Below are 72,089 nucleotides of genomic sequence, written 5' to 3'. Positions count from 1 at the left end.
CCCCAGAGTCTATATCACTACCACATTTAATCTACATTTCTCCATGGGCCACATGTTGCCTATTCATTCTATCCAACGAGTATTTTTACTTCAATCTCAGGCTTTGCTCATGCATTCATTCTGCCTGAATGTGCTTCTCTTTCTTACCACTAATTTGAACAGTGCTTACCTACTGTTGTGTCGTTGTATTAAATAATCATGTTTATTTTATAAAACCTTTCTATAGTACCATGATTTTTAATTCATCTAAAACCTATTAGCATCTCTACCCATTGTCCCCATTACACTATTTATATATTGCTTTATAGCTGTTGCCTTAAGCTGTGAAATGTTTACCTCATGTATATAAACACATATATATCCATTTTGCACCCAGGTATTTTTAAAATTCAGATCAGATGCAAGTTTTCACAGATTCTACATAGTAGGTATTTAATGAATGCATATCAAGCTCAAATAAGAAAATATGTCTTTAAAAGGATTATTCTAAAAAAAGTTGTTTTCAGCAGAGTTAGCATCTAATTCATTTTTTCCTTAAAGGCAGGGCAATTGCTGTTTTGTTGCATCTAACCAAACAACAGAGGTAGGCTTCAGAGGAATCACAGAAAGAACAAGAAGATACCTGCCAGAGATTAAATGGTTTCCAAAGGGATCAGAAGATTAGATTTTTCAGTGTTAATGATTTCATAAATGGGAATAAAGAAGGAAGGAAAGGAAGAAAAGCAAGAAAGAATGGATTGAAAATGAAGTAGAATTAAAAAAAGAAAGAACTCTGAATTAGGGGATTCATTTTTTAAAATAAGCACAATATTCAGCTTTTCAAAATTTTATTATTATGTAGTTCTAACCTCCCAGTTCTTGAAAGTTTACTACCACATAATTCCCCTAGAAGACGGGAGATTTCCAGGTCCCAATGTAAATTACAAAAACCAGGGTTGGAACTCATCTCAAACACCAGAAAGCACACACGTATGCTCTTTACAAACGTTCCCACTTTATTGTGCCTGCTTCAGAGTAGTGTTAATTAAAGCATCCAGTACCCTTTGTGCTTTAGAAAGGGAAACAAAAGCAAGAAGGCGGTCTCATTGGACAGTGGTGGAGTTTAGGGTCAGAAGTCAGATTGTGACACCTGACAGATGGTGTTGAATATCAGCTCCACTCCTTACCAGCTGTTGGCCTTAGGCCATGGGTGGACCGTCTCCTGGGCAGGAGCATAACCAGTATCGCTTAGGTTGCTGGGAACATTAAAAGAGATACAGCACGGAAGCTCTTAGCAAAGAGTTTGGCAAGTAATAAACACTCAATAAGTGGTAACTATCATACAAAGAACAAGTCTTTTGTCTAACCACCAGATGACATTTCCTTCCTTTTGGGTTTGCAGATTCCACCATCAAGTGATTATAAAACTATTTGCTATCTCCCAACAGAAGCTTGCTTTCACAACTTAGTTTTATGAGTTTCCTGGCTATCTGAGTGCTAGGAAACCCTTCATTTGACTAATGTGGCAAACCCATTTCCCTGCTAACAAACAGAATGACAGCAGCGTCCTACTCAAAAACAAAACAAAACAAAACAAAACAAAACAAGAGCCTGAGAACTAAGGCATTTCCACAGTAAAGAGTAATGAGCCCATCAAGGATGTAATTTCTGCCACAGCACAGGTGGCCTTCAAGGCAGGTGACAGCAGGGGCCATGATGGTATTAACTTCATAAGAGTAGCAAAGTCAGCAGGAGCTAATCAATCACTTGACAGAAGTCAATTCCGAAGGCATCTGAAATGCCTAGCTTTAAAGATAATCATGTTAGGAATCAAAAAGGGGCCTAATGTGTGAGTCATGCCTCTCAAATGCAACAAATCATTACCCCTGTCAAGATTTACGGACAGATGTATTTATGTTGACACTGGACCACTAACGCTCTGACAAATGAGGGGCCTTGATATGTGCAACAGATACGTCCAAGTCTACTTCTCGATTCAAACAATGGGATGAAGTGGTGAATCAAGACAGGCTGGCAATGTGGGGGTAGCCTGGCTCTGGGGGGCTCCTACGGCCTGTCCCCACCACTGCCCATTGCCCACTGCAGAGGGCCAAACAATGTTCAGCACAAAGGGCCCCTCTCACCCATGATGAAGACTGGAATGGCTGATAAGAAAGTCTAATAAAGAACACACTCCTGTGGAGGTTACCCACGTACAACATTGTGTCTGATTCCTTAGGCCTCAAAGGATTTGTGGCCCTCTGCGAAGGAAGTGAGGAGAATTCGATTAGCAGCAAACAATCTGAGTGTAGAGGCTGCAGTGTCCTCGGCTTCTAAGTTTATTAAGGAGGCAAATTCCTTCAGTGAATTAAAGTCAGGGCTTCATCCATACCCAAACACCTGGAAGCAATTTGCCTTGGGAAAAAAAAAAAGTCTATAAAGAGACGATTAGATTTATGATCTATCATCAGGAATTTGATAAACTCACTATGGTCGAAAGGGACCTTAGATGAGATTCATTCATGTAACAGGATCTGTAGAATTGATGAGGGAACTTTGCAGATAAATTTTGTTTTCACCTCATAGTGTTTGGATGTTGTCCCCTAAATTTTTCACCTGAGTTAAAAGAAGGGATTTCTTTATTAGGACAACTCAACATGCACCAAGTCTTTGGAGGAGGAAAGGCCTGGAATGATGACATTGAGCTTCTTCACAGGAACAGAGATTGGATATTGGGCATCATTGCGGAGAGGAAGACTTGAAACTACTGCAGGAGAGGTACAGTAGGGAGTTTGTGAGGAAAACAAGGGTTTAACCAATGTATCTTCATGCTTGTGCACACACCTTCTGGATTTAGTTGTGACTATGAAAAATAGAAGAAGAGGAGCTCTGCAGGGTACAGCAAACAGCTATCTCAAAATTAATTAATTCATTCAAAAATTACTTATGAAGTTATTGTGCTCCAGATATTATGCTAAGCTCTGGAGATGCCCCAGTAGAATATTGCAGATAACATGCCTGCTCTCAGGAGCTTACACTCAAGTTATGAGTGGTGTGTGAGGAAGGAGCATCAAACAATGAACACATAGGTGAATAAAAAGATAAATGCGTTATGAGATAGATGCTGTAATGAAAACAGATACTTGTAGAGCAGAGAATAACATGGAGGAAGGAGCTACCCTAGGTAGGAAACTTAAGGAAGACTTCATGAGAAGATAACTAAGAGAGAAGATGTGAAGAAAGAGAATGAAACAGTCATGCTAGAACCTGATGAGCTAGAGTAGGGCCATTGAGTTGAAGGCCCTGAGATAGCCTTTTTGGAGGAAAAGAAGGCAAGCTGAGGATAACAGAATAGGTAGAGTTAGTAAGGGCACAGAGTGGAGAATATCCATTGGAGTGGTTTAAGTGTAGGAGTGACATCATCTGATTCAATGAAAAGAAAAACCACGTTGTGTTTTCTCTGCCAGGAATTTATTGTAGAAAGGCAAGAATGAGCATAGGGAGATTTGTTAAGACTATCTAGTATTTCAGACAAGATGATGGCAGCTTGAACCATATGGACACCATGCAGATGGAGAGAAGTGGATGGATTTGGGAATTATTTTGGAGACAAAACAGACTAATTCCATAGTCAGTTTCTTCTAAAGTTAAACATTTTTCTGCCACGCACCTAAGATTTATATGGAAATTAATGAAATGGTACCCACACAGTGCTTTGAATTCCTTGGAGGGAAGCAAAGCATTGTTATTATTTTCTTTACTCATATTATGAACTTATTAACTTTTAACTCCTATACTGACGTAGGTATTTCACTGACAGCTGGGGTCTCATTTAGCTAACCAGGTGCCCATGTTAAACAAAGGTTACATAATATTATTGAAGTTATTATTAGAAAAACATAATAGCTCATGTTGAACACCAATAACAAAACTTAATTTCATATAACTCCAACAGGCTGCTTTAGTTAGGTGGCACGGGTAGGTGTATTCAGTGATTATGTTCTTCCCAGCTTCAAGTGGGTTTGGGATGTTGAGTAATTCCAGCCCAATTCATTCCCAATGATAGATTTGTACAGTGGTCAAAACCAAAATCATCTCCAGAATTTTAAATCAATCTCTCGAGGAAGTGAGGGCCAGCATGTTGACAGGGAAAAAGAGACAACCCAAATTAACTGGTCCTTAAGTAGTAATTAAACACAGGAAATATGGTATAGGAAGAAGGCACTTTTTAGAATAGGCTGATGATTAAATTTAACAAAACATAATAAATGTAGTAGGAATACACAGTAATATGAGTATATTTTTCATAATTTGATGTGAATAAAATGAGAGTTAACATATTGACCGAGAGCATTCAATCTCCCCGCTCAAGGTCCTCCTCCAAAATTAGATTGAACCAGGCATAAATTTTATACAGTTAATTGTGGGCATGATCACTTAGTAGTTTTGTTTTGTTTTAAATTAGAACCTACAAACTCAATAATATTGCTTAAATGAGGACATTGTATGCAGAAATACTGGCTTATATTCATGTTGGCCAAGGTAAAAAAAATCCATCAGAATGGATTGGGCACCTGTTGAGGATATAGCCATTGCTATTAGTGCTTATGTGTGTCAGTGAAGTGAACCATAAGGACCTGGAAATGAGTGCCCTCTGAGAGTCAGGAAGACAGCTATTACCAACAGTATTTACCCAAATAATAAGTCAAACGGGCAGAGGAAGAGTTGCCTCCAACTGAGTGATAGGTTATCTTTCTCTATGTTCAGCCCCTTGCTGTCATATTCCATATTCCCTTCCATCATAAAAGACATTAGTCTTCCTTATTTGCCTACTCAATTTTCATTCTCCTTTCCTTCTTTGTTGACAGATTTTGTTTGGGGTGACTGTATGCTTAGAAAAAATGTCCAGTTTCCCAGATTCCCTTGCAGCTATGTTTGGCCATGCAGCCCAGTTCTGGTTAATGACATATAAGTGAAAATCTGTTGGGTAAGGCTTTCTTGAAAGCTATTGTTTCCCTAATTTTAAAAAGTGACTCGATATTTATTTATTTATCACCAAGCATCCTTTGTCTTCTTTCTAATTTTTTGTGCCAGAAACATGCATGTGATATCTGGAAATGTGAAATCATAGAAATGGAGCAGACAGATTTGAGAACATGAAGCATCAAGCATGAGGACAAGAATATTTATTGCCAGCTCACTAAGGGTGTTGTTGAAGCTACAAAGAGCCTGGGTCCTGCCAGCCTTGCCGAGTAGCGATAACATTCCTATTTCCGGATTGCCTACTTCCAGATTTGCTATACATTTTTAAGTCACAGTTGGTTGAGCTCTCTGTTATTTATGCACTCTCTTGAAACACTCAGGTGGACCTTCAGCTTTTACCTCATTTGCAGAGCGATGCTCCCTCAAGTCACTGTGAGTTTCCTGAAGGCAGGAACAAAGCTTTCTTCATCAAAGTGTTTTCCATGGTGCCTAGCTAAAGGCTGAAGATCTAGGAAATACTGATGTAATTTTAGGTTGTGAAAGGGATCCAAGAAATCGAAGGCTTCTTTTATATCAGTCATTCTTAACTACGATCGCACACCAGATTAGTTGTGTGTATGTATGTGTAGAAATAAACATGTAAACATATACAGCACACCTACCTGGGCTCCATCTCCAAACATTCAGATTCAGAAGGTCTGAGATGGTCCCCCGGCATCTGTATTTAAAAAAAATGCAGAAAAAACTATAGGTGAGATTGAAATCCTATCTTCAAACGATTGCCAGGAAACTTGCCTTTAACTTCATGTACTATACATATCCACATCCATCTCCGTCTCTCAAATACTCCCTTCCAGAAAAATCTGCCATTCATTGAGCTTCCTAAACTTTTCAGTCATATTTGGAACCTTAGTGGCTAGAACTCCTTCCCCCCTCCCTCATCGATGAAACATGATTTATTGTAACACCCAGAGCCTTTTCTATTTTAGCTATTTCGGAGAACACAAATTAGAATGAGCAAGAATTAAATCATAGCTAGCTAGTCTGGAGCACTTTGAATGAGAAAGCTTCAAGAGTGCGCCTAATAAGAAGTTATAATTACAACATCCCTTAAGTGATTAAAAAAATTTCAAGGTGATCTTTGGGATAGGGTGGGGATATGGGCTCATCCAATCAGGTAGGACCACTCTGGGGCTTCAGAGTGGGACTTTTTCTATGGTCCGTGGATATTTGCTATCTATATATGTTGTCTATGCATTAGAGACATGCTCATGTATCTGAAATAGTCTATTAACAATATTGAGCAATCCGGCAAAGGATGTTGTAACTTCTCTTTGACCAAAGAATATAGAAACAAACAAAAGCCAAATGGCCAAAATAACCCCCAAAACAAAAAACACACTAAAAAAACAAACAAACACAAACAAACAAACAAACAAAAAACCCCACACCAAAACAAACAAAGAACTGTGTTTTATACAAATTTTCCCTAACAGTGAATGATTCCAGTTTCCAGCCTCAGCATTTTTCTCTTATACTCCCTTAGTAAACAAATTTTCCTGATTAAGGGACTCTTCTATCATAAAATGTAAACGCTGACCACATTAAAGAACTCATCTCTAAAGTAAGTAGTGTCTTATGTAGAGCAGTCAGAGTACAATTACCTTCTATTGACCTTCAACTTGTGAAAGACCGGCAGGTCACGGAAGGTTGTAGATCTGTCTTGTTTTATTTCAAAACAAATTCTAGGTTTATTTTACCCTCTTGGACCAGGCTTTCCAATAATCTGCATTGCAGGAGAGAGATTCAAAAGCATCTCTTTACCAACAGACAAACTCACAATGGTATAATTTCAAAAGCTGCTTACTTCCTATTAAACTCTACATCTTCTTCAGAGTCGGACATGTGCACACATTCCTTTCTTCATGAATGTGATGGAGGCTGAGCAAGGCAGTGACGGGCAGCAAGCGCATGAGGGGTATGCTATTCCCCCAGGGAGAGTCCAGGGCTGACATTGCTAACTGATCATTGTTCCTGTTGCGCAATGGACTCAGAATCTGAAACAGAGTGCCTCGAACAGCCCTTACATCTCCAATCTGTTGGAGATGACAAAGTAGGAGACCTATTTACCATCACTGGTGAAAGTTGAAGGCCAATTTCCTGACTGAGTGAGAAATAATGAATTTCCCAGCACATCTCATGCTCCTACTTCATGACCTTCCACTTGGTGAGCCAGCCATGTGGCTGGTAGGTTTTTGAGATACTAGAGACCAAAGCCACCCCACGGAAGGAGATGACTTCCCCCAACCATGTTAAATCATCCAGCACAATAGTTCTCAAAATTGGTATGCATTAGAAACACTTGGGGCTCCACATCCATCGATTCAGGTAGGTTTAAGGTGGGGCCCAGCTGATTCTGGCACAGGTACTCCACAGTCTATGCTTTAAAAACAACACACAACACAGCACAACACAAAACATAACATAACAAAACAAAGAATTACTAAACAAAACTTCCTCTGGATTGCTCCAGCTCCTCTTTGAAGCGAGACTTTCATTTTTGGTGGCTCTGGGAACTCATGGGGGCCTCACATACAGATATATTGGACACGTGTGCCAGTCCCTAATGCTCCTACCCAGTTAGTTCAGACCTGAAAAGTGACTCCAGATAGAAGATTTGTCCTAATCTCTCCCACCCCTGGTTTACTCACTTACCCCCAAAACAATAAATTACTGACACATAGTAGGTTCTCAAAAACATACTGAATGGATGGATGCATGAATCCAATTTTACTTCAGGAAAGAGCACTTAAGGGGTCCCCTCAGATGTATTTCAGGGTCTTTCGAGGTCTTTGATCAGCATCACCTCTTTAAATACTTTAGCAGGAAAAAAATTATAAAGGTCTTCTCAGGATCCCACCCCAAAGTCAGTGGTGTCCGTTGGGATGTGCTTGGAGTGACTTGCTTAGGGTGCATTTCTGCTATGGATAATGGAGTGGAGGCTGGCTGTCACCTGGCCTTGGGGCACAACCACTGTCTGACAACTTACTCTGTTGCACAAATTGCACACTATGGATAAAGGAACAAAGGTTAGAGTAGATGTTTGCATGAGAGTTGTCCAGTTGAAAAATTGACTCCCAGTCAAGTTAAAAAGAGGAGTTTATAAAATAGATCATACTTGTTCAGTGGCAGTTATTCACCTGTCTTTGCATCACTCTAGGTCAATGTCGCCAGCTACATTTTTTATGGGAAGACTTGGCTACTATTTCCCATGATGTCTTTTTAAATTTTAATGCCATATTCTCAGCAAGGCCTCATCCCACATACGTGGAAGACATCAGCCTGACATACCTCAGATCAGGAAATAAGGCATTTAATACTTCGGGGTCCACCTTCTCCTCCAGGGATGAGTGAAATGTCCACATTCATGGGGAGCATCCCATTACATAATGCCGGGTTAAATTTTGTTCAGCTTTCATCTCAGTTCAGTTCAGTACATATTACTGAGCACCTGCAATGTGCCAGGCTTTGTGCAAGGCCCTGGGGATACTGGTGAACCTGCTGAATGTGGTCTGGCCTCCTGGAGCCTTACCAAGTGCACGACTTCTTAGCTCTTCTGACCATGGAGCCCTTCCAAAGTTTGGGGACGCCTATGGACCCCTTCTCAGGACAATATTTTTATATCCATTAAATACATAGGATTACAAAGAAAACCAATGACATTATTTACATAATTTAAAAAATTTGAAATAATGTATGTGCTTCTTTATTAATGTATTAAATAAATTCTTGCAGCATGTCTAACAACTACCATAACCGTGATAAGCATAAATATTAAAGAGATTTGAACAGTAACTGTAATGTGTTATGAAATACCTGTGCTCTATTGTTGATAAAGTCACAGCTATTGCTAATACTGCTGTGTGTTGTTGTGTCCATTCATTCATTCTGGAAGGAAATGATGAATTTCAGTTTGAGGTTAGTGAAAAAAAGATGTAATTTTTTTTCCCCACCAAGTCCATGAACTGTGCCTCCTCCTTCACTCGAATTTTTATCTATGGATCATTCAGAAGTTTGTCAAGTCAGGTTAAGAATTCCTAGTAGTGTAATAGACAATGAATTTGGTAATTCTACTACACTATATCTATATCTATATACGCTTCTAGAAAAAAATATAATGCATGGCAGGTATTGTGATAGGAGAGTACAGGTGTTATTGTAATACCTAACCTAGTCGTGGATGGAGGAAGGCTGGGACATTTGAAAGGAATAACACGTTGGTTGGTACATAAGAGGTAAGTAAAATTAAACCAACTGAAGGGGTATTGAGGAGGGGGATGTAAGTACTGTTTCAGATAAAAGAAACCATATGTGCAAACTCCACAAAGCAAAATAGAGCATGCACTGGAGGGATGAGAGAACTTTCCAGGGCTGCACTGTGGAGTGGTGAAGCTGGTGGGGTTGCGAGTGGTGAAGAAAGCAGATCAGAATGGAAGGTAATCAATCCATGCTAAGGATTTTATCCTAAGACCAGTGAGAACCATTGTTGGTTTTCAGGAAGTGTGTTAGTTTAGAAGATAACTCTGACTGCTGTGTGGAAAGAAGATCATGGAGTAAAAGGGAAGTGGCAGAGAGACAGTTGGAAGACTGCTGAGCCAGTTTAGTTATGGATTTGACGTGGGAGTGAGCAGGACCCTGGGTGTATGGGTGCCCTCACTGAAACTGAGACTGCAGAAAGAGGTGTGGGTTTAGGGCGAGGGAGAAATACTGAATTTGGTTTTGAGTCTGGTAGATTTCATGTGCCTGTGAGAAATTCAAGTGGCTATAACCAGTATGCAGTTGTATATGTGCATGGAATCTGATACACAAAAATAAAATATGAGTTGGAGATTGTAAATTAAAATAATCCTTTTGTTGTTGGATAGCAAACCAAAGATTCTAAAACTGGTGAAAAACTCTATCGAATCACATATTGTGTAATTATTTTTTAAAACTACCATATAGTACTATGTATCAGCCATAATAATATATACTTTGTATGTGTTTTCTCAGTCTTTGAAAAATTGTTTGATCTAGGTATGTTTGTGTTAATTTTACAGACAGGGAAACCAATACTACGAGAGACTAAGTGATCTGTTGGTCACACAGTCAGTAAGAGACAGACCCAGACTTTAAAGCAGGTCCTCTGACACCCAAACCTAAGCTCCTAAACACCATGTTCTAGGGCTTTCCTAACTCATTGTCTTCCATGAGTAAAGAGGGTAACATTCTATTTACAGAGAAGACAATAGAAATTTCTGACTTTCTCTTTTTCTCTCCTTAAAAGGGCAACCAATTTCTATAACGTTTTCTGCACATTTTTTGTTTGAGGGCATGGATTATACCTAATAAAATCTTTCTATTCATTTTATTGATTGTGTGATAAGTACTCAGTACATATTTACTAAAAGCATGGAAATACAAGCTTTACCTGAATTAGATTCATTAAGGAAGAAGAATACGCACAGAAATTTTATGAATTAAGTAGAATTAGAATTATGCTAGTTGCAAGAGACATAAACCTGTAAACCTGATTCAAACTAGTTTAAGGGGTGGGGTGGGGGGAAGAGTCTTTCCTGCATAATGAAGAGTTGTCTTCAGGATGGCAGGATCCAGGTATTGTTCAAACAAGGCCACTGATAGTGGCTCTCTGCTGTTCCTCCCCATGTTGGGCTTGTCACAAGGCTATCCTCAGGAGCTGCAGGCCAACATCCTCTTGGCTTCCTCTGCAGGACAAAGAGCTTCTTTCTTCCATTCCAGTACTGTTCTTTGAATTGCATCGCCTTGGTCTGGCTGGGATCACAGGCTCAGTTGGAGCCAATCTCTGTGCCCAGAGGAAAGACTCTTATGTCTGGCCGGGTCTGAGTCACAGGCCCACCGCCCAAGTGTGGGTGAGGGTGAGGGTCCTCCCCAAACCATATGCACTAAGGGGATTTGAGGGGTGGGACTTCCCCCAAAATACAGCCTCTGCTAATAGTAAAGGGAGAAATATGTGCTGGGCAGGCGAAAACAACAGATGTCCATTACATTTGGTCACAGCAAAATAAGATTCTGGTTTGTCACAAAGAATGCAGTTTTTGTATAAATATCTTTGTGTCTAGAGATAAGAATATTTCGACAATAGTAAGTTCCATAGTTAACTATTCAATCACCAGGTGTTATTTTACAAGAGTCCCTTTGTGTTTTAACTGGAATTGAATAACATAACCAAGACATAAAATTTTAAGGGCACCTAACTGCAAAAAATAAAAACAACCATAAGCAATGTCATCTGGACTACTGTCAGGAATTTCTAAAACTATATATTCTGTGATTTAAAGAAAAAAATCATCCCCGACACCAGTGTAATTTCTGTGCAAAGAATAAGTGACTAATCTTAGAACAGAATATGAAAACTAGCCCTCATTATCGGAAATCTATTTGGTTCCTGAATTTGGATAGTGTGAGTTATCACTGTTTGGGACACCTGAAATGGTTTGAGGCTCAAAATTCTCTCGACTTTAGGTAGGATAACTTTTATTTTTGACGCATCCTCATAAACATCAATGACATACACAATTATGTAAATGTAACATTTAACAAAATAAGAACAAAATTCCATCCGTTAAAGATGAACTATAGCATTCTCTAGATGTGTGACAGTGTTAGTTTTGTCTAGAAGCAAAGTAAAAGCATAAGAAAGAATAACTAGCTACCTAATTGAAATCATTAGGAAAATACGCTGTCATCATTAGCACTGTTTTCCTAGGATGCCAATATAAGGGTGCCTCGGGATGATAGCTGTCTAGACATTTGCTAAAGAACAAGTTAATCTCACAGTGAAAGAGAACAAAATTAGATTGAGGTTTTTCTTTAATTTTTCTTTTCTCTTTCTCCCTTTTTTGTCCTTAGTACCTAGAGAGAGATTAATTAAAGAAGGAACAATAGGAAATTGTTCCAGGAAACTGATCAACATAAACATTTCAAGATCAAGAGAAGGTAATTAATAGGATGTAACTAACACTCATTAAATACCTACCATGTGCATGGAATTTGCAGTTAGGAAAAAGAACTTTTTATTTTGAAATAGTTTTAGACTTAGAAAAAGTTGCAAAGAAAGTACAGAGAATTCCTATTTGTTTTTTAGGCACCTCTCCCTCACATTAACATTTTACATAAGCATAGCATATTTGTCAAAATTAAGAATTAACTTTGGAATAATACTATTAATGAAAGTACAGACTTTATTTGGATTTCACCTCTTTTTACTGATGTCTTCTTTTATTTTTTCTGTTCCAGGATCCAATCAAGGATTCAAGATTGCATTTTGTATGATTTTTACAAATTACTTACCTACATGTCCTTTAGCCTGCGTTAAATAACGATTATTAAGTTCTTAAGATTCTTGGTGGCAGGATCTCTGACATCAAGTGCTATCAGTTTCTTTTCCCTATACTTCACTTTGCTTATGAATTCATAAACTTAGAAATTACACTGGGGATATTTTTGCCTGCATATTTTTACTAGTTAAAGAATTTTCCATTCAAATCTCCAGAAATTTCTCCTTTAAAGAGTATGATGGTAGCCCGTTTCACAACCTGCATCTATCCAAAACTACTCAGTCAATCTAGTACTACCATATTGGATTAATTCAAAAGATAAGTGTTTCTTTTCCAAGATTCTGAACAAATGAACAAACAAGAAGTGGTCAAGCAGGTCTTGTGGTCATTTGTAGCTTTGTGTCCATTCCTGCTTTTTGATGTACCTCGATTTGGGGGGAGAAGAATGGCCTCTTCCCCTTTGCAAATATTCTTGATGGAAGGGCAATTCCCTGTGATGGTTTCACACTGCAGAAGGTGAGGGATAACCCATACCTTCCTGCCACCTGGAAAGAGCCCAGTAGTATAGATACAAGACCCAAGCCCACCCAGCAGGAAGACTGTTTCCCAGAACTTTGGACCCTGAGCAGATAACATAAGGATGAGAGGAACCTCCAGGAATCTGCAACTAGTTCACCAGACCCTTTCTAACTATTCGACTGGTTTTTGCTGCCCAGTCCTCTCTTCCTGCCCATTTCTAAGCCAAGTTCTGTAACTGCCCATTAATTCTGTGAGTCACCACCTCAAATTTCCTTTCAATAAGTTCCCTTTTACTTAGATGAACAACAATGCTTGCAACCATGTGCTCTAGGTAAAGCATACAAGAGATCCTTATTAATTCCTTACATGTTTAGAATGCTTTGGATCGCTGCAAAAACGCTTTCTAACTCAATTCTTTCTTTGTTTAAAATGCTGGACAACAGCTTCTAGCTTTATGGGCCTAGAACCCAGTACTTCCCTTTTGGTCATGTTCATCACACTTAGGTTTTGCTGTCTGACTTCTCCCCCAGATGACATTCTCCACGCAGGTGGGGCCTCGGTCACCCATATCTCGCACCGTGCTGGACACACAGTAGGTACCCATTAGATGGAAAGGAGAGAAATGCCAGGCTATGACAAACGTGTCTCGCAGTAAGTATATAGTCTTCACAACTAGTCACGAGAAGTCACATTTTTTTTTACCTAGTGAAGAGACAACATTTGTGTCCGACCCCAAAGTAGTAAAAGCAGATGCTGTTTCACCAAATATTGAAGAAGATCGCCTTAAAGGTGCCAGAAACATGGTCGCCCTGTACGAGTAGATTGAAAAGTGTTTACCAATTTTGACTTCACCAAATAGGCCCGTATTATTACTTGGACTGGGATGATTTAAAAAGAAACCACTTCCATATGCTATGCTGAATCTTATGCTAGATGATTAAAACTCTTAAGGGAGACTCTACTTGTCTCTAGAGTTAAGACGTATTCAGAATCATGGGCTGGTAAGTGGGGGAGAAATTACAGCTAAACAACGATATAACTACTTTGCTTAGCAAATGAGGGTGATGTTTACAGCAGGAGTAAACGTGACAACTTTCAAAGCATTATGTATATTTCTAGGCATACGCATGTACAGTTCTGACAGCATGTCAGTTATAATTTTTGTAATAATGTGGATATAATTTATTAGAATTCAAATATAGAGTAAACTGAGCATATGCTTTGGCCCGAAGTACTAATTTGTCTGTTGCTGACAGTTTTGTATGTGTTTTAAGTAGAAATAAAGACATTATAATTGAATAAATGTTTTCCCCTTGCTAACCATGCCCTCTCAGGGTTAACAGCAAGCAAATGGAATAATGTGGAATCCTTACAAAAGTAACCACAAATAAGACAACCATGGGGAGAGGTGGGTTTCAGCTTTCCTGGTTGCCTGCCATAGAGGTTTACTCATATGTGATTGATTGCCCTGGTGAGTAATACCAGTTGGCAGACATTAGTAACACTTTGTCTTACTTTTGGTACAGTTGTTAGCTTTCCTATGTTTAGCATGTTTTCATATTTTAATAAGAATTCTGAAGCTGTGTATATATATATTCAGCATTAACCTGAAACTTGACACTTTTGATTCTGGGGTAATTTATAGCTTCATCTGTGTTTGACATAAGTACAAGATGCTTTCAACATATGGAATTATGCTTGTAAAATTTAACCTTATTACATTCTTTTTCCAGCCCCTGTGCATTTTTTATACACATTCTACTTTGCATTTTAAACATTTTGATAATATACTGTTAGTGGGGTTGGCATGGTTTTGCTGGAGACACAGAGGACAGGAGAAAACCGGGACATCCGTGGAGTTGTTTTTTGTTTTTTTGACAATTGACCAGGAGGCTCCATTTCATTTCTGAGCTGAGATGGATGAGGTACCAGCCTGAAATCCTTTGTGATTTTGCCAAACAACATGAGGACCAGGAATGTTTTCACCCTCGCACTGAAGTGTCCGAGGAGGTGTTGGAAACATGTGGGCTCTTCCAGTGTTTTGTGTGGTGCACTTGCTCCCTTCTGGGAATTGGAACACATCCACCAGGCGAGCCCTGTGAAAGGCATGAGCCCTCAACAATGGTGTGATGGAAATTTAAATGGGCGAGGGCCTGCGCCAAGTTTGCAGAGTATTGTTTGAGGTTGACTTTAGTTCAAGCCAATGAGTGGTTTGGCTTTCTTACTTCAAGGCAGAAGTTACAAATGGGTTAGGGTTGTCCTGAAAGTACTGGGAGTTTCTAGATACTTAATAAAGCACCCCCATATTCATCAGAAGATAGTTTTAAGAACTGACTCGATCTAGGAAATGGCACAAAATACCCCCAAGAAAGAAGGCTCTGGATGGTTTTAATTCACAATGACAAATTGTAACCAAAATTAAGTGGATGATAATCCATTCTGTATTTGCTTGTTTCAGTTTATTGCAGTAGAGAAGAGCATTTTAAATGCTTTATTACGCTCTTTCTGCAAGTTTAGTTAGCATTGCCTCGGGCCCATGAGTAGGGGAAACTAGAGGTTTTTCTTTAGCGAAAGAGAGGAGAGCCTGCTCCTGAAGCAGGTTTGCCAAGGTCATGGCCATTTCTAATTACAATTCTAATGAAACATAAGGAGATCTTCCCAGGAGATCATTACTTGGTAATTTTTCAACAATAGCTATACCATCTTCTTCCCTATTTGGAAAATACAGAAAAATGGCCCATCAGTGTCCCTACCAGAGATTTCATTTTCATACTTGGTATTTCTGAATCCCTGATTAGTTCTCTGACAAGCAGCACATTTATGTACAGTATGAAATATGAGCGTTATCTGTGCCTTGGTCTTAATTTAAAATTTGCGTTATACAGTATTTATGTAGACCTTTCCTGGAACCTTTCAAGTACTCAAACAAATGATTCTCCATTAAAAGAGTTTATCTTGAAATATCTGCCTGAGCATTGTAAACAGCACGTTATGGATCACGCGTTTATTTAGGCAAGTGAAATACAACATCAAAAGCTATCACTGAAAAACTAGGCCAATATGGGCATTAAAAATATAACACCATATATCTCAGGCAGGAAAGTTCTCCGGCTCCCACGTGTGATGACGGGGAATATTTAGACTCTAGCAAAGATTGCACGTTTCTTGATTCATCTCACAGCGCAAGTCTACTTCATTTGCAAAGTGATAACCTATTACCATAACTAAACCGCCTATTGCATGGAGGCTCAGAAATAAAATAAAAAGATTAGCCAGTTATCTTATTTACATATATTGAATTGCAGTAATACGGCCCGATCTCTGCCTCTCATTTGATTCTAATTAAAGCGTAGCAGAGAAACTGCAATCCACACAAGAGCTTATTTTAATAGTCGGAGCTGGCAAAGTCCCAATATCACAATGTAGCAATTAACAGCACGGCTGTATTTGCTATTCATGGTTTGATGTAAAAACTTGTTTATTAAGATGGGCTGGAGGCGCTGGTGTGCAATAGACCTGCATGTAATTAGATTCCAATTATTTGTCTGTTTCTGAGATTGTAAACTGGCACTTAGCACATCAGTTAAATTGACACACGGCGCTGCATGGTTTGCTCAGTAATTAAAACATGTTCTGTTAATTAGATGATGACCACTTTATTTCAGGGCTCTTGTGTTTGGGTTTTCTAGTGTGCTCTGTTTGTATCATGAGCCACCAGACGCTCCTCTAATGAGTCCTTGTTTTGTTTCAATTACCACCTGCTGTTCAAAAGCAAAGCTTGTTTTAACTAAACAAAATTAATGCTTGTCTCTTCCTTTGTAAGAACTTAAACGTTAGACAAATTAATACGCTTATTATCGAAGTGCTAAGCTCTGGTTTTAAAGACTGCTAAGGCAATTAGAAGAAAGTTATAAAATGTTGTAGAGTGCGGCATAAATATTGCTTAGCGTATTAAGAGGCATTACAAACAATGAAATATTTGCTGGAGTTGAAAGGAAGCATAGAGACTTAGCCTCACCACCCTTAAATTAAATTAGCTCTTGCAATTTGCAAAGGGATCCGGAAACTAAAGATACCAGGGACTTTTGAAGAGAAGAATTGAACGAAGTTAGACATGAAGGTATGTGGCATGGCTGTAAATAAATCCATGCACAACATTGGACCATCCTGGATGGTTTCCAAAACTACGTGTTTGCTGCATGTTCTCTTACATAATGTACGTTGTCTCCGTGCTAAATAATCAATGAAGCTGTTTCTGAAAACTTTTACTGCAAACACCAGCAGGAAAGCCACTTTGCATATTCTGGGAGGTTGGGGCTTGTCCTATTAACTAAACTTCTTATTCCCCAGCCACCTCCATGTCAGAGGTTCTCCCTGGAACTACCAAAGCACAGTTCATCTTTACATTTCCACAGCCCTTTCCATCCCAACAGCTTCTCATTGTACACCATGGCATCATGATCACCCCTCCAGTCCAGAGTTGAGAATTGTGATGGTGCAAGGGTAAGGAGCAAAGGATGACTACTTATTTCCCAGAATATGTTCTTCATCAGCTTTGGAGAACTCATTAACGAGGCTAATAAAGTGATGTGAGACAAATAAGCCACTGATAGGTGTTCAAGAAGCTCTCAGGCATTTCAGAATGGCATGCAAAACCATTAGTTAGTTCCTTTCCATTGGCACCAAACCAGCCAGGTCAATAGCCAGTGGGTTGACCTATATAACATAGCCAGATGCAAGATAAATTTAGGAGTGTTCCGACGTACTCATTTGTAAGTTGCCATTCAGACTTATTCAGGATACACGTCAATTTGTTTTAGAGTTAACATGTACCATCTTTAGGAAAATGCACAAGCAAAATGGAATGGAGTATTCACAATGTGTTTTCTTGGAAAGATATTTTAATTCCAAAGCAAATCATGCTCTCCTGTTGCTTAGAATTAGTTTTATTTTCCAGGTATATTCTGGAATTTGAAGTAGCCTTTACACCATAACTTCATCACTACCAAGGTCACAACATAAAACACAAACTTGTTGACATCAGCCCCCAAGGCCACAACCTCATTAGTGAAGGTGATACCCTTGCGTACAAAAACTAAATGCCGCACTTCCTCTTAGAACTTGAATTGAAAAAAATTATAGTGGCTGATTTCTATACCTTAGGGGTACATTTCCAAAGCAATGGGCGGTAAGTGAGCTGCAAGACTTCTATTGATATTAATGGCAGTCATGAAGCCAAATCACTGAGCAACACTTGGCAAACTTACTTCTTGATGCTGCAGTTGTCTCAAATTAATATTTTACAAAGACCTAACATAATTAGACTGTATCTTACTAAATGCCCCATTTACTCATTAGATATTTCAAAATGCATCTTCTGCTGCAGGTCCATTGGGGCACATTAACTGCTCTAAAATATACAAATGACTTCAGCGGGACTTTTCTAAAAATGCTGGTGCAGGGGAGAGGCACAGGTGCTCACCGGTGACCTATTCCTGTTGGCCTACTAAACTACACACTGTTGGGACTCAAGGGACATGACTTGATCATGACTATCCAGGTCTAGGAAGCAATGAATAATTTGTCAACTATGTCTCATGTACAAATTTTGAATGTAAACCTTCGTTTAGATACTTGTGATAGACATTTGCTGGTTTGGGCCTCCTGGGGTCTGTTCACTGTGTCTAACTTCCTGTTTAGGGTCTCTTCCCTGCCCATGTACACCGGGGAAAGCTGATTCCAATTCCAGTTCTGGAGTGAGAAGGCCAAATAGGGCCCACCCCTCTTGGTTCCAGTGCTTGGTTCCCAGATGGAGATCTTAAACAGGATGCCCAATCCTTGGAGTCAAGGATGTGTATTCAATAATTGAAAGAAGAGGGATTTTCTTTTCTGCTGGATGAGGGCGTGGAGGGAAGTAGGTCCAGTAGTTGCAGGCAGGCATCTTTGACTACATCTTTTGAACAGAGGGCCAACCCAGAAGAAGCAGAGACAACAGATGGAACTTGGTCAAATCATGTGTGACCTGTATCAAGCCACGTCTGAAGTCAATGCCACCCTTAGATTTATGTAAACTATCTCCTCTACTACCTACACCATCCCATTTTTAAAGAGCACCTAAGCCAGTTAAGAGTGGGTATTTTCACTTGCAAATGGAAAAAATCCTAACTGATACAACCCAACGTTTCACATCACATCATCATGCTACTTTACTCTGTCGGGTCCTGAAGTTCAAGAGAGGAATTCCTGAAGACAGATTCTCCATCTTGGGTCCAGGATAAATTTGGGAGGATTACTCAGTTACCTGAATCATAAGCAACCTTTCGTGCTATGTACATTTTTTCTGGGGAGTCAAAATGGCTGTCAAAAATATCCCCTATCTCAAGACAGTTTAAGACCCCTGTTAATGGTGACAGAAATCCCGGAAGGTCAGCGAGGAGAGGTGTAACTACCATGAAGAAGGATTTCATATGAAACCACCCTCCTGTATTGTCCCACCTCAATAATTCACAAGAATCCATAGCGCTTCTCTGAAGAAACCTGCATGACTAAAAGCTAGAGATTTTTAGAAACTGGAACTGGTTGTCCTGGGAGATAAACAAGGCAAGCTGGGGCTGCACATGAATGAATGAGGTGCTACTTTTTGAAAAAACCTTAATGATTGGCTTGTTTCAGATTTTATTGCCTCTATGAATGTGTGATGTGTGTAGAATATACTACTATTGTTTTCCCCACATAAGGCTACACCAAAGGGTCTGTAGCAAGAAATAGATGGCATAGTCCATGTTACACCTGAAGGAATGAATAATCTCAATTTCAAATGCATTTAGAAAAGCGGCTCACACCGAGCTTCTGTACTCAGAGAAGGAAACCAGAACAAGGCTACTAACAGCTGTAATGCCATAGACAAGGAGGCCAGGGCTCTTATATCATCTTCCCACCTTCTCTCATATCAACCAACACCTGTTTCATCTCATCTAGATGGAAACAGTTCCCTGCTACTCAGGGATGACACATAGTACAAGAAAAAACAAAGCAGTGCAAAACTAAATTAATCTAAAAATTGAAAACAAAACAAAAATCATCCCATACTTATCACTCACTTATGCTCTGGAGTTCTGCCTAATGATTGAGTCAAAGCTATCAAAAGCATGGGCTCTGGAGCCAAATTGTGAATTAAAGTTCTGGTTATTATCACTTTGCAACTAGATAACCTTGGACAAGTAAATTCATGTATCTGTAACTTAGTTTATTATCTAAAAAGTAATAATTGGCTACAATATATAAAATGGCTTGACATTCATCCATATTAAGAAAAGAGCAATTATTTATGGTTCGGGCCCACACGTACTTGTCCTGTATGGGTCTCATAGGGCTGCCAGGACACACCACAAAAGACCACAGACGGGGTGACTTCCAGCAGCAGGAAGTTGTTCTCTCCCAGTTCTTGAGACGAGACGTCCAAGATCACAGTGTCTGCACAGCCGGGATCCCTCTGACGGCCCCAGAGAAGAGCCCTTCTTTGCCTCTGCCTGGCTTCTGGTAGTTGAGGGCAATCCTTGGCATTCCTTGGCTTGTAGCTGCGTCACTCCAATCTGCCTTCATCTTCATACAATGCTGTGTGTGTGTGTGTGTGTGTGTGTGTGTGTGAGAGAGAGAGAGAGAGAGAGAGAGAGAGAGAGAGAGAGAGAGAGAGAGAGTCTCTGTATGTCTCCTGATATAAAGACACCACCCTAATCCAGCATGACCTCATCTTAACTTGATTACATCTGCAAAGACCCTGTTTCCAAATAAGGTCCCATTCACAGGTACTGGGGGTTAGGACTTGAACTATTTTTTTGGTGGATACAATTGAACTCACCATACTACTCATAGGGTTGTTATGAGGATTAAATACATTAATGTACATAAAGTATTTAGATTAATACCTGGCACATAGTAAGGACTCAATAAAGATCCACTATTGCCATTGTTATCATTTCATCCTATCCCAACCTGTCTGCATTTGCCAAAGCTCTGACTCTTAGACCCTGGATACCTCCATGTCAACTGCAGAATCAAACAAACGTCCTTTCTTTCCTATAGTCCCAAGGTCATTCCTTATGTGCTGTTATTGGCCCAACTGCATAATTTCTCATCACAGAGCTTTAAAAAAAAGATTTAGCTGCAGAATTCCTTCTTCACAGGAGATATTACTGGAAGACCAATACCTAAGCCAGATGCAAGGGGAAGTGCTTTTTGAGATACTCATGAGAAATATCAGCTTCCTGGTCACTCTGCACCCCGTTGCTCTACACTGCTGCCTCCAATGGCACCTAGACCCTTCTTTGAAATATAGAATGGTCCAGAAAAGACAGTTTAAAAACTACTCCTCAGTTGTAAACAAGCTCATTTCAAGCATGTGGGAAGAGGTGTTCTTTAGACCCTTCTCCCACTTCCCTTTTAGCATTTCGCCTCCCCTGCCCTCTGCCCTCCACCCCGGCTCCTGTGCCCCAGCTAAGCCAAGGAAGGAGAGATTGGCACTCTGGGCAGAACTAGGCTATTGATTGCACCATAGTCCTCAGCATGAGTCACACTTCTGGTTCTATAACAAAGCCGTGTTTAACACACAAGCCTGTGTTTCTATGTCTCGGGTTTTGCTTGGGATTTCTGTAGTAATAGTCATTCATAGGAGACAGATTACCAAGATCTGCTTGTGCAGAAAGGGGAGACCTTGCTCATAACTTGGGGGAAAGCTCCATGCTCATAGGTTTCTTTATCAAAGATTTGCATGAAAAGCACTCTTTTAGTCCATACCAGCTCCTATAATAAATATCACAGAATGGGAGCTTATAAACAACAGACATTTATTTTTCACAGTTCTGGAGGCTGGAAGTCCAACATCAAGGTGCCACCATGGTCATGCTCTGGTGAGAGCCCTCTTCCTGGTTCATAGCTGGTGCCTTCTTGCAGTGTCCTCACGCGGTGGAAGAGGGAAGGGGCTCTGTGAGGACTCTCAAAACACTAATCACCTTCATCCGGGCTCCGCCCTTATGACCTAGCACCTCCCAAAGGCCCTGTCTCCTAACACCATCATAATGGGCTTTCGGATTTCAACACATGAATTTTATAGGGACACAAACATTCAAACCACGGCAAGCATTTAGGAAGAAGCCCAGCCAACATAACAATGGGAAAGTCTTCTCATTCAGTTGTTCCTGGTACATAAACCTCCTTTGGGAACCTCTGGGGAGGAGGAATGGTTACAGGGCGAAATTGGGACATTTCTATGAGACCCAGCTCAATGTCATCAATTCTCTTTAAAGAATCCTTCCTCTTTTCTTCTCCAAATGAAATTTGGGTTTTCCCAAGGGGTACTACTCTGGCGCAGGAAGTGGCTTTTCCAATATCCTGTGGACCTCGTATCCAAAGCAGGATCGAGCTGTTGTCAAGGTTCATTGTTTTTTCCACATCATAACTGTAGGCTCATTCAAACTGACCCATGATATCATGGGGTTTCCTTCCCTCTCTGCTTCTTGTCTTTTCCTCTTATAGTCATCCTCGTTCTCATCCCCAAATTCCTGTTCATTGGTAAGTTAGACAAGTTGAGTTATAGCTTTGCTTCACTCCTATTCCTTCCAGCCATGTGCTCAGGGATATCTTCCCCAAACAGAAGTGGTCACAAGCTAAACACAGACATGTACAGTCAGGGTTCTCCGGAGAAACAGAACCAGTAGGATGTCTGTATTTATAGAAATACCTTTATTACAAGGAATTGGCGACTGCAATAGTGGAGGCTGAGAAGTCCCAGGAGCTTCCCTGGGCAACTGGGAGGTCCCCTATTGCCATTGTGTGGTCCTAGTCTCAATCCGGAGGCTTGAGGACTGGGGGGCCGATGGTGTAAGCTCCAGTCCAAAAGCCAGCAGGCTCAGCACCCAAGAATTGCTGATATTTCAGTTTGAGTCTGAAGGCAGGAAAAGACTAAGGTCCCAAGTCAAGGTGTCAACAGGGGGAATTCCCTCTGACTTGTGCGAGGCTCAGCCTTTTTCTTCTATTTAGGCTTTCAACTGATTGTGTGAGGGCCACTCACGTGAGGGAGGACAGCCTGCTTTACTCAGTTTGCTGATTTAAATGTTGCTCTCATCCAGAAACACCCGCACAGATGTACCCAGAATAATGTCTGATCAAATATCTAGACACCCTGGGGTTCAGTCAAGTTGTCGCATAAAATTAACCATCACTAGCTGGGTCTCTCCTCTGAGTGAAATTCTGTAGACAGGTCATACATTTATTTTTCTTGTCACTCTCCTTAAATTATTTTAACAGTTTTCTAATTGGTTCTCTGTAATCAATTACCTCATACCAGTACATTCTCCACATAACTGGCAGACTAAACTTTCTAAAAATGCCATACCTCACCGCTTTCCTCTCTACTCCGCTCTCCTACTCCTTGGGGGTGGGGAGGGAAAGGATAACATGGAATTCAAAAATCCTTATTTTGGAATATAAAGCCATCCCCAAATTAACCTGTTATGCTTTTAAAAAAATTTTTCATTTTTAAATGCATCTTGCCCTCCTCTCACATGGGATTTTTCATTTTTCCTTAGAGGCTCTTTTTGTATTTTACTCTCACAGAAGCCTTTCCATTCACCTAGAATACTCATCCTCTTGTTCACCTGCACATCTTTTTCTAAACTCAGGTAAAACTACTTGTTACATTCGCTGTGTTTATAAAACATGGTCTCCACATAATTATCATGAAATTTCCAATTTAAAAATTTTCTTTATGTCTCTTTTTCCCCACTAGCCAGCATCTTCTAAAATATGTAACTGAAAATGATAGCCCCAGTAAAACATCACCCTTAAAAAAAGGGTTTCCTATTTTAAAAATTGTAAAACATGTCTATTATATTCCCCTGTAGGAATTTTGTAATGTGTATGCTAAAGACTACAAACTTCCTCGGAAAAGAAAACTACTTAACCAGGTTTAATCTTATATTTGGCTATTTCATCCTAAATGTGATTTATTTTGCATTTACAGTGGGCGGGGTTTTGCTGAGCTTCTTGGATCTATGAGTTCACTTCATTTGGAAAACATTCGACATCATTTCTTCAAAGTTTTTCCTGCTCTATGCTCTTTTTTCCTCTTGGGACTCCAATTATACAATTAGACCATTTAGTATTTTCCCATAGTTCACTGATGCTGTCTACGTGTGTTTAATTTTTTCAACCTTTCCTTGCCTCTGGCTTTAGTTTGAATACTTTTAATTTAACCTGTCTTAGTCTTTTCTTCCCAGGTGTTCAATTTGCTACTAAGCCTCTCTCATGAACTTTTAAGAATAAAAGATACTGTATTCTTTTTTTTTTTTGGTGTTAGAATTTTTGGTTGGTTCTTTGGAAAGTTTCCATTTTCTTGCCAGAAATATCCTCATTACATTCATCTTTTCCTAGAAATAATTTTATGTATTTATGAGAATTATTTAAAGCTTTTACTAATTTCTGTAACTGGGTCATCTATTAATCTGCTTCTATTAACTTTGTTTTCTTTTGATTATGTGTCATGTTTTCTTACTTCTCATATCTCACGATTTAAAATTTCCTACTTGACTATACAAAGAGACCAAAAAATGAAAGGTGTTAGAAAACAAAGTTGTGGCTTTCCTCTTTTCCTTCTTGTGGAGAATGAAATTTGAATGCTCCATTTTCCAAACCAAATGTGAGGGCTTCAAGAGGCTCTCTTGTAGAGACAGTGTATGTCTGCAAGAAGGAAGACTGAGAGGCCACTCCCTGGTTGGACATTTGCTTTGTACATCATCCATGCTGATCTGTCTTTGTGCCCTTTTAGGCTTGAGAAAATGAACAGGGGAGAGATAACAAGGTGAAGAGAGTACAACAGTGAACCAGCTTATACTGCTACGGTTAATACGATAAGAGGAGATAAAATTTGTGTGAGTCAAGTGGGCTACCCAGGCTTGTGCTGTCTTGCCAGTTCTCCACCCTAGAGGACTGTTGCCAAGAGAATGGGGTAAAGAATGAAGGTGGAAATGGGGGTGGGATCTGAAGTCCCAGGAGAGCTTAATCCATACGGGGGAACTCTCAGTGAGGATGACTCCTGTAGGGCTTTCTGGAGCACTCATACATGGGTACCATGGTATCCTTAAGGGATAGAAAAGGAAACGTGGATAGGGCACATTTGAAAGTGATTATACCATTTCACGACTGTACTATGTCAGTTTATTAAACTGGTTACATTTAAGTTTCTGTCTCCTATGATGAGCTATAAGGTAGGGCTTGTGTCTGCCTTGCCTTCTACTCCATTCCTGCTGCCTAGCACAGTGCCTGGCACATAGCTGGTTTCAGTGTGTTCTGTAAGTGTATTTTGAATAAATTGACAAATGAAACAGAGTGTCCCCACTTCTCCCTATACCTTCTCTTAACTTTTTCTTTCTAGCACTCTTCACATCTGACACACTATATATTTACTTATCTATTTGGTCACTGCTTATCTTTCCCATACAATGTAAGCACTATCAAGGGTGGGGAGCTTTGGGTTTTCACTGTGAGTCTGTAGGACCCAGAGCCGTGACTGGCACCTAGCATGTGCTCAACAAACATTTGTTTGAATGAGTGCTTTTGCTGCATGCTACACCCAGAACACATATGAAAACGGAAGAGGGAGCATGCTAAAAAGATAGTCATGGCAAATATGTGATGTATATTTTGGTAGTGAAGATAAAATTGAAGCAGGAGATGATTTGTGCTAAAACAGTTTTTGAAAATTACTTGTGAAGCTACTTCAAAGGACCTTTCTTTAAAAATTTTTTTCATAAAATTTTTTATGTATCTTTACACAGACAACTTTGCTCAAATCTTTTTAAAATTATAACATTTTAATAATTAACTGTATGTCAAGGATAAAGGAAAGAACAATTCCTGATTGATAGGATTGTAATCTAAGAAGTTAGCAGAACACCAAATATTTTCAAAACCAGTTGAAAAGACGTTTGAATACTGGCTAACATGCGGCGTTATACAGTAATTACTGAATCTGCTTAAGCAGATATTGTGATTATTAGCTTTCGAGAGAAGATTTTAAAAAGTTTTAATATGCAAAATGAAACAGCTTTGTATTGAAACTAAAGAATTGTTTAATCTAATAATATACTTGTGATACGTACTTGCTTAGAATATTTCTTGACTTGTAACATTTCCTCCATCTTGCTGGTAGAAAGGACACCAAACCATAAGCCAGGCGAGGAATCATGCCTTGGGTAATATGTGGCTGTCAGAATGATCCAGTTTTGGAGTGTTTGTAAATAGGGCTTTGGTTGACTTCTATCAAGTTCACTGTCCATCACATCATGGACAATGAAGCTCATCTATGAATACCTGTTTGTTAGAGAGGAAAAAGAGGCAATAGACTTTTGTTTTATGACCCGGAACTTTATGTAACAAATATCTTCCCGAAGTAAGCAATGGACAATCTGGGGAGCCCATAATGTTCTCTTTGCTTCCCTTTATCATCTGATTAAGCTGCAGCCAACCTGAATATAAGATCCTCATCCCTGATAGTAAAAAGTGGTATCAAGGCAGGAGCATGAGTCATAACACTATATTTCATTTAGTCAAAGATAGTGCAAATATATGGTGATGGAAGGAAAATTGACTCTGGGTGGTGAACACACAATGTGACATACAGATGATGTATCATGGAAATGTACACCTGCAACCAATGTAACTTTACTAACAATCATCACCCCAATAAACTTTAACTAAAAAAAAAAAAAAGATAGTGGGGAAGTGGAAGACATGTCTTTGAGATTTTGCTTGACATTCCTTAGATGCTTAGTGATAAATTTAAGGCAATACCAGAACTTCAGGAACACCTATTTTAAGAAATGCACTTTCTAAAAATGTGCTCTTTGACGTCAGTGAGGTGTTGTTTCACCACGCAGGAAATTAACCAGAAAAAGAATCTGCAAGTGGCAATTTCTACAGTAATAGATTTTGATGAATATTTTTTCAAAATGTTCTGCTGATGCTTGACATCATAATGGATCATGCCAGATTATATCAATCATGTGGTGTCACTTAAAAAAACACACCCCAACCCCCCCAAAACAACAGCAACCCCCAAACCACAATGTAGCTGTTCAAGATGGAGTTGTGATGGGGCCACAGTTAGGCAGTATTCATTTTTGGAAAGAAAAAGAAAAACACTGTAAATACTTAATACTTAGTGCCCAATTACCAAATTAAGAAATTCTTTTAAATTCTCTCTGAGAAACAGAGAAGAGTTTTATATTTAATTCTTTTTTTTTAATTGGATAATTTTTTAAAATGAAGTATATACTAAGGAAAAAAGTGTCATCTGCCTGGAGTCCAAATCCTCATACTACTTACTAGTTGTAGCACTGTGGTTAAAATATTTTATCTATCAAAACTTATGTTTCACCTGGAAAACAGGAACATTAATAGTGTCTAGGAGCCCGTTGTTGTGAGGAGAAAAGCACATAGCACACATGAGACATTTACCAGAGGCCTCACTTACAGCAAATGCAGTTGATCCTTGACCAACTCCGTGCAATAGAAAATCCACATACAAATTTTGACGACCGCAAAACTTAAGTTGTCCCTCAGTATCTGCGGGGGGTGGTTCTAGAAACCCCTGAGGATTCCAGGGGTACTTGAGTCCCTTATATAAAATATAAAATTGTGTAGATCAATGCATACAGTTGGCCCTCCGCATCCATGTATTCTCAACTGCGGGCAGAAAACAGTACAACAGTAACTGCATAGCTGGACCCATGCAGTTCAAACCTGTGTCTTTCAATGGGAAACTCTCCTCACAAGTCATCTATATTGTATACCTTGTTTGGGAAAAAAATATTCTATTGTAATTTTTGCATGTTGCTAAATGTTTCAAGTTTCAAGAATATAACTTTTTTTTCTAACCTTTCTTAATATTAAAAAATCAAGCAATCTTAATCACATACTTTTAGTAGAGGATCAAATACTTTAATAAGTATTAATATTCTCATTAATGACTTGTAGAAACATTGCAGAGATTCAATGTAGTTTGACTGCAAGTTATGGTTAAGAAAATGCCTGATTCCTCAGAGCTCTCCCTTTAACCACTAGGAAAGATTTGCTCTGCAAAAGAGTTTTCTCTTTTTATTGGATCTCTTGCAGCTTTGACCTTGGACATTGCCTGGTATATTTTTGGATCCTTGTCAAATGACTGGAGTAAGTTCTGGGTTGAAATTGAAAGTTGGAGAAACCAGAAATCCTTCACGGTGAATTGTGGCTTGGGTCTCATAAAGCTTCTCAAAGAACATCATGGTTTACCACCTGCTCTTACTTACCTGCTTCATGAAAACAGGTGGCGTGTTGGATGGGTGGGGGTGTGTGGAGGCTCCCTCCACTACCCAAGTTTTGCAGCATGTGAGAGCAAGTGACATGAGAAAGAAAGAGAACATGGACTGCTTTGGTGATGTTTGACCATCACCAAGGAAACTGCTCCCTTGGTAACCGTGGTCAGTACGTCTGTCTAGCTGCATTTCTAACACTCACATAGTCACTACCTTGGAAATGTGTTTTAAAACACAAACACATAGGAAAAAAACAAATGAAAAAATAATGGAGTTGATAAGGAAATTTTTGCTTTTATGGCAAAGCTGTTAGGACGAGTTATGGTGTTCTGCAGAGCATGTTTACGGGTGTTAACTCATAAAAGGAAACTCAAATGTCCCCAATGTAAGCCAGCCCGTAAAACAAAATAAATCTAAACCAGATAATCATTGGGTTTATTATTCACAATATACATGGGTTTAAGACTCACAAAAGCATTTTTAAGGAGCTTATTTTAAACACTGAGTACTCCCCAGTACAGCTAAACTGTGCCTGACTTATCCATATTCAAGATCGATGGTGGGCAAGAGTGGGGGAGATAAATACCCCGTTTGGGGAGAGGGTAGAATGTTAAGATCTATCAGAAATTAAGAAAGGCAACTCCGAAGTAGAAATCTAGGATGGTAGAAAATGTGATTCTATTTAAGAACACTTGATTTATCCACAGGTCGTCAGGAATACAATAATGCAACATGTATGGAATGCTTACCTTGAATTGCCATTGACTTTGAGAGGCTAGAGAGTTAAAGTTTGAACTTAAAAAGTTTAAGTAAAGAGAAACAAAGATTTTAATATACATTACGCACATGAATTTCATGGAAAACTTACTGTTTCTGTGAAAATAATTTGTGAATTACGATTAATACAGTGAATAAGAACTTCATTGAAATCTTAATTTGAAGAGTTTATACCAAGACAGAAAGGTGTAAATTCCAAAGACGTGTCCTTTACAACTAAACACCTATATTACTATAAAGGACTAAATAAAAAAAGGAAAGGATATGTAATGTTAGTTAAATTTTATATTCTGGAACCACTAGACAATCAGAGGAAACTGAAATACACTGTTGGTATAGTTACAAGAAGCGGAGTACAGCATTAGGAATACAGACAGTGGAAATGTAATGGCTCTGTGCCATGTCAGAGGGATAGAGGGTGGGGGGAGGAGGGTTCACACAGTGTGAAGGATATAAATGATAGATGTCTAACTATTACATTGTTTTGTGCACCTGAAATTAATAATAATAATAATAATAATAATAATAATAATAATAAAAAGAAATACACTGTTGGGTTACGTTTGCATACTTATCTTAAAAAGTAAATAGTATTTAACAAATTTTTAATGTACTTTTTCTCATCTTAATGAAGATCATTTTAACATCACTGCTGACCAAGCAGAGGCTGTGACAGAGTTACCATCAGCTGTGCTTTCTCCTGAAATCTTGCTGCATAAGAAAGTCACCAGTTTAGAGGAAAGTCTTGGGAATAATAGTAGAGTATTTTTTTAAGGATGCTAATGTTCATGAGGACACAGAAGACAAGAGGATACAGAAAAACACAAACATCAACAACTGTGTCAAAAATGAATTCAGAAGAGTTGGAATATAAACATGCAGAAATTTTAGGAAGATTTTAACCAATTTATTTTACTTATGTTTTACTTTTTATGTTTGCACAAGTGTGAAATATGATAAAAATGTGTCTAAGTCTAAAACTGTTCTTTTGGAAGTATGGAATAAAAATTCTAGGTGATAAGAAAGCATTATATTATAGTTTATGAAGCACTGTTTTCTCTTTCTTAGTGATAAAAATGGCACATCTTATTATCGACAATATCTTACATTCAATGAAATATAGGAGATATAGGAGTAAGTTTAGACATCACCTTTCATTGTCTAAGAAGTGAGACAAAAAGAGGGTGAGAAAGACAGATGGAAATATTGACCAAGGAGACTACATAATTCTCTGTTCCACCCCAATAAATGGAACAAAACAAAGATAATAAAAGGTATTCAATGAATTGCTGATTAGTAAAAACACAAATACAAAGTTGGTAAGCACTTCTCTATGGTAAAGCAAGCCATGATTAAACAAGTGATTAAATCGATTTCATATATGAACTTGGTGTTTAACCTTACTCTGCTTCTGTTACTTAACCTGAAATCCAATTTAATGTCTGCCTTGTATGTCAGAGAGTAACACAGGTCCATGCTACATATTTTCTCAAAGGAAAAACCTAAAATGAAAGAGAAAAATGTTGCCACGTAGATGCATTAGGAAGAGTAGCACTAAATTCGTCAGTTCTAGTGAGCGAGTAAGTATGTTTTTTCCCAGATGAATGAGTCTTCAAGAATATCTTCAATGTCAAGCCAAAAAATTCGTCTTTATAGTACTGCCAGTCAGTTATTGTACATGTTCTCTTTCAGCTGATTTATCTACCAGGGCCTTTTTTCTGCCTGTTGATTAAAAAGTCAACCCTGCATACATCCTGTTTTCCTGTTCTATTTGACAGAATCTTAAGGAAATATTCAAGGAGAGCATCCTGCTTCCATAGTTCCATCACTCTGAGATTCCACTGAAATTCAGCAATAGATAATACCAACTACAATTTTATAGTATAACTTCCATTTTGTGGAAAGTTATTTTCATTTTGGCATGTTAACTAGTACAATATGAAAATGAAAAATCCTCAAGTGACTATGAAAATATGTATACCCTCCAGCTGATTCTTCAAAGTTCATTTTCAAAATGTACTTGTTTTGAGAAGCTTTACTGTAGGAAAATTGTATTTACTAAACCATGTAGTACATTCCTAGATAGACACAATACCCCTAAATCAGTTGCTTTACTTGAGAGCTTCGTTTTGAACACTGTTATTTCCTCACTGATAACACAGCTTTTTGGAGTATTTAGTAACGCTGGCAAAGTTTAGTTATCACAAAACTATATGTAGCACTAAGAAGGCCACATTTCCCAGCTTGCCTTGCTACCAAGTGGGATCATGTGGCTATATTCTGTCCAATAGAAAGTGGACAGATGTGATATATCCACTTGCAGGCTTCATCCTTCTGTTTTTTTGCTTGTTGGACTATAGATACCAAAGTGTTAGGGAGGGCTGTGAGATTTAACAGAGGGATGAGCAGTAGGAGGGAGTGGCCTGGGTCCACGTAGAGCTTTGTGGAGCAGAGCAGCTCACACTCCCAATCCACATTTGATTGTGCCAAGATTGAGACGACAATTTCTGTGTGTTGAATTGCTGAAATGCTAGGACTCTTTGTTGCAGCAGTATTGAGAATGTAATTGGAAGGTCCCCACCTATATTCCTCAGGAGCTCCACCGGACATTATGTAATATAAATATATACGCTTCGTAACATCGGAAAACATAATCAAAATGTATCTGGACATTTATTCCTTCACCTCAGAAATATGTGTAAGCGCACGGGGGAAAGTTTGTGAACTTAATTGTCCGACCTCGTATGTTTGAGTGCCTATATTCCAAACATTGGAATAAGTTCAGGGGCTAGAATAAGGAGCCAAATAGATATGGCTCTTTTCCTCATGGAGCTTATAGTTCAGGAGGTAGCCATTAGGAAATGGATCATACATATAGATGTAAAATTATAACCATAATCATTTCCATAACACAGAGAATCATGATCCTATCAGACACAAATATAAAAGTATTTGCCCTAATTAGAGAGGCACACATCAGGAAGTATTCCATGTTGAAGGGGACAAATATGCAATTACCATGTGGAAGTCAGATGGCATGAGACAAGCTAAAAGAGGACCAGAATAAGTGGGGTGGAGAGAATGGAAGGAAGTGGTGTAAGACGAACCTGGATGAGAATGAGGGGCCAAACCAGGCTAGAGTAAATATTTTGCTCTTCAGTCAGATTCTAAATGATTAGATTTGCCTTTTGCCTTCTGCAAAAAGGCCACTCTGGCTACACTGTAGGGGAATGGATTGAACATGAACATGTACCTATATAAGGTCTGACAATTAAGTTCACAAACTCATCCTAGAAAAGGTGCTGCATACCCCATTCCTGAATATCACTACAGTCACATTCCAGGTACTCCCTTTGGGAAGCTATGCACCAACGCCAGTGCCTAGTCTACCTTTCAAAGCAATTTTGGAACTCTTTTTCTGGAATGGCCGTCAAAGCTGTTGTCGTATTACCCTTGATGCCCTGAATGTCATCAAATGGCTTCCTTTCAATATTTTCTTTATCTTTGGGTAAAGAAAGAAGTCATTGGGGGCCAGAACAGGTGAGTAGGGAGGGTGTTCCAATACAGTTATTTGTTTACTGGCTAAAAACTCCCTCACAGACAGTGCCCTGTGAGCTGGTGCATTGTTGTGATGCAAGAGCCATAAATTGTTGATGAAAAGTTCAGGTCGTCTAACTTTTTCATGCAGCCTTTCCAGCACTTCCAAATAGTAAACTTGGTTAACTGTTTGTCCAGTTGTCACAAATTCATAATGAGTAATGCCTCTGTTATCAAAAAGGGTTAGCAACATTGTTGCAACAAGTTTGGGAACTTAATTGTCTGACCTCGTATTTACATGAAGAGTGTATGTGATGATATGAGTGCCACTTATCAATATACATATCCCCAGAAATAAAAGGAGATATAAAGAATATCCAGCATGAAAAAGTTTTTGAGATTAGATGCTGTTTTAGTTACTTTTAATTTTGTGTCACTTTTTCTTTTACAATTATAGATTACCCAGTAGTTCAATCTGGTAAATTTGAGATTGGAGACATTTGCCTTAGGCGACTGAGAACATCCAAGGCAAATGAAATTTGCAGCGAAATACAAGGCTGGTTTGAGAGAGATTTTTGCCATCGGTGGCTCTGCATCCAGTCACCTCTGGGAAACTAGAAGTCACTCATCATACCACCCAGTGAGGGGATTCCCTGGCTTTCATTCCTGGAAAGACATTATGACATCTCACTTTCTCCACAGAATTTATGAAGCATTATGGCCAACACATGAAGAACAAAGACTTCCTCATTTACCCTGGTTTTCCCAGATTTCAGCACCAAAGTCAAACTCAGACTATCTCCCAATTCCTGAGATTTGGGGAATCTTTTATACTGATTTTTTCTCTCTCGTATACTGCTTCTATAGCAGTATATGAAACTACTGCTACAGAAGCTTATGATTTTAATTAATCAATTTGAGATGTTACCTGTCTGACTCTGGGCCCCAAGTTGATCTCTTGCTCTTGTGATTTCCCAGGCGGTGGAGCCTGGGAATTCTACCCTCCCAAGCACACAAACATCAGTGCAGGTCCATACTGGCCCTCTCTCCTCCATGAATGGGAAAAAGAGATGGATGCTCAACTCTTTGCTGCGTTTTGTTGTTAGACACACTTCACCTTTCCAGAAGCAACATAAATAGAGAATGCTAAATAGGCTGCCTGTATGGAGATGCTTCTAAAATATGTCTCTTCCCTGTAAGAAAGGACAATTGATTCCAAGTAGTTATTTTCTAAGGTACAATTGTAGATCTTCAAAGTGAGGCTGTCAATTTGGAGATATTAACTTTTGAGTCACTTGACTAGTCAGTCTAGGAACCAACAATTCTCTTAAAACTCTTATAATTACATTTGGACAAGTTTGCACATAGGACCACAAGTCCATCAGCTTATTATAACCATGGCACATTTCACACACCATCTTCATTATCTTGTGCTAAAGAAGAGAGCACACACTCTTCTGTGGGTAATTTTAGATTGGCCACTGACATACTCTGCAGTGTTTATAAAGAAAACAAAACTTGGATGTTGGCCCTTTTAATTATAACTGGCAGAACTGCTACACCCAAAAATCACATAATCTCTTCACCATATTATATCTTTGAAGACATCTGCTTGCAAAGCAGTAACAAGGGACTTGAAATCTAAAAACAAACTTTGTACTAGATTGATTGGTTTGGCGAGCCACGCTTCTGAAGCACTGACGCATTCTGAAAGATATATTACTGAACTTCCAGACAAGTTTAAAATATGCTGTAAAGAAGCTATCAAGTTGTCTTTGGTCTGGACAGGTGGGTTAGAGTCTGTTATTCGAGTGCCTATTATCGCTAAGAAAAGTCCACTGATCCAATGGAAGATGTAATGTATTTCATGTCATTTCTGCATTTTTGTTTCACAGTTTCCAAATAAATGTCTCACTAATGAAATATTTTGGTAAGTTCAGTGTACTCTTTGACCTGAGAAATGGTCACCCTTAAGGTGCTATTTTCTAGGTGCTTTATGTAATATTTCTAGGTGCTTTATGATGACAACTGAGAACACTAGATATTCCATCAAAGGATGAAAGCTGATCTATGACATCATCTAGGTTATTTATCAAACATGTACCTATCTTCACATGGATTCAGATATAATTTGAGCTTATGATCTTAGACATCTACTTTTGGGCACATCATTTTCAGGCTCACAGAGTTCTGAAACTCATGGTACCATAACCTGAAAGAGAAAATGGAATAATTAACTAATTAATCTGTGCTCTGTAGATGAGTAAGAATCTTTACTTTCATAGGTGACTTAAGCACATGTATGAAGAATATGAAACAAACAAACAAACAAACAATGCAAAAGACTGAATTTGTTGCCAAAATAAAATTGCCTTCATCTTACATAGTGGTATAATTCATAAGGTTCCACCCTTCTTCCACAACTCTGGCTAAAGGGTCTGTTTTTCCTTCCCTAATAGTGTTTTCTGGAGCCCAGAACTAGATGTTAAACCCTAGGGTGAGTTAAGACGGCTGCTAGAAAAGTGAAAGCAAACTCATTGTGCTGCATTAGTTCAACCAAAATGACTAACAAATTTCAGCATTTAGAATAGCCTATGGACAAATATTTATTTCTCAGTTAGTAAGTTAATTTTAATTCTCTTAATCCAAAATTACTTTGTTGGTGGTAATGCTTTGAACATTGCCTATATTTTAGACAAAGTGATTTTTTCCCCCTGACTGTTAAAAATTACATGCATAAATAGGTACATTGCCTAAAAATTATAAAATTGTGTATATAATTTTTAAATGTCGAAACTATTCAAAAAGCTTCAAAGATGTTATTTTTTTGGTCATGCTAACACTAATTTTATTAGTTGAAAATATCTTCTCCCAAATGTTTTCCTGAGAAGTGTAGTGTCACGGCTGCTAACCCAGAGCACTGAACTATATTAGCAGAGGCAGGAAGTTTTCAGATTCCAATATTTTAGTGCATGCTTGGCTAGAAATTGTTTTTTCTCATACACTTCTTTCTTGCAAATACACAAGCTGAGAAAGTTAATGATTTTGATGTGAATTAAAAACTTCTATATGTCTTCATATATGTAGCACAGACTCAGGAAGCATTATTAGAACTAGTAAACCACTAGGATGATAGAAAGTGTGAAAGTAAAACAAATGATTACAGCACTATGAATGATTTATTTGAATGGAGCTAGTTCAACACTTCCATTTTGTGTATTTATGGTGCAGTTATTCAACATGTTTTCTTTTTCTTTTTTTTCTGGTAGGTCATTTCGGGGAGACTTTGGCTGAAGAAAATCAGAACAGACAACAGATAATGCAAGAGAAAAATAAAAGCGTCCCATGAGGATGCCATTCTAGAACTTTCCATTTGCCAGGCAATGAGACTAGGATGTGTGGGGCTAGGTATATCTGACTAAAGCCTTGTGTTCTCAGGGCTCCACAGAACACTGGGGCGGGGGTGGGGGAGACTGGCAGGGGCTTCTAATTAGAAGAGTTAGGTGGCATGTGCTGAACATTACTTTCTTGAGTGTGTGTAGCTTGTGCCCACAGATAGATGTCCAAGTTCTGGGTGATTTTTATGCAAATCTGCTTTGCAGTATTAGTCTTCTAAGGTGTTTTCCTGGGCTAAGTAAAATCTTGATTGTCAAGAGAGGATAAATCGTACACATGTATCCACTGTAAATTAATTTGTCTCAAATGCTGCTAACGCACAAATTCCTCCCATGCTGAAAGGACCTGGAAAAGCCTGTGACTTTTGCACGGCTCTCTCAAATGTGAGGAGGCACACAGCACTGCTCTTTGATTCTCGTAGGAAATGTAAAGATGTAATTTCTGTGGTGAGTAATGGTACAAACACGATTATGTTTATTATGATTGTATTCATGGCATTTCATTATAGAGGGAGATGAGTAGTCAGATAACAAAACAGCCATAAACAAGGGAGAGGCCCCTCTGCTCTTTTTAAATGAAAGATCTCAAACAACTGGAAGAGCTTAACGGGAAGCGCGGCGCAAGGCAGACTCCACGAGCCCAAGTGTTCACTTGGGATTCGTCAGATAATGGACTGCTGGCCTATTTTTCAAGCCATTTTTCTGCAGTAACTAGACATTTGATAGGGTTACGTTTGGATTTTGGTCTGAGTCTCTGCTGTGTCTGAGAAGATTGTCATCTTTTGATTTAAAGATAATAGAGCCAAACATGTGAAACTGTTCTGTAAAGAGTCAACCTGTGACTCATAACCAAATATTAAAAAAGATTTTGTCTACAGTTTGCTTTCTTACCTCGCCGTTGTAACTGAAATGATCAAATGACTAGTTTCCATTATAAACAGCACATATTTATTTTATAAAAAGCCTGACATTCTTCAGAGATGAAATATAATAGCATCATAAAACTGAGGTGATTCTTTTCCCCTGAAGACGCAGAGCATTTATTGATTGTAATTTTAATTCAAAAGTAATTTTAATACCAAAAAGATGAATCTATGTTACTTAAGCATAATATTGGACAATTAAAAATACATCTAAGTAGGTCAAACATAGATAAAACCAAATTATGAGACAATGGAATTGTATACAGGAGGATAAGCAAAACACACCTAAACATTCACAATGCAGTTGACCATTCAAACTATAGTTAATAGGTTCTCAGACATGCAAGTTCGAATTTTAAAATTAAACTTCCCAATTGCCAATTTCAAAAAATGTAATGAGGTTAGGGTGGGCTTTTTTATTATGCATGGCTTTATGCCTTTGGATTTCAAAATTACCTTGCATACATTTAAAATTTTGCTACAATTTCTGGATTGTTTTCATTTCTGTTTAAAAAAGGCTAAACAGTAAGAAGTGCCTCTGCTTTGCATTCTAATTGCACATAACTGATTTGCACACAGAAAAAAAATCATTTTCAGATGAAGAATCATGCACCAAGAAATAATTATTGTTCTACTGGAAAAAAAACAAAAAAAATATTTTCTCAATTTCTCCCTTCATTTACGGAAACTGTTTGCTATGTTTCTCCCAGGTTGGTCTCATTTATTGACCACGATGCATTGCTCTTTAGGGACTAAAATAACACAAATAGAAACAAGGAGCATACAACTGTTTTGACTATATTCTTCTGCTTGCAACATAACACTTCCCTTTTATTATTTTATCTTCAATGACAATCAAGGGGTGGCTAAATGGTTGCAGGTGGTGATGAAAATAAAAGCCATCCATCATTATTTATTAGGCATGAAAAAGATACACAATAATGTAATTTAATCTCAGAGCAGACAATTATTTTCACATATTGATAATACAATGTGAAAACTGTCATGAATTCTAATATGATATTTTGGCTTTATTGGTGCACCATACTCAGCATGACAAATAATGAAATTGTATCAAAAAGGAAAAAAATGTAATTATGTGCATATGTCAATATCATGGGAGGAAAATACATCACTAAATTTTTAAAGCTTCATTACAACTTGACCAATTCAAAAGTTTCAAGTGGAAAAAAAGTACACGTTCAGTTTTCACAATTTAAAACACAAACTATTACATTCACACCACAATCTACAATCTGAATAAACATTGACTATGTAAGTGTTTTATCATATAAAATTTTCGAAGACCAGCCAGTCTGCTAAAACATTTGCAAGAAATATATAGGGTCAGATTTCTACCATGTTGGTTGGTTCACATGTTGGTCTGGTAAAAATCTGCAGATGAAAACTCTGTGATCTCTGCTTTGGGTAGCATGCACATGACTATTAAATGTAGCAAAGAACGTACATTTTAGCCAAATAAAGCAAGAAATGTTGAAAGTAAACATCTTTGGTAGGAAAAATCCTGACTGATGAAATGCTTGGTTAAAAAAAGTGAAGGCTAGTTTTTCGTTATGTTAAATGATTCCAATTTCCACTTGGTTGTCTAACTCTACCTCCAAACAGGTCTTGGTAGGTGAAAATATGACAAAAAAAGAAACAAACCAGCATTTCATCTCTGTAGATGGGAGGCAAAATCATTTTATGACTTATATTTGAATAGATTTTGGTTTCTGTTAGAAGAGTAGTCATGACTGGAGACTTTCCTAGTTAGAAATAAATGAAATGGTTTTCAAAGTACCTCTTTTCATTACTCAGTGTTTACACACACAAACACACACACAGTCATTCTATATAGCATATACACAGCATGATCTATGCTTTCACGCAGACTGACTTATTTACAGTTCACATGTAGATTAATGATGTAAATATAAACTTGTATTTATGGATCAGATAAATGACCTCCTCTTAGAAAAATGCTTTTTAGAATTATAAAGAAAGGAAAATATTTTAGATTTGGCTTTGAGGGGTGGACAGGACCTGGAAGAAAAAGTATCTTTGAGTGATCACCACACTGTGACTATTCTGGGCTGGGAGAGAAAATTTGTATATCATGTGGTTACTCAATTTTATAAAGGGAACCTAAGAACAAGTGTAGGCACTGGTTAGGAAAAACAAATGAAAGAAATCATTTAAAAAGTCAATAAGCCACAGGAAATCTGGAGACTGTTTAAAAACACCTTATTGGAAGCCTAGCAAAAGTATGTGCCAGAGATCAAAGGGACACTTGGAAATGTGGCCCAAGTAAGGAAACCAAGCAGATCCGCAAACTATGGCAGGTCAGGTGTGAACAAGGGTGCAGGCGAGCCAAAAGAGAATTCAGGAGGACCTTGCGAGGGACTCCAAAGCTAATAAAAATGTTCTTCAAAACATATCCATGGCAGAAAACCAAGCCGAGAACTAATAGGCCGATCAAGTGACCCATTCTGGGCAGAAGAGATACTCTTCTTGAAGGATGGAAACTCTTCTGACTGTACTAAAGACAACTAGTTAATTCATTAATTCATTCACTTTTATTCACTCATTCAATCATCCATCCATCTATCGAATCATCTATTCATTAAAAAAATTACAGAATGCTTACCATGAACCAGACTTTGGATCCAGTACTGAGAATATAGAAATATATAATCCTTCTGTCCTTCCTTCATTCCTTCTTTCCTTCCTTCCTTCCTTCTTTCCTTCCTTCCTTCCTTTTCATGCATTTATTCATCAATTCATCTATCCATGCATTTGATCACCTATTCATTCAATAAAAAAAGTTACAAAATATGAGTATATGTCACGAGAGAGTCGCTGGGTTAAGCAGTTGGAATATGTCAATATATAAGACATCAACAACAAATATTTGAGTGGCTATAATATGCCAAGGACTGGTCTAGTTCTTTGAGATAGATCAGTGGAAAAAGAGAAAATATCCCTGATCAAATCTAGCTTTCTAGTAGAGAGTAGCAGTGGAAGTAGGCCACACATACAATAACCAACTAATCACAAAATCAAAACCAATCATTTAGTATGATATTATGAAAGACAAGTTCAAGTAGCTGTGAGTGCCTGAACAGGGTTCTGTCTGAGGCAAAACGCAGCACCCTATTGATAGACCTGAAGAAATCAGAGGAGTGAGAGCGAAAGCGACAGAGCGAGAGTGAGACAGAGAGAAGCAGGAGGTGAGGATGATGAGTGGCACAAGGGCCACATTATTTGGAGCTTGGTAGGCAATGTGAAGAACACTAGACTTTATCTTAAGAGCAAGGGAAGCAGCTGAAGGCTTTTTAAGCAGAGTGATATGCTTAACGAGTTCAACATTCCTCTGTGCAAACCCAGCAATGGATTCCTACTTCAGTCAGAGTAAAAGCTGAAGTCCTTGGAAGACCTACAAGGCCACCTATATTTTGTCCTCTGTTGGCTTTCTGGCTTAGTTTTTTTTACCTATCTCCCTTGCTCACTCTACTCTCCTTACACTGGGCTCCTCGTGCCCACCAGCAATTTCCTCCCCCAATCCAATCCACATGGCTCCAACCTTACCTTCTTCAAGACCTTGCTCAAATCTCTCCTTATTTAAGGGGCATATCCTGAGGACCAAACTTAATAGTGTAACTTTCTTGCCATCTCTTTTTTTCACCTGCTTTGCATTTTCCCAGCCTTGTAGCTATTCATTACCTTCTGCTGTACAGTACACTTCATTTATTTATTATGTTTTATGTATTATCTATATCCATCCAGTAGAATGTATTCCCCATGAGCAGGAATTTTTGTCCTTTGTTCACATTTATCCTAGTCAACTGAAACGGTGCCTTGGACATACAATTCAGTAGTCATTTGCTGAATAAATTAATGAATGCATTAGACAACATGATTCTATTGGCATTTTAAGAAATTACTCTGGCTGAAGTTTGAAGAATAAGTTGGGAAGAGTGAAGTGTAGATGTAGAAAAACAAGAGGCTAAATTGAAAGTTTAGTGAAAAAAGCAATGGCAATTTAGGCTAGAATGATGATGCTAGAAATGGAGAAAAGTAAATGGGATTTAGTGATTTTTTAGTTAGATTTATCAGGGCCTACTTTCAGTAGGGTGCTGGTGCTGGGTTCGTACCGGTTAACAAGAGCCGATAGTTAAATTTTAAGAATTTTGTTAGTATTTAAGCACAGAATTATTAAAATTAAATTATATGAACTTACAATTAAGTAAACTATATTAAAACAAAGTTAATAAATATTTGAATATTCCTAATTATTTTCCTACATTTTACTATTATCTATAATCTTGAGAAATACTATCTGATGGTGTGTTACCGCACAAATCTTTCGAACTCCACATTCAGTTATGTCACATTGGTAGATTGAAATCAGTCACAATAGGAGTATTTATTCCCTGGTAATTGTCAAATGCTATAAACCAGAGCTTGCTTTATTACATTGTTGATTTTCAAAACTAAGATGATAACTTAAAATGTTAATAATACAGATTAATTTAAAGTGTTTCATGTCTGCAGATGTTTCATTGTTAATATCACACAACACTGAGGAAATATTCCTTCAGTACGTGAAAAGAATTATCTGATTCAGCAAAGAAATCATTCGCATCATTGACAAAGGATTGAAATTCTGACATACATCTTTGTTGTTTCACACCTATCTTACTCTTTAATGTAAAGGAAACTATCAACCAATATACATATCAGAAATACACTCATTTGTTAGTTGTAGCCATAAGTTGACTATGGATACAAGAGTTTGGCAAAAAACAATGAAAGCATTCTGTCAGAATCAAGTGGCTATATACAATTTACAAGAAAGAGTACTGTATGTTTATTATTATTTGTAAATTATGTGCTATATGTTCTTTATATCAAAATCTATTTATATAAATACATATAAATTATATACAAATATATATACAATATATAATTACATATTTATATAATACATATAAATTTAAATATATATGCATACATTTTTCTTTTTGGAGAATGGCTTGTCAAACAGCATGCCACTGGATATATACGAGTCAAGAGAGAAAATTGGTCAAAGACGCTGCCAATTCCTGTCTTATTCAAATGCTTAAATGATACTCGTCATTCCCTTACACGGAGAACATCAAACAAGGACTAGGTTTCATCGGGATAGGGAAGACAGTGTCATCGGTTAGGTTGGGTCATACTGAGTTTGAAGAGACACACTACACAGTCAGGTGGCCAGTTGGATCTATAGCTTAGAGCTCAGAAGATAACTCTAAGCTGGAGACATCATTTGGTTGATACCTGACTTCAATTAATGGAAGACTTGAGAGTGAATGAAGCTATTCCGAGTGCTTCTTCCAAATTAATTTCCAGAGCAGAGTTTGGAGGCATTTAGGTAAAAGTGTTAAGTGCTGGATGTTCTAGTTGTGATTGACAAATTAATAGTACATGCATCATCAGGGCTAAACAATGTTCTCTAAGAATATCAGAGGTTTCCATCAGGGATGTACAGTTCCATGACTAAAAATAGGTCCTCCTTTATTATAATAGGAAAGAATGTCTTAGTTCAATGGGTAGTGTCAAAAGTATAGATCACTGTTGGGAGCCTGTGATAAGTAGCAGATTGTGGATGGTGCAACACATATAAGTGATTTTGAGTTATTTACTTATAGTTACCAATGATTCTGAGTACTATGAGTAGGATTAGTTAATTATTAATAGGTACGAAATGTGGGGGTCAGATCCTCAAAAAAGAAAGGAGTTTATCTGAGAGCTTTATATTACTTTTAAAAAAGAATCATGGGCTTCCACTTCTGGGAAGACTTTCCCCATCATGCTTACTTAAGTACAGCTAAAAGCCCTGGACAGGATGTATAATGTGTGTTACACCTCTGAACAGTACAACAAAGAAAGCAGACCAACTAGGAACTTAAGACACAAGTAATAAGGTGGAGATGAGTTTTCTTGGTTTGCTTTTTGCCTCATATATGTCAGATTTGGAGCTGAAGAGGCCAGCAATTAAGAAATGCCAATGGGCAGAGACAAAAAATGAAAAACAACAACAACAACAACAACAAACCCCAAAATCCCAGCCACAAACAAAAGCTTACTTTCTTAGTCAAAAAATCAGGAATGGGGCAGCTTAAAAAGATTCAAACTTTTAGAAAACAACCATTCTACTGCAGCCAAACACCACAGAAAAATATGTGGTGCCACCCCAGCCACACCAACAATGAACAGGTGGGGAGCCTAGATGCTCAGCTCTGTTGGGCTATAAGAAGGCTCACCAACACCACAACGAAGATGGTGTCAGAGAAACCCAAGTAAGGAACTCAGACTTTCATCCCCCACCAAACTGCAACAAGACACCCCTCCCCCCACTCATCCTCCAGTGGGTTGGTGGAGACCTCCAGCAGAGCCTGGACATCCATCCCCACAAGCAATATAATGTGGACCTCACCACCTCCTCTGGTGTCAACAGAGGTTGAATAGGGAGCTTTCTACCTCCAGGCGGCAGTTCTGTTGCTGGAGCTGTACCAGGAAAATGTAAACTAAGATGGAGGTTTAAATAAGATTCACAGTGTCATAACATAATACGAAAATATCCAGATTTCAACTGAAAATCACCTATCATGCCAAACACCAGGAAGATCTAAATTAGAATGAAAAAAAAAAAAAAGATGTGAACACCAAGATGGCAGAGATGGTGAATTGGATGAATTATTAGACAAAGATTTTAAAGCAGCCGTAATAAAAATGCTTCAAAGGGCAATTAAAATGTGCTTGAAACAAATAAAATAAATAGAATGTCTTAGAAAATAAATAGAAAGCATCAGGAAAAAAAAGAAGGCAAATAAAAGAACCAAGTGGAAGTTTTACAAGTAAAGAAATATGGTAGCCAACATAAAAAGATCAGTGGATGAGTGCAACAGCGAATGGAGAGAACAGAGGAAAGAATCAATGAATGGTAAGATTGAATAACAGAGATTATCCAATCTAATCTTCTTACAAGAAGAAAATATACTGAAGAGATTCGAGACTTTCAGTGACTTGTGGGACAATAAAAAAAGATGTAATATTCATGTCATTGAATTCTGAGGAGAGGAGTAAGAGAATGGGCTAAAAGAAAAATACTAAAAAAATAATGGCTGAAACCTCTCAAATTTTCCAAGATACATAAAACTACAGGTTCAAGAAGCTGTGTGAACCCCAAGTAAGATCTGTGCTCAGACACATCATAATTAATCTGAAAACTAAAGACAAAGAAAAACTTTTGAAAGCAGCAGAGAAAAGAACACCTTACCTTAGGTGAAAAAACAATTTGAATTATTATATATAATGCTATATATACATACATAATATTATATATACTTGTTCTATGTATATATATAACTTTATAAAGTTATAACGTTATATATGTTATATATACATATGTATATGTATATAAAATTATTTTTATATACATATAAAAATTATATAATGTATATATAATATATAATTATATAATATATAATAAAAATTGTACAATGTATAATAAACTTATGTATACTACATGCATGCATATATAAAATTATATAATGTTCAGGACTTTTAGTTATATTTAAGTGAGAAAAATAGGGACAACCACATCTTCCCAGAAGTGGAAGTTCCTATTTCTTTTAAAAAAATAATATAAAGCCCTCAAGTAAAGCTCCTCTTTTTGAGGAGCTAACCCCCATATTTTTCATCAGAAATCATGGAGGCCAGAAAAAAGTGGCACTATAATTTACAGGTGCTGAAAGGAAAAACTGAAATGCAGAGTCTTATATCCAGTGAAAAGTCCTTTAGGAACGAAGCGGAAATCAGGACAATCTTAAATGAAGGAAAACTAAGAGAATGTGTTGCCAGCAGATCTCCTTTAAAAGAATGGCTAAAGGAAGTTCTCTAAACAGAAAGGAAATTATAAAAGAAGGAAACTTGGAACATCAGGAAGGAAAAACACAAGAAGCAAAAATAGTAGTAAATACAATAGACTTTCCTTCTCTTGAGTTTTCTAAGTTATGTTTGATAGTGAGGCAAAAATGATAATACTGTCTGATTTGGTTATAAATGCATGTAGAGGAAATACTTAATATAATTATATTGTAAAGAGAGGAAGGTAAAGGGACATAAAGTAAGGTAAAGTTTCTGCTCGTATATGTTACTCTTACTGGTAAAATGACACTAGCAGTAGACTGTGATAATTTATGTCTACATAATATAATATCTAGTGCAACCACCTAAAAGTTAAACATAGAAATATGTTCAAAAACACCAGAAATAAACATAATAAAAACTAAAAATGTTCACATAACCCAAAAGAAGGCAGAGAAATGAAAAACAGAGAAAACAAACAGAAAACAAAATATAAAACTACAGACTTCAGTGCTAACATGTCAATATTATTTAAACGTACATGGTTTAAATATATGAATTAAAAGACAGAGATAGACATAATAGGTCAAAACACAAACGTCAAATATAATGATGTAATTAGATAGCAAGTAAGAGGATCAAAATAAAAACATCATGCAAACATAAATCAAAGAAAAGACGAAATGGCTGTATTAAAATCAGATAAAATAGATTTCAGATCTAAGAATATGCCAGAGATAAAAAGAGACATTATATAGTGATAAAAAGAGCAATCGACCAAGAAAGTGTTTAAGCTAAATGACAGAGCTACAAAATAATGTGAAGCAAAAACGGAAAGAATTGAAAGGAGAAATTTAAAAGCATATATATATATATGTATATATATATATGAGTTCGGACAATTAAGTTCGTGAATTTATCCTAGAAAAAGTGCAACATACCTCACTGCTGAATATCACTATGGTCACCTTCGAAGTACTCCCCTTGGGAAGCTATGCAGCCATGCCAGTGCCTAGTCCACCCTCAAAGCAGAGGAATAGCCCATCAGAGCTGTTACTGTACTACCCTTGATGTCCTGAATGTCATTAAAAAATCTTCCTTTCAATATTTCCTTTCCCTTCAGGTAAAGAAAGAAGTCATTGGGGGCCAGATCAGGTCAGAAAGGAGGGTGTTCCAATACAGTTATTTGTTTACTGGCTAAAAACTCCCTCACAGACAGTGCCCTGTGAGCTGGTGCATTGTCGTGATGCAAGAGCCATGAATTGTTGGCGAAAAGTTCAGGTCGTCTATCTTTTTCACACAGCCTCTTCAGCACTTCCAAATAGTAAACTTGGTTAACTCTTTGTCCAGTTGGTACAAATTCATAACGAATAATCCCTCTGATATCAAAAAAGGTTAGCAACATCATTGCAACAAGTTTGTGAACTTAATTGTCTGACCATATCTATCTATCTATCTATCTATCTATCTATCTATCTATCTATCTATCTATCTATCTATCATCTATCTATCTATCTATCTATCTATCTATCTATCTATCTATCTATCTATCTATCTATCTATCTACCTACCTACCTACCTATCTATCTATCTATCTATCTATCTATCTATCTATCTATCTATCTATCTATCTCTGTATCTTTACAATTGATAGAATAACTAGAGAGAAAACCAGCAAGGATCTAGAGCTCAACACTATCCACCAAATTCTAATTGTTATTTGTAGAACTCTCCATCAAACAGCAGCAGAATGCACATTTTTCAAAAGTTCCCAAAGAAGATTTACCAAAATGGACCATATTCCGGGCCATAAAAAAAGCCTCAAGAAATTTTAAAAAATTGAAATCATGCAGAGTGTGTTTTCTGGCTATAATAGAATCAAACTAGAATTCAGTAACAGAAAGATAACAAGAAAATTCCTGTACCCTTGGAAATTGAACAATACACATCTAAATAACTTTATGGTCAAACAGGAAATATGGGGGGAAATAAAAAATACATTAAGTTGAGTGAAAATGAAAATATAACATATCAAAATTTGTACAAAGCCACTAAAACAGTGTTGAGAGGAAAAATTTTAGCACTAAATACTTATAGTAGAAAAGAAAAGCAATGAAGTCTCAAATTAGTAATCTAAGCTCCTATGTCAAGAACCTAGAGAAGGAAAAGCAAAATAAGCCCAAGGCAATGACAAAGAAGGAATAATAAAGAGCAGAACTCAATGAATTTGAAACAGAAAAGCAATTGAGAAAATTAAAAAGAATAAAGATCTGGTTCATGGAAATGATTGTTGACAAACTCATAGCAAGACAGAGGGGGGAAAGAGAGCAGACACACATTACTAATATCAGGAAAGAAAAGGAGGCCATCACTACAGATCTTGCGGACATCAAAAGTATAATAGAATAATACTACAAGCAGCTTTACACACATAAATTTGATAACTTGGAAGAGATTGACTAATTATTTGAAAAACACATAGTTCCACAATTCACCCAATATGAAACAATCATTTGAAGACCCCAATAGCCATTAAGGAAGTTGAATTCAATATTAAAAATCTTCCCCCAATGCAATTTCTTATCCCAGTTGGTTTCAATGGAGAATTTTATCAAATGTTTAAAGACGAATTAATACCAGTTGTATGCAATTTCTTCCAGAAACTAGAAGAGGAAATCTTCCCAATTCATTTTATGAAGCTAATTAATGTTACTCTGATAATAAAACCAAAGACACGTAAAACAAAACAAAAACTAGAGAACAATAACCTCATGAATATGAATGTAAAAATATTTACCACAATATTAGCAAATACAATTTAGCAATACATAAAAAGAATTATAGACTGATCAAGTAGAGTTTATTCGAGGGATACAAGACTGATTCAATATTTGATAAATCGATGTAACCCACCATATTAAAAGGGAAAGAAGAAAATTCACATCATTATCTCAACTGATACAGAAAAAGCATTTGACAAATTTCTATACCATTCATAATAAAACTCAAAAAAATTGGAAAGAAGGCATCTTCTTCAACTTGATAAAGAGCACCTACAAAATCCCTTAAGCTAACATCATACTTAATAGTGAAAGATTGACCACCTCTTTGCCCTAAGACTAAGACCAGAAAGAAGACAACGATGTCCTCTCTTGCTATTTCTTTTCAGTGTTGTACTGGAGCTTCTAGTTAAGATAATAATTCAATTGACCTTTGACAAAGGTACAGAACAATCCAATGGAAGAAAGATAGATTTTTCAATAAATGGTGCTGAAAAAACAGACATCCATCAATGAAAAAAAAAATGAACCTCAACCTAAGACTCACAACTTATTCAAAAATTAACTTAAAATAGGTTACAGACTTCAGTGCAAAACCAAAAACTTTTAGAAAAAAAAATAGGAGAAAATCTTCAGGGTCTAGGAAAACAAAAAAGATTATTATTATACCTGACTCAAAAGCGTGATTCACAGAAAGAAAAATGGATAATTGGACTTCATCAAAATAAAAAGTGTTTGATCTGGGAAAGACCCTGTTACTGTGATGAAAAGACAGGCTGTAGACTGAGAGAAAATATTTGCAAACCACATATCTAACAAAGGACTGGCATTTAGCGTATGTAAAAAAACTCTCAAAACTCAACAGTAAAAATCCCAAACAATTCAATTACAAAATAGTCAAAAGATGAGAAGAGATGTTTCACCAAAGAGGATATACAAAAGACACATAAACACATGAAAAATGTTCATCATTATCCATTAGGAAAATGCAAATCAAAACCACAATGAGTTGTTCCTATACACCTATCAGAATGACTAGAGTAAAAATTAGTGACAACATGAAATGCTGGTGAGGATGTGAAAAAATTGGATCACTCATACATTGCTGGAGGGAATGTAAAATGGTAGAATTATTTGGGGAAAGTTTGGCAACAGATGAAATAAACTTTAGCAACATATTTTCTTTAATTCAATAGGCAAATAATGTTATTTCAATATGTAATCAATATAAAAGTTAGTAAGGACCTATTTTACATTCCTCTTTTGTACTAATGTTTCAAATTCTGGTGAGTATTTCACACTTACAGTATGTTTCAATTTGGAGTAGTCACATTTCAAGTGTCCATAGCTATTTGGGGAGAGTGGCTAGCGTATGGAACAGTGTGAGTTTCCATAGAAGATTTGAAAGACAGGAAAAGAGCCTTAATCCCCGTCAGAAGCTGTAGTCAGTCATGTCAGCATTGGCAGACAGGAGATATGAGGTTTTACTAGCAGCTTCTCTGAGTTCTACAGGCAGCTGAAATCATCAGTGACAGTTTCCTCTGATCCCTGCATTTGCTGATTTCTTGAATTCTAGCAGTGTCTTGCCTAACCTTTATTTTCCCTGTCCTTCAAATAGTTATATATGTCTTTTAATGTCCTCTGTTATATCCCTTTCTACTTGAAATACCTAGAGTGGTTTCTGGTTTCCTCACCAAACCCTGACTAATATGGTTGGCAGAGTTATTTACTCCTCACAAAATATCCATGTTGTCTCACATTTCTTAGCACACTTGCGGTTATGGGGCATATAAGTAGTTCTGACAAATATGCTGTGTGCATTTGAGATGTATGTCATTTGCAGTCTGGAGTTTTTAAGAGTTACGTTCAACTTTCCAGCCACTCTCCCTCTGAGCTGACCTTGGTTTTGTTTATTGATATGATGGTGTCGTGAGACAGAAGCTGCTGGATGGCATGAATCACTGCACCAAGACAATGCCCTGGAAAGTTACCACAGTGCACTGTGCTTAAGCAAGAGATACATTTTTGTTGTGTTAAGCCACTGAGATTTCAAACTTTGTTTGTTGCCATAATACAATCTAGACTATTATGACCAATACAGAAATTGAAATACAATACAGTCATGGAAATAAGTGCTATGGTATCAAAACCCTAAAATATGTGGCATTGATTTGATATTTCTGTGAAAGAAGAAAGTGAACCAACAACACAACCACACTTCATGGCTTGGGTATAGAGGATGCAATGGAAGAAACAAACCTGACTTCATGGAAGAATAGGAAGCGGCACTGGAACTTTGGAAGGAGAAGCTCAACATATTTTGCAATTAGTAATGGTGAGAAAAGAGAACACTGAGATGTTCAAACAGCTATTTAAGACTTGAGTTCAAATACCCAATACTGGATTGCAGAGGAAGAATAAATGTGATCCTTTAGACATAGTTTAAGAAGGCTAAGCTTGAAGAACAATGACTCTCTCTCTCTCTCTCTCTCTCTCTCTCTCTCTCTCTCTCTCTCTCTCTCTCTCTCTCTCTCTCTTTCTCTCCACACACACACACACACACACACACACACACAAACATAAACACAGAGGGTGCCAAAAGAAAAATGTATACAAGTGGACACTTTGGTCAACGTTGCTCTAGCAGTAATTTGCTGTAATCAGAAGTGTCTGGACGCTGATGGTAACCACTTCAAGCACCTCTTGTAACTGCAGGAGTGAAATGTGATGTGTATTCATCTTTTGTTATCAGTATATATTATTACAATTGTAATACAGTTTTCCTTTCTTAAAATGTGTATACATTTTTTGGCACCCTCTGTATATAGAAACCAATGCTGCCATAGAGGAAACTTGTTTTGGGGTCAAGATTTTTTAAAGTTCTGTATGTTCAGGAAATAAAAAGAAACAAAATATTTTAGAAACATGGAAGAGCAGAGTGGTACACAAACATAGGAGAGGGGCAGACTTGTCCTGATATTCAGAAAGGAGATAACAAATAGGCTTGAGAAAGTTTAGAATAAAGTTCATGTTAATCATTAGTAAAATTTCAAATTGGTGTATATATTAAGAGAAAAAATAGGTCAAACACTTTCTCTTCTGAGACTTAATAGATTGGGGATCGCTGATTGAGACAACATAAGGCATCTCATCCAATTTGTGGATCACACAAAATTAAAAGGATAGTCAGTATTTTGGATGAAAGAGGCAATATTCGACATGTCTAATAGAGAAAACCACAAAGATAAAATAGATTTAAAAGCTAAAAATTAACAGATATAAATATAAATTTCTTTAGCTATTCCCCTCCCCCATAAATTAAGCACAAAAGAAAGGCTATTTAACATTTGCAAATATGAAAAATCTAGGTTTTTTTTCTGGCCCACATTAAATAAGCTCAAAATAATTGGTTGTGAATTTATACATATCTGAAGCACTCGGGCAAAATTAATAAAATTGCTGTCCATTGAAGGATATAATGATATCTTGCTAACTGTAACACACTTGAAGGTGTATGTGTTCAAATTTGGGATATTGTTAAGTTGAAAGTGAATTTTGATTCCAAGGAAGGAAAAACTATCTAATAATTGTTACTACTTAATAACAAGTTTTCAAGTGTTTACTTCCCTAATGGGGGACACATTTTCTTCCTCAAATCTTAAAACTATATAAAACAGATTAAAGACTGAGATGCCCTGCTTAAGTCAAACGATTTACATCTGTAATCTCACTCTTTACCTTCCCTTCTTTTCTCTAGCTTTAGTGAGCTATGAATGACAAATAAATTGTAAGTTATTTAAAGTGTGCATGTGTATATTATGAAAGGAATCCATTCCATTGAGTTAATTAACACACCCATCATGTCACATATTTACCTTTTTTTTTTTTTTGGTGAGAACATTTAAGTTCTACTTTCTTAGCAAATTTCAACTATACAATCAACTATAGTCACCATGTTATATCCTCAGATCTTATTCATCTTATAACTTACATTTTGTACCCCTTTATCAACCTTTTAAATAAAATTGCTTTAAGGCATAGAGCCAAAGCTAAGGCCAAAGCCTCCACTTGTTCTCTGGATCATATATCCTCTTGTCTTCTCAATGATGCTGGTTCTGCAATTGTGTTCTTTCTCTCTTATACTATTAATTTCTTCCTTTCCTTTGTTTTGGTTTGTTCCCATCAACAAACAAATATGTTCCATATTCCTTGTCTTCACATTCCACTCCATCTCTGCTCCCTTCAAACAAAAACTTCTTAGGAGTTATTTATAATCATCTCTTCTATTGCCCCCCCCCCTTTTTTTCCTTATTAATATCCATCCACATTAGGCCATTGCCAAGGTGACTATGACCTTCACATGAAGAAATCCAATGGTCAGTTTTCTCCCCTCTTTTTACTTGACATTTCAATTAACATTTGTAAGGGTGGTTCCTTCCTTCCTTCTTGAAGCATTCTCTAAACTCGATTCTGTTAGAGCAACATTCACTTGATTTTCTACATACGGTACTGACTTCTTTTCAGGCTTTTTTATTTGTTTCTCTTCAGTTCATTTAACCTCTACTTATTGAAATACCTCATGGCACACTCCTAGGCTTCAACTCTATTCTATCTATACTCCCTCCTAGATGATTTCATAAAGTTCCAAGGCATTAATGATAATTAATATGTTAAATGCCTCTCAAATTTATATATTTAGCTCTGACTTCTCTTCTGAGCTCTAAACTCTGATATCAGTTGTCTCCTTGATATCTCCTTTTGGACAGTTACTAGGAATCTCAAATTTAGCTTGGGTAATCAGGACTCTCTCTTTCCCTTTGTGAATCTTCCTCCCCTGATTGTTCTCACTTCAGGAAGTGCTACTTTTCCCTTACTTGGTGAGTGAAAATCTAGGAGTGATACTTGATTTCTTCCTTTCTCAGATCTCACATACAACCAATAACAAGTACTCTCAGCTTTTCCTCCAAATATGATACATCCCAGTGAAATCTAGTTCTTTGCAACTTTACTGCAAATACTCTCATCTCTAGTTGGGATTATTTAAGAGTTTCTCCAACAACTATTCAGCTAGCACTCTAGCTTATTTACAGTTTCCTTTCCACACAAGTGCTGAAGTGATAGTCAAAAATCCTCAAAAGCTTTCCCACAGCACTTAGGAAAAAACACTACACTTACTATAATGTAAAAGACTATGTTAATGGGCCAAATTGAACTTTCTGACTACATGCTATACAACCCCTACATTCTCTCCTGTGATCCAACCCCACTGGCCATCTTTCTACCCTCAAACATGCCCAACTCCATCCTCTCTGAGGGCCTTTGTACCCATCCTTCTTCCCGGCCTTATTGGACCAGCTTCTTATCTTTAATGATTCAGCTCAATCGCATCTCCTCAGAGGGTTCTTCTCTGGTCACCATCTAAAATACATTTCCACCCCTATTCATGCTTGAGGTCATATATCACACAAATGTTTCAATAATATATAACATGACATAGAAACTTATAGAATTATTGTGCTGTACTGTCTTTATAGCATTGGCAGCACCTGAAATTTCCTTGATAATTTTTTTAAAAAAACAAAAATGTCGTGATGAATAATCTTTTTAATGCATTGTTGTATTCGATTTGCTAGAATTTTGTTTAGGATTTTTGGATCTGTATTCATCAGAGATATTGGTCTGTAGTTTTCTTTTTTTGTGTTGCCCTTACCAGTTTTTGGCATCAGGGTAATGTTGGCCTCATAAAATGAGTTAAGGAGTACTGTCTCTTCTTCAATTTCTTGGAAGAGTTTGAGCAGGATTGGTATTAGATCCTCTTTGAAGGTTTGGTAGAATTCACTAGTGAAGCCATCTGGTCCGGGACTTCTGCTTTTGGGAAGGATTTGGATGACTGATTCAATTTCCTTACTGGTGATCTGTCTGTTTAGATTTTCCAGTTCTTCATGGTTCAGCCTTGGAAGGCTATATGTTTCTAAGAACTTGTCCATTTCTTCTAGGTTATTGAATTTGGTGGCATATAGTCCTTCATAGTATTCTTGGATGATCCTTTGTATTTCTGTGGTGTCCATGATAACTTCCCCTTTTTTGTTTCTGATTTTGTTAATTAGTGTCTTCTCTCTTTTTATCTTAGTGAGTCTAGCCAAGGGTTTGTCAATTTGTTCATCCCCAGGGCACAAGGATGGTTCAACATCTGCAAATCCATCAATGTGATACATCACATAAACAAAATAAAGGACAAAAATCATATGATTATATCAATTGATGCAGAAAAAACATTTGACAAGATACAACATCCATTTATGATTAAAACACTTAATAAAACAGGTACAGAAGGAAAATACCTTAACATAATAGAGGCCATATATGACAAGCCCTCAGCTAATCTCATAATTAATGGTGAAAAACTGAAGCCCTTTGCTCTATGTTTAGGGACACGACAGGGTTGTCCCCTATCACCTCTTCTTTTCAACATAGTGTTGGAAGTCATTGCCAGAGCAATCAGGCAAGAGAAAGAAATGAAAGGCATCCAAATTGGGAATGAAGAAGTTAAATTATCACTCTTTGCAGATGACATGATGCTATATATAGAAAACCCTAAAGACTCCAACAAAAAGCTATTAGAAACAATCTATGAATACAGTAAACTTGCTGGCTACAAAATCAACATACAAAAGTCCATTGCATTCCTATATACTAACAATGAAATCTCAGAAAAAGAAATACAAAAAAACAATTCCTTTTGCAATTGCAGCAAAAAGAATAAAATACTTAGGAATTAACTTAACCAAGGACGTGAAGTACCTATATGCTGAAAACTATAAGACATTTTTGAAAGAAATTGAAGAAGACACAAAGAAATGGAAAGACATTCGGTGCTCATGGATTGGAAGAATCAACATAGTTAAAATGGCCATATTACCCAAAGCAATATACAGATTTAATGCAATCCCCATCAAAATCCCAATGGCATTTTTTAAAGAAATAGAACAAAAAATCATCAGATTTGTTTGGAACCACAAAAGACCCCAAATAGCCAAAGCAATCTTAAGAAAAAAGAACAATACTGGAAGTAGCACACTCCCCGATTTTAGCTTGTACTACAGGGCTACAATAATCAAAACAGCATGGTATTGGCAGAAAAACAGACACAGACCAATGGAATAGAATTGAGAACCCAGAAATAAAAACCACATAAATATGGACAGATAATTTTTGACAAAGAAGCTAAAAACATACAATGGAGGAAAGACAGCCTCTTCAATAAATGGTGCTGGGAGAATTGGATAGCCACGTGCAAAAGAATGAAACTGGACTGCTGTCTGTCACCATGTACCAAAATTAATTCAAAATGGATCAAAGACTTAAGCATAAAACCTGAAACAATAAACTGCATAGAAGGAAACATAGGTACTAAACTTATGTACGTTGGGGGTTCAAAGAGCATTTTATGAAATCGACTCCAAAGGCAATGGAAGTAAAAGCTAAAATAAACGAATGGGACTATATGAAACGTAAAAGCTTCTGCACAGCAAAAGAAACCATTGACAAAATAAAGAGGCCACCAACTGAATGGGAGAAGATTTTTACAAACAGTGTCTCCGGTAAGGGGCTAGTATCCAAAATATACAAGGAACTCATGCAACTCAACAACAAAAAAACAAACAACCCAATTGAAAAATGGGCAGAGGACCTGGAGAGACATTTCTCCAAAGAGGGCATACAAATGGCAAATAGACATATGAAAAAATGCTCAACATCACTAATCATCAGAGAAATTCAAATCAAAACCACAATGAGATATCACCTCACCACAGTCAGAATGGCTATCATCAACAAGACAAATAGTAACAAATGTTGGAGAGGCTGTGGAGAAAAAGGAACCCTCATACACTGTTGGTGGGAATGCAGACTGGTGCAGCCGTTATGGAAGGCAGTGTGGAGGTTCTTCAAAAAATTACGAATAGAATTACCATATGACCCAGCAATCTGTCTCCTGGGTATCTACCTCAAAAATCTGAAAACATCTATCCATAAAGACATGTGTGCTCCAATGTTCATTGCAGCTTTGTTTACGGTGGCCAAGACATGGAAGCAACCAAAATGTCCTTCAATAGATGAATGGATAAAGAAGTTGTGGTATATATACACCATGGGATACTATTCGGCGGTAAGAAAAGATGATATAGGAACATTTGTGACAACATGGATGGATCTTGAGAGTATGATGCTAGCGAAATAAGTCAGACAGAAAAAGCAGAGAACCATATGATTTCACTGATATGTGGTATATAAACCAAAAACAACAAAAGAACAAGACAAACAAATGAGAAACAGAAACTCATAGACACAGACAATAGTTTAGTGGTTACCAGAGGGTAAGGGGGGTGGGAGATGAGGGTAAAGGGGATCAAATATATGGTGATGGAAGGAAAACTGACTCTGGGTGGTGAACACACAGTGGGATTTATAGATGATGTAATACAGAATTGTACACCTGAAATCTATGTAATTTTACTAACAACTGTCACACCAATAAATTAAAAAAAAAAAAAGAAAAGAGAGAGATGAAGCTGAATAGGAAAAAAAAATGTCCAGGTTACTTCTTCCTTTCCAACAGATTCCACACTATTAATAAGGAAAGTCCAACTTTTTTGGTTGTCATCCAAGACCTCCATTAATTCTGCTCATCTCCTGCCTATATCTATTTACTGCCCATGAGCCCCATCCTATTATGTCATATACTCCACCCCATATCCTTCCCCCCAGGTACATTGAAACACTTGCTTTCCCCTTATCTTCCAAGTGACACTTGCCCTTCTTTTAAGACTCAGCTTAAATACTACTAAAAAAAATTTTTTTTCTGGGGAAGACTAATTTACTCTTCATTCTGTACTTTAGGTACATGTCTTTGTATAGCTGGGCCCCTTGTCCATCTGCCTTATATTTTCTACTCCTCATGAGTGGAAAAGTGGTTTATTCATCTTCGTATTCTCATCACTCACATTGTTTCCTGCACAAAATGAATTTGTTTTTCTTTGTGACGCATTCTTTTAATATCTTTCCCTAGCCTGAACACTGTGGTTGCTTGTATGGGTAGTTCTGGTTTGCCCATCTTAATCTTGAAGTGTAAGCCTTAGAAAACTGATAAAATTTGTCATGAATGATTCATATCTCTATCCCTAGGCTCAGTTCCTGGTACAGAGTAGTAGCTCACAAATGTTCTCCTTTGCCCCAGAATGAACGCAATGCTGTAGTAAATGAGGATCCACTAATCACACTAGAGCAGGATTTGTACCTTATCTTTCTTCTACATTCATGTATATGATTAGTGAAGCCTCGTCACATATCACACACATATTTTATTTTAATAAATTATTATTTTAATAATATACAACACGACATTGTAAAATTATAATTATTAGGATGGCTATTTACCAGCAATCAGCAAACAACTGATGCCTATCTAGCACCTATTATGCACTATGTACTTTACTAAGCTTTCATGTTTACAAAACAGGTTGCATTTGTCGGGTACAATATGCTCTGCTGCAGTAACAAATCTCCACATTTCAGTGGCTTAACAACGTGAAGGTTAATCACTTGCTCATGTCACAGCCCAACTGGGTATTGAGTGGGCAGTCCTTGCAGAAATCGTTCAGTGATTGATCCATGCTTACTTCATCTGTTGGCTCTGCCACCCTCCAAGCGCTTTGAGTCCTCTACTAGAAGTCTTGCATCTAATAAGTTGACAAGTGAAGGTAGAAAATGCTGAGACTCTCACAGGATGTAGAAGTATTATACATAATTCCTGACTACATTCTACTGACCAAAACTAGTGAAGCAGCCATAAACTAACCACAAAGGATGTTTGGACATGTGTTTCAAGAAGAAGAGGATCAGTAAGGAGAGTTTCTGCAGTATAGGTAGCACCTGTATCCTCCTGGATATACCAAGCTATAGTGAGATTCTTTATTCTGATATCTACTCAACTTGAAACAATTTTAATAATAAAGCACAGGGTTTTTTTTTTCCTACTTAAAAGTATTTGCCGGAGTAACTAATGATATGGTGAAAGAAATTTCAAGAAAAGTGCTTACACTGCTCAGGGATAGCTTTTAAAGCAGGGGTGGACAAACTATAGCCTGTGGGTCAAATCCAGCCTCCTGCATTGTTGGACAGCTTGCAAGCTAATGAATGGTTTTTACATTGGTAAATGGTTGAAAAAAAATCAAAAGAAAAATATTTCATGGCACGTGAAAATTGTATGAAATTCAAGTTTTTGTCCATCTAGAAAGTTTTATTCAAAACTACCATGTTCATTTATTTATATATGTCTATGCCTGCTTTTGTGTTACAATGGCAGAGTTGAATAGTTGTGACAGAGACCATATGTCCTGTAAAGCCTAAAATATAAACTAGTTTGTCTTTTACAGAAAAGTTTGTCGATTCCTGTTTAACAGCATTTGAATAGCATGTATTTTAGTGTTGGCAATTCAGTAACCTAATTACAAATCACTATAGTGTTTGTATTCATTTTACAGGGGTAGTTCCCAGAAAACAGCTGGATCTGAAGATGAAAAAGTAAAAATTCACCTAACAAGTAGTCAAGAGTGGAAAGAACATATTTTCATACCAAACAGATCCAGCTCAGGTAAACAGGATTATTACCTGTCGATTATTAGAAGAAATGAAGGTAAGATCTCTTTTCATGGGATAAACACATATGTCTGTGAGCAAGTTATTTATTTTTGCAGCAACTTACAACCGGGTGTTCCTTGCTGCCAAAAGCAAGGCTTCCTGTACATTTGGGATTCCAGCTCTCGGCTCTCAAAATTTTTAGACATGGACACCTGTAATCGGATGTTATTAGTCAGAACAGCACCATTTGCTATGACAGACAACTCATTGTCAGACACAATGGGAGTAAGCACTACTGAACTACACCATCTCAACAAACAAAGTAGATTTCCAAGAAGACGATCTAGTAGATATTTAAGTGTAAGCCTTTAGAGTAAGCATCTAAAGTAAACAATATCTTTTCTAAAGACATTCTGCAATTCAGAATTCATTAGTTCACACTGGCAATATTAATGGATCATGTAATGTATTCAGATGAGAGTGTGGATCAACAAAACCAAACTGACTTATTTTCTTTTCAAGGAAGCTCCAAATGTGCTATGAAAATGGATGCAACATTGCAACCCAAGAAAAATTCTCTACCTAATCTATAGTGCTCCCTTTGACCTCTGCTTTGGAATTTCAACAAATACTTATTGTGAGCTTGAATATTTTTTTCATTCATAAGTATGAAAGCATAAATATTCTATATATAACGGTGAATATATAGTTATATTTTTATAGTTCAAATTGCTTTTTTGATGTAAACCAAACCCATCACTGTATTTTCAATGGAAGTAGTAAAAATGGCTAAACCATTTGCTCCTTGTATATCTTTGCTTGCCTCCAATTGCTATTGTGAGGTCTTCATTTCTAAATAGAATCCTGATTGAATTTTTGCTATGACAAGTTCATCTGCTCTAGTGAATGAGACAAGTAACTAGGATCTGGGATCAGAAAACTCGAGTTAAATTTTTATTTCTGTTCCTAATATTAAGTACATCTTTAAGTTTACTATTAAGTCTCACATCTCCTGGTATTGATTTATTATGGTCCAGGTGGATAAGTGATAGGTTTGCTCCTTTTGTTTTCATTTTTTGATTGAGCACTTTTGATGAAATAAAGATAGAACTGATTTCTTTTAATTAAAGTATAATTGACATGTAACATTATATTAGTTTCAGGTGTACAACATAGTGATTTGACATTTATATATCTTATAACTGATTTTTAATTCAATAGACTGCCCTAATTTTAGATCTCTTAGGGCAAAAACATGTCTGCTAAAGTTTCTATTGAGGAACCATCATTATAGATGTTCAGAGATTTTCTTTAAATGTGTATAACATATACTTAAATGATGAGACTACTGGAGATACTTTTGGAAAATAATCACATTTATTATTTGTTACCTATAATGACCAAATCTGTCAAAATGAAAACTCATATTACTGAAGTTTGGGAGATTTATTGTGTTTTAAGACTTTTATTTTGACTCTCTCTGTTGATTCATTTGAGTTTATTTTTCTTCCCAATCACCTACTTCTTCCCAATAACATTCCAACTGTAATTAAATGTGAAAACAAATGAGCCATTCTTATTTTTATTAGCACGTAATTATATTTGGACCAAATATTTGTTTGATAGGAAAGTTAAGGAATTTGGCATCTCAATTTTGAAAAATGGATGGAAGACTACAAGTTCATGAGAGCTTATGGTTTTTAAAAAGAAACAAAGAAAAACCCTTAAAATTTCTGTTGAGGTAACCACAAAATATCTTGAAATTTTGCAAAATTCAAAGGTAAAATGTGGAAATTGCTGGCAAATTGTTCAGAGTAGCTGAAATTATGTATTACAAATATTTGTCTCTGTGTGTGTGTGAAATAACTGACATTTTGTGAGGATCAAAATTACCGCAGAAATTTGGCCAAGTCAGCATCAAGTGATTTCACACAATTATTGAACTTTTCTCTGTTGGAGATGTTCCCGGCTAAATCCTTCCTTTTTGGAAATTTCCTGGAGCTCCCTCATCTGCCACAGAATAGCACTGAACGCCTTTCATCCAAAGACTGAGGAAGACATTAGTTTTCAGCCCAGCCTTTATCTTTTACTCAGGACAAGTTCCTTAGATTTTCCCTCCACTCTTGATTTTTACGTGTTTGAGTAGCTTTCCAGGATTGACCTTCCTCACCCAACTGCTCGGCTAATTCTGCATCTCAAACTCTAGAACAGTGCTTTCCAAAAGAACCTTTGTGGTGATGGAAGAGTTCTACATCTGCATTGTCCAACATGCCAGCCACCGGCCAGATGGGGCTGTTGAGCACTTAAAATGCTAGTGCACTGGAGAACTGGAATTTTACATTTATTTAATTTTAGTTTTAATTTAAATAGTCACGTGTTTCTATGTTAGACAGCACAGCTCTAGATCGTCTCTTTCTGTACAGACATCGCAACACTTTTAAAACCTAGACTGTAAATTCCATGAATACAGGTCCATGCCATGTGTGTTTTGTGCACTGTTGTATCAGCACCACAAGCATGGTGTGTGGCTCATCATAGGCGCTCACATGTTTTTGTTAAATGTATGATTCAATGCATGACTAAATATATGAACCTTGAGGATAAAGATACAATTCAAACGGGGAAGACAAAGGGGTCTATATGCACCCTTTATTTTGGAATACATGAAATCAATTTCTTTTAAAAAATAATCTCTGTAAGGTAATATTGCTGTTTAACCAAACTGTGGGACACAAAGAAGTGATGAGTTTCCACTCATCGTGAACCATGTTCTGAGCACTAGTACCTTAATGTAAAGGGACTGTGTCAAATATGTATGAAACTACAGAGGGACGTGTTTGCGTGCATCAGTCCTGCTCACACGGTTGTAACAAACATTATGTCAGTGGCTGGGACATATTCCTGCTCAATAAATATAAATTCCTGAGAAATCGGGAATACTGTATCTGTTGATTGCAGCTTTCTTGACATCTGCAAGTATGAAAGAGATAGCAGGGAAGTGCTGGAGAGGCACGAAGTACGCTCTCATTAGCTCATTTAGCTCAATATTGCTGCATTCTACTCATGCTTTACCAACTAAGGGCTTACCATGACCAAATGTAAAACAGTGAACACTCAGGCTGTAGAGTTCTACTTTGTCTTATGATAGGACAGCACACAGTGCAGTTGTATTTAGGAGATAAATCACATTCCAGGTGAGAATAAAGAGATTAGTCCTCTACAATAAAGCTAAACAATTAAAAAATATATATGGCCTATGGACCACACCAATATGTTTGGCAAGGGGTTGTGTAACATAAAAGAGCACTTCAAATTAAAGCCAACCTGCAGGTAGAATCAGAGGTGCACTTGGAAAAACAAACAAACACATCTGTTTGTTTCTTAGTACATAGTCACACAATAGAATATTATACAGTGGTGAAAATGAATGAGATTACATGTATCGATATAGATCTATCTCAAAATGTCAAACAGAAACAACAATTTGTATAATATTATATAAAGTAAAATACTAATTATATAAAATGTTTAAACCTGAGGACCATAGGTTAAATTTATGTACACTTATATATGTGGTACATAATATATACCACATATATTATATATATGTGGTATATATACCACATATATATAAATATCTGCTTGGGAATGATAAATGCAAAGTCCAGAAGACTGGTCACTCTGGAAGATGCTGGGATTAGGCTGCAAATCAATCTGTAACATTTTATTTCCTCAAAAAATTAAAATAAATTTGGGAAAATATTATGACAATAAGATAGCACTATGTTCATAAGCATACTTTTTTGAATATTTTGCAAATAAATCATTACTATTTTAGAACTTTAAAAAAACCTTTCAAATTATAATTTTTAACGTTAAAAACGAAAGACTTGGGGGCAGCCAGATGGCGCAGTTGGTTAGAGCATGCGCTCTTAACAACAAGGTCGCTGGTTCGAGTCCCACATGGGCCAATGAGCTGCGTCCCTCACAACTAGATTGGAAAAACAACCACTTGACATGGAGTTGATGGGTCCTGGAAAAACACACTGTTCCCCAGTATTCCCCAATTAAAAAAAGAAAGAAAGAAAGATTTTTGCCTATCCCTATTGCACAGATATATCAGGAAGAGTTAATCTGTAGAGATTGTTCTTATGCTTGGAGAATAGGCTAGGCTGACAATTTGCTAATATTCCCAACCTAAATTTAAGTAGTTTGACCAAGAGTTTTAGATATACAGTCTATGTAGTAAAGGGAGACGGATGTGACAGGTAAACTGATACTAGGAGGTGGCAAAAGCTAATCTGACTTATTGAAATTGTCTGAAGTGTAGGATCCAATTCTGCATTCTCCCCAAGAATGATGTCAGGACATTTGGGAATGACATGAGTTCTGGCATAGACAAAGAGGCCCTTGTCATATAAACTTTTGAAATAATGCCAACTTCTTTTCAGAGAATTTATGTGCCAAGCAGGGTACTAGAGGAGTTATATTTTTAATTCACAGACAATATTTTAATACCTGTTATACAGATCAGAAAACTGAGACCCATTTGTCCATGATTACCCACCTAAGTGGAAGAGCCACAATTCAAACCCAGGGTTGTTTGATTACAATGGATGCACTTTCATTATTCCACAAGACCACTAAAGCATTATGTATGAATAAATAGATATATTTTCATGTCCCGTGTGCCTAGCCCTATCACTTTACACTGAGTGATCCTGGGCATTACATTATCTGAATTCCTTCTAGCTAATTAACATACTTTCAAGGCACTTTGGGTATTATGTCATTTGTCTCCATTCTTAATACAGTTCTGCTGTTTGGGAGAGCTCTTATTAAGCAAGTAGAGTAGCTTCTGTATTGTTGACTATCTCTGTTATTACATTTTCCATTCAAACAATGAATAGGTTCCTAATTCCATTTGCTAGATCTCTCAAACTCTAAGTTAAAACAAAACAAAAGAAAACAAAACCAAAAAAAGGAAGGAAGGAGAGAAGGCAGGAAAAAAAAAACTTGAAAATTTCCAATGGGTTTTTTTCCACGTATTGTTCTTTGGCATTCCAACAATTTTAGCTAATCATATGCCTTTACCCAAAATAGCTTTTACAGGGAACATCTCTAAATTTATACCAGTTACTGAATTTATCAAACCATGGAGGGGAGATGAGAATAGAAGAGAATGTAAGCAAACATACACACAAGAACATATAGATTTTAATGACTTATCTAGGACCACACCTATTTTGTCATTTAGCCATTCTACAAAAGAGCTCAACTCATTTGCTCAAAAGTTAGCTTGAAAAAAAAAAAAAATCCATCAACTATCTTATTTCTTTACTGTTAATCACTTGAAAAGTTCTGTGGACATTATATGGTTATATTTTCAGAGGAATTCTTCTCCTCTCCAAGATTAATGTTCAATTTTCTCAGATGTCTTTTCTGCATAAACCCAAGCAAAACAACACTCTAGATGCCCATGGAAAATTCTCTTTTTCCCTCTGCAAATATTATGCTGAAATCTGTCATTCATTCTATGTCCCAAATCAACAAATGGTAAATATTTCAATATACTTGTCTGGTATATTTTGGTATCCTCCTCTCTAAATTCCTTTAAAAGAAAATGTATGCCCTTCATTTAACTAAAGGTATCTGCAAAGATACTGAAAAAAGTCTGGGGGGAAAAGTCTCTTTGTTCTCCTTTATTGTCTCACACAAGGACCTTTGTACTTACAATAATGCTGTGGAAAATGTCATCACGTTCTATCAATAATACATTGAGGTTCAGTTTATTTTCTTTTATGTTGTTTTACTCTACTTGGCAAATAACATTCTCTCAACTTTCTCATTCTAATCAAACTCTAGAATGCATAAAACAAATCCAAACTAATAAAGCCCATTTCCTCTATATTAATCCTCTTAAAGTTATCAGGGACTCACATCCCTTGGCGTGAATGGTACAATTAGAAATAAAGTAAGGAAGATAAAATATGGATAAAGGGACTATTAATATACAAGAGTATTAAGACAACAATATAACGACAAAAGCTGTACTAAACTTTATTATTTAAGATGTGTTTGGTGGAGACCCTAATCTATAGGAACACCTAATACTGTTGAGTATTATTTCAAAATTCATAAAAAGGATTTCTTAAGTTTTATTTTTGCATTGGTTTGTTTTGAAAAAGATTTTATCCTGCAAACCACAAATTTGATCATTGTTTTCTTAAGTGCTTTGGAAGACTGAACTGCTCTGGAGCCTTTGCTTTTCACAAAGAAGCATTTCCTCTAAAATCTAGTTTAGTTTAATTATAGCAATCTGGGTGTGATTTCTGTTTATATCTCTCTGGTTGAATCTGCTCTGGCTGGGTTTGGGTCAGAGCTATTTCTAGGAAATGTCTGCTACTTTTTCTCAAACTAAAACTTCTCTGCGTTTTTCTTTCCCCCAGCTTGGTGGGTTTGTTATGTTAACATGAGAACAGGTATGCCATGTACACATTTTTAAGCAGGGGCACGGGTGTGATGATCGACACAGCTCATTCTAATGGAGGTTGGTGAGTATGTGAGCATGCTAAGTATTCTCTTTAAACTATTAAAGCCACTGTATTAAAGATTACAGCTCCCGGTAACAGCAATCAAGCTTGGTTTAAGCAAAACCAACCAACCAACCAACCGAATGAGAAGCAAAGAAAGGACAATGCATAACAATCATACAGAGACATCCCATGGATTCCTGGGCACAAGGTCTGCTGGGTTTCAGGAGGTACCAGGTCCAGGATCCCAAAGGCAGCCTGGAATGCATGGCGCAGTCTCTCCCACTCTCAGGGCTGATTGGTTCTCTCAGGCTACTTCAATTTCTCCCTTCTGGCAGAGCAACTTTATGTGCTGTTCAGTGCAGGTAGAAGATGGTCCCCCACAACCCCCAATGTCACAGATAACACTTTCTCATGGAGAAATAAACTTTCTCTTCTTCCCAATTCCAATTCCTAGGAAAGCCATCTGATGGGAGGCAAAGTTGGTACAAATCCCCACTCTGTACAGTCTACTTGTCCAGTCAACCGTGACTGAGAGTTAAGGGCCTTATTGTAATTGACCCACAGGGTAGATTAGGGTGGCAGTTAAAGCAGTTGTTGAGAACTTGCTAGTGGAACTATGACATTTCCCTGCCACTATGATGAGGAAAGGACGACTTTGTACACGTGGCAGAGTAGCAAAGCTGAGATGAGTGAAACTCCCACTGGCATGTGGGCACACAGTCTTGTGAGATTCAGGAATGACTTGACTGTCATCCTGATATGTTCAGCCTAACAAGTAGGAGCTCCTGACCTAGCTCATGGTTCTTCACAAAAGGTGGGATCTGGTCAGCATAGTATCTCCGGTTTTGATGCTCTGTTGTATTGGGATTAAATTGTGCACCAGTCTGTGATGTCAACTTGGTACCCCTCCACCTGAGAAGACACTGGACTCTAGATATGTGATTTCCCTAAAGCCTTGTGAACTTCATTACAGAAATTGAAGTTGAGATTGATACTTCAAAGGAGATTTCATAATGAAAAATTTCACACATATTACATCAGTGGGTCCAGACCAGGAACTCACATACAAATAGAAATTTATAGGAAAAAAAAAGTTTGGATTGTACAATTCGAATTGTCCTACCCACACAAGACCTGGCTTCTGAGTAAAAACATATTATCTTTCTCTGCTAAAAGGTAAAAGCAAGTTAAAAAAACATTCCTCTGGACTATACCATCAAAATTCATAAACCTGTACCAATGAGAACTAATACAAAATTCAAACTACAGTTATTTGCTGTGTTGCGATTACATCTTTTCCTCATTCAAAGAGGGCAACAGAAACATATGAGGGAATATATTGGTGGGAGATATTGACAGCTTACTGAAAAGCAACCAATAGTGATGCGCTTCAGCCCAAATAATCATCTTCTTCTTGACTTTTTTTGAAGGAAGAAATTAGTGCTTATGCCTGTGACTGGGCTGACCCACATCACCCCACCCCTGAGAACAGGGAGTATGTCATTGGCTTTGATCCACAACAAGCATGGAGAGCGGTCATGATGAGGAAGAGAAATGAGCCCAGAGAAGCATCCTATAATTTACCAAGATGCTAGGGCCTCATTTTCTACATACACATGCACATTTTCTACATATTTCTTCATAGGTTTATCAGATTTTGACATTATATATTTGTGTTTGTGTGGTTGTTGGATTAACCTCTTTCTTCCCACAAAACTGTATATTCTCTGAGGACAGGGATTTGATACTCATACACGAGGTGTGATCAAAACATACGGTGAATGCTGCTGCCGAGTGCCATCCAATGGAAAGGCAGGGATCTTCAATATGGGAAGTGGCATGTCAAACCTTAGTAACAGTGTGTGACAGGTTTCAACTTGTTCAGTGCAGTCAGTAGGGTGTGAGCTATGGTTGACAGAAGGTGTGTTTTAAAGGGTGCCATAAATCATGGATCACAAACAATGCATTAACATGTAATGGGCAAATAGTTTTATCCTCCATCATGACAATGGTCTGTGTCACACATTGCTTCTGATATACAGCAACTTCTGTCAAATAAAAACATTACGATGTGTCTTCATCCACCTTTATCACCGGATCTGGCACGGTGCGACCTCTGGCTCTTCCCCAAAGTCGAAATGATTCAGGACTAAAGACACTCGGGAAAGAGGACTTCCAGAACTGCTTCAGAAAGTGGCAAGAATGATGAGACAAATGTGTTCGAAGTGAGGGGGAGTATTTTGAGGGGGGTTAATGGCAACGTGTCTTTTACTGTAATACACATTTTTAAAATTTAAACATTCACTATATGTTTTGATCATATCTCATATTTTGCTGTTTAGTAGCAAGTGAAACCAAGAGCCTAGTGCAGTGTCTAGCAACTTAGTGTTGGGGCAGGAACATGCATGGGCTCTAGAGGCCAATCGTGAGGTTGAACCTCAGCCTTACCATTTGCTAGCCCTGGGACTGTGGGCCAACTATGCAACCTCCCTGTGTCTGTTTCTCATCTATAAAACAGAGACGAGCTACATCATAAAGATGCTATGAAGATTCAAATGAATTACATATAAAGCACTTAGAAACAGTGCTAGCACAAGGGAAGTGTGATATAAGTGTTTGTTAAATAAATAACAGACCCTGAAATATTTGTTAAATGATTGTTTAACAAATTACACAGAGAAAGGCATGAAAGAGGAATTTACAGTTTTACAAGATCGGAGTCCTGCTATGTAATTTCAGATTTTGCCCCTAAACCCCAATTTGTTCTTTTCCTGCATATTATTTTTACATACATTTGAAACTAGGATTTATTTTTTCATCCCCAAAGTGGCTCAAGTTGCTTTGTGCCTTAATTTGGGTGGACCTTAGTTTGTATGCTCTATGCTACCTATGGGTGGGGCTGGGGGACATCTCTATCAGGAGATAAAAACATTGGTATTTTTTTTCAATCACCAATTCTGTTTAGACACAAAAAAATTATTGTGCTTTAGTCAATTTAATTTTCACTTCATCATAAAAAATACATGTTCATTATAGAAAAAAATAAAAACAAAACACTCTTAATTTTCAACAGTGAGAGATTCACTGTTTTGTAAAAATGTTATAATGTATACCAGGTTATAAATTTAGAAAAAAAAAACCACATTCACTTAAAAATTGAGGTTATAGTAAACATTTTGTTCTAGTATATTCTTCATTTACACCATGTGCATTCCCTATGTTGTTAAATAGTCTTCAAAATGAGAATTTTATATAGGTGTGTGTTTTCTCTCACATGGATAATTTATTTTACGATTCCATGATTTTGGATATATAGGATGCTTGCGACTTTTCTATTGCAAATGATGTTGTGATCAGCACCCTCACAGGAAGACAAAATGGGCTTTGCCTGAAAATATTAAGAAACAGGAAGGGAAAAAAAAATGCCTGCAGAGGAGGAACCCCAGCCTTGATAATGAATCTAGAAGCCCAAGGAATATTTATTTCTGCTTTCAGACTTGTCCATCAAAAATTTAGTAAGTTCACATCTTTTAACCTTCATATTCTTGCCAAATATTAAAAAATGCTGAAAATAAGTTCATAGTGCTAGAATCACCATCTCTACTCAAGAAATACATGCTGAATGATTGATTCTTATTTGCTTTCTCCTTGAAAAGTATTAGAGTTGAATCCACAAAACAAAGCTGAAAGCTATTCAAAGAATAAAAAGGAAAAATGTGCGGATAGGAAATTTTGCTTTTTAACAAATGCTCAATAAGCAGGAGATTTGAGCTGTTTGTTTAATGAACACTTAAGAATCAATTTTCACTTTCACACAAGGTCAAGAAGTTTAGAGGTGAAAGGTATGTATTCTTATCGTATTTTGTCAGAAGTGGAATAGAAAGCTACAATGTTTAAATAATTTTCGTAAGGGTTCATTTGGAATAAATTCTTTGCCCAGGTTTACCAATCCCTGCCTGGCCTAAACCCCTATTTTTCCCTGCCACTCCATGTTATTCTTTCTAGTAAGAGCAGTTCCAGGCACAGTAGCTGCTAGGCACTGGGACGCTCAGGTGGGCCCTTCCTTTTGGCGTTAGTAGCAGGTAACTCACTGTCCATGCACTCTGCCAGGGTCACACCTTCCCTCTCCTCTAAACCCAGCACTGCTTTCCCACCCTGCCCTCCTCCTTTGCTTGCTTTCTTCCCACTAAGAAAAATGGAAGCAACAAGAAGAGAGATGAATCGACCCCTATGAAGCCGTGCACTCGCCTAGCAGCCTCTGCACCCGCAGTCTTTGTTTGCCTGCTTGTCTGTGATTACAGACAATCTTCCCGTCTGAAGTCGCCCTTGTACCAGTGCCCTCCCGCCAGCTCCTCTTATCTACCCACGGACATTCCTCCAGCAACACTCCCTGCTCTCCTACATTATCAGTTGGCTTTCGTTACTGGATCAATGTCATCCACATGCAAACACATGCTGTTATTTCTCCCATGTTAAACAAACAGAACAAAACAGAACAAAACAAAACAAAACGACACCCTTCTCTTGACCATACTTGCCCTGCCTGCAATTTGGCTCCCCCTTCCATCAAGGCTCCTTAAAAACTTGTCTATATTTGCTATCTCTGTTTCTCCTCTTGTCATATTCTTTTAAACTACCTTCACTCTGGTTCCCTCTTTTGCCACCCCACCCAAACTGCTCAAAAACATGCTGTTAAATCCCAGAGTCATTCTGTAGTTCTCCTCTTCCTTAACCTAATGACAGCATTTGATACAGGAAGCTACTACATTTCTCAATTTGACCTCTGGGACACCACACTCTCTTGAGTTTTCCTTTTACTCCATTGATTGCTGTTTCTCAGACTCCTACCCAACCTCTTAACTTTGGGAGGCTTGATAGTTTAGCCCATGCTCCTGCTTATATTTCCATATCACCTATTCCTATGGCATGAAATGCCAGACTCCTCTCCTGACTGACTCCTCCATTGATAAAACTGTTCTACCATCAGCCTTCTTAATTGATGGCACTCCATTCTTCTAGTCACTCAACCAGCAAACCTTGATCTCTCTTTATTGTGCATCGCATATTCAATTCAAGAGGCAGTCCTGTTGGCTTTACCTGCAAAATGTATCCAGAATCAGACCATGTCCCACCACCCCTACATTTCTGGTCCAAGCCACCACCATCTCCTGCCTGGATTAATGCAGCAGCCTCCTAACTGTTCTCCCTGCTTTTTCTCTTGCCCCCTTACTGTCTCTTTTCAATTCAGCATCTAGAGTAGTCCTTTAAAACCATGTCAGATCATGTCACTCCTGTGTTCAGAATTTGCAATGGCTCCACCTTTTACTTCACATAACATTAAAATTCTTCCTCTGGCTACAAGACCCTACAAAATCTGATTCCCAGTTAACTTTCTGACCTTCTCCTTCTTCACCATGCTCCAGCCACACTGGCTTTCCAAGCATGCGAGGCTGGCCCATGACAGAGGACTTTTTGCAAAGGCTCTTTCCTCTCCCGTTTCTCAGTTCCTCTCTTTAGCTCTTTGGCTATCCCCTCATCATGTATTCAAAACTCCTTTTCAGTGAGGTCTACCTTCACTACCCCACTTAATATTGTTGTCTGCCCCTGGCCCTCTCTCCACTCCCTGTCATTTACTCTCTCCATTTCCCCCTACCATTCATTGTTTTTTAAATAACAGTTATCAATCTCTAACAGGAAATATAACTTATTCATTATGCTTATAGTTTATTGTCCACCTCCTCTTCTAGAATGTAGGTGCTGTAAAGTAGAGACCTTTGTTTGGTTCGCTGTTGACTTCTAATGCCTAAGACAGGGCCTGGCACACAGTAATACTCAGTGGGTATTTCTACGATGGACCTATGAGTGAATGAATGCTCACTCCTCTTTAACTGTTCCCTTGGTCTAAAACATTCTTTGTTCACTGTCACACAGTGGCTCACTCAGACATTAAATGCCACAAAGCCCTCTTTCCTAACCACAGAATCTGAGAGAGCTACCAGGTACTTGCCATGACTGAACCAATTTTCAAAGTTCTATCACTTATTTACTATTTTATTATTTGTCTATCTGTTTTTTATGTATTCTCTGCCCCCACCCCACTCATACTTATTCACCTCTGACTCCATAGGACCTAGAACATTGCCTGGAATACATCAGGCACACATTTATTATATGAAGAAATATCACACAGGGTACCATCTGGAAGGCATTACACAAATTATATGTTAATGGCAGAATCCAATACAGAACTCTTTCCTACTGCAGGTCAAAGCACCCCCACCCCCCAGGTGTTCTGCCAGTTTAGCAGAAGGATATTAAACAAGAGGATAAAGTATGATATTACTATTTTTAGTAGACAATAACCACCATGATTTATCTAACTTAGTCTCAACCTACATTTCAGACACGTGGCTCAAACTCATAGAGTTTTGCAAATTCCATAGGGTTTCTATTACACTGGCAGGTAAATCTTTTCTTTGATTGACATTTCCCTTACTGTTTATAAATGCACTTGCCTTTGCTTCATTTTTATCTGAACAAACATTTAGAGGATCTTAACCCATTGCTGTTTAATCCATGTTTCGACGCGTATGTACTTAGTGAAGGAGTGCCCATTTTTCTATGCAGCATTAAAGCCAGGAAAGAATGGATGGGGGCGACATTCCATGCTTGCGCACACCCTCCCTAGAGTTAGATTGTGGGCACAAATGCTCATATCGGAGCTCTGTATGTCACAGGAGGAACCCAGGTATCTTGATGGGCATCAGTACACATCCAGGGATTATGAACTCAAAAAAAAAAAGGGCTCAAATCAACCAACTGAGATATTAAAAGGAGAGCATACCTTCAATTTGATGAGTGCATACTCATGTTATACTGTGTTTCCCCGAAAATAAGACCTAGCAGGACAATCAACTCTAATGCATCTTTTGGAGCAAAAATTAATATAAGACAAGGTATTATATTATATTATATTTAAGACCCAGTCTTACAGTAAAATAAGACTGGGTCTAATATTAATTTTTGCTCCAAAAGATGCATTAGAGCTGATTTTCGGGGAAACACGGTAGGTGTGGGTTCCTCCATTACCAGTCCCTGTAACTCTCCCTTTCCGTAGGAGTACAAAGTTATGAGCATCCTGGACCTCTGAAAATGTGGTAGTCTGTCATATGGTCATTTGGGGGGACTCTGCAAAGTCTTAGGGCCTTGTGGCGAATCACCAGAAGGCAGCATGCAGACTGATGTTGCTGTGGAAAGTCCCCATTGCAGGTTAAAAGGGGAGCTAATAGAGCTATTGGCGATAGTCAGCTAAGTGGCCCCAGAGGCTCAGCTTGCACGTGAGCCTCAGGCATGCTCCCCGGACTGTTTGGTTTCTCTTCAGGTAGTTGTCCGAGGTCTGGCTG

The sequence above is a fragment of the Rhinolophus sinicus genome, chromosome 5 (genome assembly GCF_057876585.1).
Source record: "Rhinolophus sinicus isolate RSI-liver-muscle chromosome 5, RSI-T2T, whole genome shotgun sequence".
Lineage (NCBI taxonomy): Eukaryota > Metazoa > Chordata > Mammalia > Chiroptera > Rhinolophidae > Rhinolophus > Rhinolophus sinicus.
This window is presented reverse-complemented; position numbering follows the sequence as displayed.